The 60948-nt window shown below is 39.0% G+C and overlaps 2 protein-coding genes across 4 annotated transcripts in view; one reads left to right on the top strand and one right to left on the bottom strand.

Annotated features, from left to right (window-relative positions):
* Positions 1 to 2249: 2249 nt before the first annotated feature.
* LOC145507961 (guanylate-binding protein 2-like) lies at positions 2250 to 23282 on the bottom strand. 2 transcript variants are annotated; one of them, XM_081495506.1, is made up of 11 exons: positions 23061 to 23282; positions 17668 to 17876; positions 16987 to 17114; positions 15952 to 16061; positions 11585 to 11781; positions 10998 to 11240; positions 7975 to 8255; positions 6353 to 6565; positions 4223 to 4325; positions 3508 to 3701; positions 2250 to 2537 (listed from the first exon to the last, which is right to left on the bottom strand). In XM_081495506.1, exons 2-11 carry the CDS (start codon positions 17855 to 17857, stop codon positions 2421 to 2423), a joined length of 1776 nt encoding a protein of 591 aa, XP_081351632.1. In that variant the 5' UTR covers positions 17858 to 17876; positions 23061 to 23282; the 3' UTR covers positions 2250 to 2420. The 2 variants fall into 2 exon arrangements, with proteins under 2 accessions (XP_081351632.1, XP_081351633.1); XM_081495507.1 differs by having other exon boundaries at positions 17668 to 17871.
* A 23227-nt stretch (positions 23283 to 46509) lies between these two features.
* Positions 46510 to 60948, top strand: part of LOC145507959 (guanylate-binding protein 1-like) — a 16096-nt gene continuing 1657 nt past the window's right edge. Inside the window, exons 1-10 of one of the 2 annotated variants that reach the window (XM_081495499.1) lie at positions 46510 to 46626; positions 53659 to 53858; positions 54987 to 55114; positions 55993 to 56102; positions 56365 to 56561; positions 57166 to 57408; positions 58228 to 58508; positions 59153 to 59365; positions 60009 to 60111; positions 60353 to 60546. In XM_081495499.1, the coding sequence (XP_081351625.1) occupies positions 53669 to 53858; positions 54987 to 55114; positions 55993 to 56102; positions 56365 to 56561; positions 57166 to 57408; positions 58228 to 58508; positions 59153 to 59365; positions 60009 to 60111; positions 60353 to 60546 (1659 nt within the window). In that variant the 5' untranslated portion in view covers positions 46510 to 46626; positions 53659 to 53668. The remainder of the gene's footprint in view (positions 46627 to 53658; positions 53859 to 54986; positions 55115 to 55992; positions 56103 to 56364; positions 56562 to 57165; positions 57409 to 58227; positions 58509 to 59152; positions 59366 to 60008; positions 60112 to 60352; positions 60547 to 60948) is intronic. The other variant, XM_081495500.1, reaches the window with a different exon arrangement.

The raw sequence follows: 60948 nt of genomic DNA, 5'->3' as shown, positions 1-60948 counted from the left end.
ATGAAATGGACCAATTCCTTGAAAGATACTTTCTGACAAAACTCATTTAAGAAGAAACAGACAATCTAATTAGACTTATAAATTTATCAAATAAATTAAATCGATACTTAATAACCTCTCAAAGCAGAAAGCACCATGCTCAGATGAGTTCAATGGTGAATTCTACCCAACATTTAAAGAAGAAATCATGTGAATTGTACATAGTCCCCTTCAGAAAATAGAAGCAGAGAAATATTCCTGGCTCATTCTGTCAGATCAACATTACCCTAATACCAAAGCCATGCAAAGGCATTACAAGAAAAGAAAATCACAAAACATTTCTCAGGAATAAAGATGCAAAAACTCTCAAAAAAATATTAGCAAACTGAATACAGTAATGTCTACAAAGAATAATACGTATAATACAACCAAGTGGGATTTGTACGTGGAATATAAGGCATTACGTACAAAACAACAGAGGAAAAGTTAAAAAGAATATTGAGATCATGGTAAAGAAAAAAAATTAAAAAAAAAACACTGTATGTGATGTACATGATAATACTATTGGGTAATTATCATTATTTCTAACATAAGGTGTATCTCCAGAAATCTACTTAGAAGAATCAGTTGACACTAACATGGATGGAAATGGCTCATATAATGAGACTATAATTTCCAAAGTGGAAGACAGACAACTTTCATTTCCAGATCTCCAATGGGGAGGCATGTGATTTATATTCTGCCAAACAGATACACTTTTGTGAGACTGAGATGGAGACATGAGGTGAAGTGAAGTCACTCAGTCATGTCCAACTCTTTGTGACCCCATTGACTGTAGACTGCCAGGCTCCTCCGTTCATGGGATTTTCCCGGCAAGAATACTGGAGTGGGTTGCCATATCCTTGACCCCATGGACTATACAGTTCATGCAATTCTCCAGGCCAGAATACTGGAGAGAGTAGACATTCCCTTCTCCAAGGGATCTTCCCAACCTAGGGGTTGAACCCAGGTGTCCTGCATTGCAGGTGAATTCTTTACCAGCTGAGCCACTAGGGAAGCCCAAGATGGAGATATAGCAACCCTAAGTGCAACTTTTCATGGGGGGTTTGTTTGCTTCAGATATAAAGGTGGAAGCATCCAATACTTAGAGCTGACATTGGTAGAGCATCTGACATGTGATCTGGAGATCACTGTACCAGGTGGTAATGGATGTGCTGTTTTCTCTTGAGATGCCTTCCTGTGTGGTTGGTATTATTCTTGGTGAAAGAGCAGTGGAGTTTGACTCTCTTACCATCTTGGAGAATCTGTCTGCTACCTACCAGGCTTAAAAATCATCTTCCTTTTAAGTTACTGAGAAGATACTGTTTGTTGCAGTGAGAATCTTAAGTGATACATATCCTAAGACAGTTGTGGTAGGTTAATATTTTCTTTGTGTTAATGAATTATTTTTATTTTTCTTGTTTCTTGTCCTTCCATACTAGACATTTGCCTTGAGTGGCTCCCAGGCTGTGATGTCATAGCAAACAGGAAGAAAGAAAAATGGAGTTAGGTAAGGTTTTGAAGAATTTATAGTTATGATTCTCAGAGGAATAGAAAGGAATTTTGAGCTAAAGTTTCCTTTTTGTGATTGTAGAGTTGTTCTTGAAACTGTGGGTGAGGGGAACTAAGAAAAGAAGAGTGAAATAGAGAGATGTTGTGTGGCCTAGAAATGGGGCAGTAATTGTCTAGAGGGATTCTCTAGACAAAGAAGGTTGAACATCCACTCATATATCCATTTCACACAGGTGCAAGTAATTCTGCTACCAGTGTTCAGGAATCCCATCAGTGACCAGAGCAATGCAGCCTCCCCCCAGTGGAGAACTGTACACTGTCTGCACCCTGAAGTTAATTATCCCAGGTCTCCCTTATTGGAAGCCATCATGTTACCTAGTGACCGCTTGGCAGCAGTGATGCTTAACTGTGCTCCATGACTTTGTACACTCTCGTCAGACTTTTCCTATGCACACAACACTCCAACTCCATCCCAGTATCAAAGTAAATCCTTGAGTGAGACCGTGGGGCTGAGGATATCTAGAGGGGTGGTTTATGTGTGGGGAAACAGTCTGCACTGAATAGAACACCTCTGATATCTCCAAATTGGATGTAAATGTATCCCAATTACACAATTAACAATCTCTCTAGAATAAATATGCATGATTTCAAACACTGGTTCTACTGAGGTATCATACTAGTCATTTATACTATATTTAATCATGAATTGAATTCTTCTGTAGGTTAAACACTGCCTTCACATTTTATTTCATCTTTGCAAACCTTATGCCTCAATGAAAATGCATCTTATGACTTCAAGTTTAGTGGCAATTGTTTGACATCTTGAAGTTGCTCGTTCAACTTGTTCTTAACAGATAGAAGCTGGTTAGGAAATTATGGGCCTTAGGTTTTTAGAGAATATTACATGATGATGATGATTCTTCCTTTTTTTTCTTGAGGGCTACAATCTCATCATGAAGTTTCCTGCTCTCCTTTTGGAATCCCTCCTGGAGAAGTCGTTTCTCTTCCTAAAAGGGAAAGTGGAGACGGAACACACACAACTTAAAACGTTTCCCACACTTGCTAAATTATACCTATATTAATCCCTCATGGGTTGTGAAACTTCTTTTTGAAATCTTTTCCTCCTTTAATTTTCATTATATCTCTCTTTCTTGAGTCTAATATCAAAATTTTTCTGGGTTTTATTTAGCTTCAGAAATATTCTTCTCTTATGGTTTCTAAAATATTAGTGACCCCTAGAATTAATTTTTTACCTCCTTCAAACTGAAACAACAGTCTTTAAAGAAAACCTGTCCTTTTCTATCTCAACTCTGTATCACATGAACTCCCAAATACATATCTAAGAAGGCAAGGAAGATGAAGGAACACCAGAGGAAGGTTACTATAAAATTCAGAATCACAGCAGGTATTTGATCAGGGAATTTAGTACAAGTCTCCAAATTTTGCTAGAAGAGATAACAGAAATAAGTTGAGGAGATAGAGCCTACACTGGTCCACACTATGTTACAAGGTAGACATCTCAAATCAGCATTGATTTGGAGATCAGTCTGGAGAACACAAAGATACTAGCAGCCTGTGTATGTGGTTAATTGTACGATATGGAATTTCCTGGTGGCTCAGATGGTAGAGAATCTGCCTGAAATGCAGGAGACCTGTGTTTGATCCCTGGGTCGGGAAGATCCCCTGGAGAAGGAAACAGCAACCCACTCCAATATTCTTTTCTGGAAAATCCCATGGACGGAGGAGTCTGGTAGGCTACAGTCCATGGGGTCGCAAAGGGGTCGGGCACAACTTAGCAACTAAGCAACAAGACAGACTTCAATAACCAGAGATGGTTAGGGGTAGAAGCAGTAAGGGAATGAAATGTCTACTAGTGTTTGGGCTAGAACAGTCCTTAAACTGATATAATTCTATAACTTCTAAGAGCTTTTGATTCAGCACAGTGGAAGATAGAATGGAGATGTTACAGTTGAATACCTGAAGTTTAAGGGCTACAACCCTGTCTTGTTCTGCTATTAACTGGGCCCTCTCATTTTGCATCTTCTCAGTCAATTGCTTCACATGTTCCTGATGACTTGCTTCTTTTTCTTGCATCATCTGTTCGTTCTTCTTTTGCATTTCCTGTAATATTTTTATTGAAGCTTCTGCAGCTTCAGACTTCATACGTTCCACTGAAGAAGAAAAATAAGCAGAGAAATATGAGAATCTTAATGTATTTTTATAGCTTTATTTCTGCTTTCATCCTTTTTGCTTGTTTGCTTATCTCATGAAGAAAGCCTCTTTGAAGGCTTTTCTTTAATAATTTTTTGCACTGAGCAATTGCACTGAGCAATCAGAATATGACTGCCAATGCAGGAGATGTGAGTTCAGTCCCTTGGTGGAGAAGATCCCCTGGAGGAGGGCATGGCAACCCACTCCAGTGTTCTTGCCTGGAGAATCCCATGGACAGAGGAGCCTGGCAGGCTACAGTCCATGGGGTTGCAAGAGAGTTGGACACAAATTAGTGACTAAACAACAAGAATAAATCAGAAGACAGATTAACATAAATATTGGTTAAGTAGAGAATCCTCTAAAAATATGAAATACACTTGCTATTTTTTGCACTATAGTAATATTTCAGGTGGACCAATGTGGCTAACATTAACATTTCTAGGGCTTTCTAACTATCTAGAGTGTTTTCAGTTGTTCTCACCTTCAATGTCTTTTTCCTTTTCTGTCAGAGACTGATCAGTCTGTAGAAGTGCATCAGCCACACCCTCTTTGGAATCCAAATATTTCCTCAGTGTCTCTTCTGTCTATTGATGCAGACCAAGTTAGAATTAGGAAATAGAGACTATGGGTTAAAGGAAAACCTAGCAGTACATGTTTAAATTCAATTTCATTTTACCCATTTTAGAATTGATTAATGAATACTATTTCAAATTAAACTGGCTTAAAACCCAACTCTAGATCCACCCTCAAATTTGCTTCATTCTCAGTCACCCCAATGTTAGAAATGTAATCAGTAAAGCTGATCTTCTAATTGTATGGATTATAAACCTTATGCCTGTTCTTTATATCAGCTAATGGTACTTGCTTTGGCTTCAAAATAAAATGAGCAAGAGCCCAACAACTGTAACCTACTCCTCCCAAACACACTGGTCCAGGATATTATCACTTCTTGCCTGGACCATGGTATTAGCTTCATGATTGGTCTCTCTACTTCCTTCTATTCTTGCTCCCCTACAGTCTGATTTCCTGAGAGCAGCTAGCGTCGTATTACTTTAAGAAAGATCACTTCACTTGGATGCGCCAAATCCTCTGCTGATTTTCCAGCTCTTTTCAAGTAAAACTGAAACTACTCTCAGGGCCCTCCAGGATACTACCTGGTTATCCTCTGGCCTTGAGCATCTCTCTGACCTCACCTCCTGCCACCTCTTTCTTTGCTCATTGCCCTCTTGCCACATTTCTTGGACATAAACCAATTTATCCTTCTGGGATTTTCTGTTGTTTGAAATTATCTTCTTCTAGATGCTCGCTTGGCTTACTTCCTTCCTTGAAGACTGTTGAAACAGCACCTCATCAGAGAGGCCCTCTCTAAAATCCTATATATAAAATAGGACCATGTTTCCTTCCTCTCCTAGGCCTGTACCCTACCTTATTTTTCTTCAGGGCAACTTTTTTCTCTGCGATAGCAGCTTCTAGAGTCACCCTAATATTTTTCTCCCCTTTGTTCTTAGTAATAGAACCTATTTTTTTTCCAATCAGGGCACATCATAGGCCATGACAAAACACTGCATTTTTTTTAGTCAACCTCCCTGGCAGCTGGAGGTGGCCATATGATTAAAATTTGGCTAATACCACTTATGCAATGGTGGTATATTGGGCTTTTTTTCAGATCACCTTAAAGAGAGTTGATCGAGAGACCTTTTACTCTTCTGTTTTCCCCTTTTCTTCCCATCTGTAACATGGAAGGAATGGGTGAAACTCCAACAGCCATCTTAGACCATGAATTGATCTTGAAGATGGAAGCTGGGTGCTAAGGTGCTGGAGCAGAACAGGAGAGTCTCGGAACAGCATGATTGTGGACTTGTAATAGCAGCCTGGACTCCCTCTGCCTTACTTCTTGTATATAAGAGAGAAAGAAACTTTTGTGTTCTTAAGACACTCTTGTTTTGTTTTTAAATAATATGTGCCCAAACCTAATTCTGACTGATATAACCTGAGTATACTGGCACAGAAGCATAGTTATGAGCCAAGAGTTTCCTTTTAGACTTGCCATTTCAGCTGTACCACTTATTACCTGTACATCTTAGGTGAGTTATTTTACTTCCCTCAGTTTTCTTATTTATAAAATGAGGACATTGATATCATGTACTTCAGAGTGCTCTTGTGAGGACTGAATGAGTTAAGCCCATTTGTTTCCTAACACAAAATAAGGTCTATATGTGTGAACTGTTATTATTATTAGATTTGCTGTAAGCTATACTTTGTTGATTGCTGATGAATACTTTGAAAGAACTTGCTTCTTCTTTAAACTGCACTAATCCCAGTTATAAACATATAGTTAGGCCTTAGTAGAGAATTGTTGGATGATTGAGTGACTAAATTATTGAAAAAATTCTGCAAAAGTTTTTGAGGGCTCCATCTGTGCTTCCAAGAAGCACTACTATGGGATGAGTCTGCTATTCATCTCATAGTAGTCTGTCCTATTGAATAAATCAGTGAATAGTCAATGAAAGCCACAGGCACCGTTTACCCATTGCATTTTTGTTGTTCCCACTGTAGTTTGAAAGAGTCACTTTAGCGAGGCCCCAGAAATGGTGATCAGTAGGTAGTTTACCTGTACCCCCTTTTTGGGGACCTGGAGGTACTTATCCTTCAGCTCATTCATCTTCTTAATAAATAAATAATAACCTCCTGGTTTAGAAAATGTTCCCTGCTTCACATCTTCATATAGAGGATGAAAAATATCTTGAATTAAAGCCATGCAGTAATCTGAGGACGCTTTCATGTTCTGTTTACAAAAGTCATCTCGCTTTGCTTCTAACTCGCCCTGTGAGGTGAAAAATAGCACAAATGGCACCGTGAGCCACGAAGAGGATGTGAACCACACGTGGATTACTGGGAAATGCTTCTCCTGCAGAGAATGTGGCACATAAATATAACACACCCCTCACCAAGATGGGAGATTCTAGACAACTCTTAACTAGAGTGCTGGTTTAAAAAATACATCTACTTCTCTTTGTGTTTATCTGAAGCTTTTTTCCCCATGGTTTTTTTTAGCTTCAGAGAATGATTCTCAAAGCATAAACACTGCTCCACTTGAAACTCCTCTTTTTAAGTCCCTGATTTAAGAATAGTTTACCACACAATAGTCCAGTATGGCAGGCCTGCAGGAAGTTCCTGGTTCCACCAATTTGTGACTTAGTGACATTCAACCTTCATGAAATGAGATTTCTTTGTTGGTAAAACACAGGAAATTGTATCTATCTCATAGATTCCCTGTCAGGATTATAAGCAGAGGTATAAAATGTTAAGCCCAGTGACTTCTCTGTAAGTGCTCAAAAGGGTCAATGATTAGTGGTACATTCTTTAAAATAATAGTACTTTTGCATATTTTCTCAATATAAGGCTAATGAAGGTAATGGAGATTGTACAGCAGTTAATGTCTGTATGGAGAAAGCCTACAGAACAGCATTTTTACCTACATTCAATTATAGACGAGAACTTCCGCGTTTCTTTACTCTAGAAAGACATGCATAATCTGCTGACCTTCACTATTTAGTTTCATCAGAACCTTTGGAAGCAGGAGGGTATGATTTGTAAAATTCTGCCCTACAAGTCAGGGAAGGGATTGTCATCTGTCAAATGATAATTTTTAATACAACAATCCTTCCTTAATTTGGAAGAACTCAGACTTGAGTCCTCAAATAGCATTCTAATGATTGATTTCTCTTTCTTGTCTTTCTGAATATTTTACTGTTGCTTTACATTAAACACAAGACATTTTTAGGGTTTTCACAAAGAAGCGAATCCTTCTATATTATTAGCAGTGAATATGAAAGCACTGTGTCTTTGACTAACTTTAAATAAAAAAATAAATTAAAATAATCTTATGTTATAGTCTTACAGTTTACTTGTTTGATTAAAATACGGCATCTATAGGATAGAGATTAATAGATGAGGATATTTTTAATAATCATAGTTGGTCGTGATACCATAGTCTCCAGGAATAAGGCTAAGAACAGTCTATTCTTTTAGTAAAGAATGCAAATGAGTACATATAACTGAGGGCTGCTATCTTTGGGTCTGGGAGGACTACTTATAGCAAGAAAGGCTTATTCACATTGTTGTATGGGAGAAACCAACACAATATTGTAAAGCAATTATCTTCCAATCAAAAATAAAAAAGAGAAAGGCCCAGATTTTTCTTCCTCTCATTAACCAGAATAGCAAACATACCCCTAATTTTTTCTGAAACACTTGGTCCACATCCTTGAAAGAGTTCTTCATGAAGACTTCAATGGCCTCTTTCTCAGTGGCCCTGTGCAGGTCCAGCAGTTCCTGAAGGGTTTCTGTGGGCAGCTGCAGCTTCTGGCCCATCTGCTGGTCATAGTGGGCAATGGCCTTTTGCACTGCAGAGAAGTTCTCGATCTCGGCCAAGGCCAGGACTGCACTCTCCATGCAGGGCAGATCCCCACTGCTGATGGCACTGACATAGGTCACCACCAGCTTCTCTAGACCTATGAAAGGGAATTTAAAAAACAGTGACTAAGAGTTGGTGAGACAGAGGAACAAGCTGTGTTAGTTTAGTCCTGAGCATGCAAATTTAATCTTTCTGAGTCAACTGATAGTGCACTTTTTATGCTTCTCAAGTGTTACAAACAGTAGTTTTAAGAATTTTTAAGAATTGTGATGGGATGTTTTGCTACCCTCTAGGTTCAGAAGAGTTTAAAGCTTCCCTTTCTTCCTTCTTCCTTCACCCAAATGGAAGCTATTGCAATGAATGGGTTAGAGTAAGGATATTTTGCAGACAAGATGGTAAGTCTTAATCTTTTCTTAGCCTTCCTGAATCTCCCTTTCTTTTTTTAATGAGCTCCCCTTCCTTTCTCAATTCTAATTAAAATAAAGGTCAAGGAGACATTTTAATGTACACAAGCACATGCGTGTGTAAATGTAAGTGTACATGTGATGCATCTCACTAGTTCTGGGTCTGGCCTAAATAAGAGGGTCTTCCTAATATTCTTTCATCAGAGCTCCATGCAGTGTGATCAATTCATCCAAGTTTGCCAGGGAATTCTGGTTTTAACACTGAAAGTCTTATATACCAGGAAATCCCAGCCTTGGGAAACTGGAGTGGTTTGTGGCCCTACAACTACTAGTTCTTGACTACAATAAGCTATCACCTCATACTGGTCAGAATGCCATTGTTCAAAGGTCTACAAATAGCAAATGCTGGAGAGGGTGTGAAGAAAAGGGGACCCTCGCGCACTGCTGGTGAGAATGTAGATTGATGCAGTCACTATGGAGAACATTATGGAGGTTCCCTAAAAAATGAAAAATAGAGTCCTCTTATGACCCTGCAATCCTAATCTTGGGCATATACCGAAGAGAAAACTATCATTTGAAAAGATACATGCACATCAATATTAACAGCAGCACTATTTAATAGTCAGGACGTGCGTGCATGCTCAGTCACTTTAGTCGTGCCTGACTCTGCGACTCTATGGATGGTAGCCCACAAGACCCCTCTGTCCATGGGATTCTCCAGACATGAATACTGGAGTGGGTTGCCATACCCTCCTCCAGGGGAATCTTCCTGACCCAGGGATCATACCTAGGTCTCCCACATTGCAGGTGGATTCTTTACCACTGAGCCACCAGGGAAGCCCCAGTCAGGACACAGAAGTAACCAAATGTCCATCAACAATGAATGGATAAAGACGATATGGAACATATATACAATGGAATGTTACCAAGCCATAAAAATGAAATAATGTGATTTGCAGCAACATAAATTGACCTAGAGATTATCATACTAAATGAAATAATCAGACAGTGAAAGACAAATATCATATGATATCACTTATATGCATGTGTGCTAAGTCACTTCAGTCATGTCTGACTCTTTGTGACCCTATGGACTGTGGCCTGCCAGGATCCTCTGTCCATGGGATTCTCCAGGCAAGAATACTGGAGTGGGTTGTCATTTCCTCTGCCAGGGGATCTTCCCAACCCGGGGTTTGAACTCAAGTCTTTTATGTCCTGCATTGGCAGGAAGGAAAACCAATACTGAATAATCCAAATCTAAACAACTTCATCCATTCTGGAAAACTATTCCTCCTCCAGATATTTCTTTTAGTAAACAACATCTGTTCAAGTAGTTGCTTAAGCTCAGAATCCTGGAGTCAAGCTTAACACTGCCGTATCATTTCTTCCACACATCCACATGCCTTCCATCATCAAAACTTATGGATTTGATATTCAAGATGTGTGAGGATTCTGTTAATTTTGACAGTCTCTATTGCCACTATCTTAGCCTACATAATTGCCATTTATTATAAAATATTGCAAATATCGTTCATCTTCTTGTTGCTTCATGTACATCCGTCCAACACATTATCTATAAAATATTCTGAAGGACTGTATGAAACATAAATTACATATCCTTACCTCTTTGCCTGTCATTCCTCAAGATCTTTTCACTGGGCTCAGACTTTAACCTCCTTGACGTCATCCGCTAGCCCTTTCAGGTATGGTTCCCTGTGTACTTTTCCACCATGACACCACTCTTATTCACTCTACTCTTGTTCAGATCACACTCTTTCCTTTACATTCTTGTAGTTGCAGAGTTCTTTTCTGTCTCAGGCCTTCTCATATCATCTTATCTTTGTCTGAAAACTACTCTGACTATTATTCTGATTAACTCCTACTCAATTTTAAGCTCTCATCTTACATGTCACTTTCAGAGACAAATATTCTCTGTCTTTGAATCCAAAGTAGCACCTTTTGTTCCCATCATGTTGGAATGAGGATTATGCCCAGTGGTTGGTGCATGGCAGGCACTCCTAATCAGAGTGCCTAATCACACATTTTTGCATTGATTAACAAGAGAATTGTGTTAAGGTGAGTGGCAAAGCCTCACATACATGGAATATTTGCCTTCTCCTGACTTTGTCAATAATACACCTCTCCTGGAAGGAAACTTCATAAAAAGGGAGTTGAGAAGTTGGTGGAGAAGGTTACTACACCAGGATAAGATTCTAGTTCTTTTTCTTTATTCATCTGACTCATGTGAATATTAGATAATACCAGAAATAGTTTTAGTTCATATGTAAAATTCACAATGTGACCCTTGTGGTGTGTTTTCCTCGGCATCATTACACTCTGTATTTGTCAGAAGTAATCCTCATGCCTCCCATTTCTGTTGTCTACAATGGGCAGTACGAAGGTCCAGGTAAGGAAAGACAGTAAAAGCAACTCACGAGGCCCATTGACTGTGATACCGTCGGACAGAGTCTTGGCCTTGGAATTGCTGAGGATGTAGGAGCAGAAGTCTTCAACTTGTTCTACGAATTCAGGGTTCAGATCTTCCTCTTGTAGCTGCTCCAGGTGGATGAGGTACTTCCTATGAGCAGGGCGATCAAAGATGAAGCACTTTTTCTCTGGGAAGAACTTTCGGATACATAACCGAGGTTCATTAAAGTTTTTAGTTTTTTTATCATCTCCTAGAGGAATGAAAATCAGAGGTTTTACAACTTCAGGCTACTTCAAATATACACCCTTCAACTTTGTAATTTGCACAAATCCTATATAAAGAGGTAAAAATTAACTAATCACGGATCAGACTCAATAATTAAAGGGGTAAAGAAATGAAATTTGTTTCCTTCTCCAAGAAGGAAGTAACTTAAAATCAGATTGCACTGATTTATCTAAGAAGTGTTTCATTTCCTCTAATAGAGCAGCCAGGATAACAAAGTTATAAAATTATAATTTTCAGTGTCTACGTTGAAATGCTCATTCTGATACTGTTTTCTCTTTTTTTTGTTTGCCAACTATGAGTCCCAGTAACCTTGTTTTAGCTTCAGTGAATTCTCCAGGTACTCATCAGGAGTGATGGCTTGTCCATCTGCTACCAGCTCCAGGGAGAAATCTCTCAGAGTCCACACAAAGTCTGGAAAAAAGCTCACAAAGTTGGCTGAGTCTTGGACCTCATGTTTATCAGGTGAGGATTTTGCCCTGATTCGATCTGTCAGCTCTGTCACATAGCTGGGATGCTAACATAGGAAAACTGCAGAAAAGGAGCAGCACCTTTTATGCTATACTGTTTCCCAAAGCTTATCTAAAATAATTTTTCTTAATTAGCTTATTCATTCATTCCACAAACATTTATTGAGCAATTACTATAAACCAGGAACTGTCCTAGGAACAAATAACATTGTGATGCGTGAGAAAATGCTACCATCTACATTCTAGTGAGGGCTTCCCTGGTGGCTCAGAAGGTAAAGAATCTGCTTGCATTGCAGGACACCCAGGTACAATCCTGGGTTAGGAAGATTCCCTGGAGAATGGAATGGCAAAACACTCCAGTATTCTTGCCTGGAGAATTCCATGGCCAGAGGAGCCTGGCTGGCTACAGTCTATGGGGTCGCAAAGAGTTAGACACGACTGAGTGACTAACACACACACACACACACACACACATTCTGGTGAGGGGGACAGATGATAAACAAGTGAACAAAAATATAATAATCTTGAGATATTGATAATAGTTGCCTTGAAGAAAAACGAACCTCAGCTAAACTTAAGAGAATAACTGTGTGTATCTGTGCGTGGTGCTGGTTTATGTGGTGGTACAGGTAAACTCATTCTGAGGTGATCATTGCACAGAAATCTAAATGAACTGAGAGAGGCTGCTATGTACTAATCCAGGGGAGAAACCCTCCTGGCAGAGGAAATAGCTCTTGCAAAACCTCGGAGGGGAAACCATTGAGTGTGTCTAACATACAGCAGGGAGGCCAGCGTGGCTAGGGCAGAAGTCCTGGAATAGCTAGGGTCCAGACTATTAAGGCACTGTAGGCCATAGAAAGTGCTTGAATTTTAATCTAAATTTAACGGGAAGCCACTGAGAAGCTTTGAATTGAGAGGGGAATATGACCTGATGTTTGTTTTTAAAACAAAAAACTGGCAGGTGTTGTACCTATGAGAGGCAAGAGAGAAGAGAAAAAGAAGGTTAGGCAGTTAAGAAGATAACCCGGAGGCGAGAAGATGGAAGCGTAAACTGGAATTACCATTGAAGAAGTGGTGGGAATTAGCCAGCCTGGGCAAAACCTATGACAGGGGAGCTGACCGGACTGCAAGCAATAGTTTGTAGGATATAAAGAAAGGGATTGTCTAGGATGAATACTAAGCTTTTGATCCAAAAATCTCTATGAGTGCTATGGAAATTTACTGTGACGTTGAAGGAGTGATTTTGGTCAAAAATTTAAGACTTCCAGAGTTAATTCCACACATGTATGGACACCTTATCTTTGACAAAGGAAGCAAAAATATACAATGAAGAAAAGACAGTCTCTTTAAGTGCTGGGAAAACTGGTCAACCACATGTAAAAGAATGAAACTAGAGCACTTTCTAACACCATACACAAAAATAAACTGGAAATGGATTAAAGATATAAATGTAAGACCAGAAACTATAAAAATCTTAGAGGAAAACATAGGCAGAACACTCGATGACATAAATCACAGCAAGATCCTCTATGACCCACCTCCCAGAGTAATGGAAATAAAAACAAAAATAAACAAATGGGACTTAATTAAACTTAAAAGCTTTTGCACAATGAAAGAAACTATAAGTAAGGTGAAAAGACAGCCTTCAGGATGGGAGAAAATAATAGCAAACGAAACAACTGACAAAGAATTAATCTGCAAAATATTCAGGAAGCTCATGCAGCTCAATACCAAAAAAACCAAACAACCCAATCAGAAAGTGGGCAAAAGAATTAAACAGAGATTTCTCCAAAGAAGACATACAGATGGTTAATAAACACATGAAAAGATGCTCAACATCACTCTTTATTAGACAAATGCAAATCAAAACCACAATGAGGTATCATCTCATATCAGTCAGAATGGCCATCATCAAAATGTCTACAAACAATAAATGATAGAGAGGGTGTGGAGAAAAGGGAACCCTTTTACACTGTTGGTGGGATTGCAAACTGATACAGCCACTATGGAGAACAGTGTGGAGTTTCCTTAAAAAACTGGGAATAGAACTGCCATACGGCCCAGCGATCTCACTGCTGGGCGTACACCCCAAAGAAACCCAAACTGAAAGAGACACATGTACTGCAATGTTCACTGCAGCACTATTTACAATAACTAGGATATGGAAGCAACCTAGATGTCCACTGGCAGACAAATGGATAAGGAACTTGTGGTACATATACACATTGGAATATTACTCAGCTATAAAAAGAACACATTTGAGTCAGTTCTAATGAGGTGAAAAAAACTGGAGCCTAATATACAGAGTGAAGTAGTCAGAAAGAGAAACATAAATACTGTATATTAATGCATATATATGGAATTTAGAAAGATGGTGATGATGATCCTATATGCAGGGCAGCAAAAGAGAAACAGATGTAAAGAACAGACTTCTGGAGTCTGTGGGAGAAGGTGAGGGTGGGATGATTTGAGAGAATAGCATTGAAACATGTATGTTACCATATGTAAAATGGATGGCCAGTGCAATTCAATGGTTGAAGCATGGCAACCAAGGCTGGTACTCTAGTATAACCCAGAGGGATGGGGTGGGGAGGGAGGAGAGGGGGGGTTCAGGGTAGGGGAGACACATGTGTAACTGTGACTGATTAATGTCAATGTATGGCAAAAAACCATCACAACATTGTAAAGTAATTATCCTCCAATTAAAATAAATAATTTTTTTTATAAAAGAATCCCCCATATGTTTCTATTTCAATAGTGTCAGAGTGAAGTGAAAGTCACTCAGTCATGTCTTACTCTTTGCAACCCTATGGACTATTCTCAGTCTATGGAATTCGCCAGGCCAGAATACTGGAGTGGGTAGCCTTTCCCCTTTCCAGGGGATCTTCCCAACCCAGGGATTGATCCCAGGTCTCCCACATTGCAGGAGGATTCTTTACCAGCTTAGCCATCAGGGAAGCCCAAGAATACTAGAGTGGGTCACCTATTCATTCTTCAGCAGATCTTCCCAACCCAGGAATCAAACCAAGGTCTCCTGCATTGCAGGAGGATTCTTTACCAGCTGAGCTACCAGGAAAGAATTTTTTAAAAAAGAATCCCCTATATATTTCTACTTTAATAGTGTTGGAAGCATGATAATAAATATTCAATTCATTGTAGTCACTTAAATATTTAAGACTTTTGTGGGTTTTTTTGCATGTTAATTTTGAGATGTTTCTTACACATCTAAATGGCAACTTGTAAACAACTAGATACACAATTTTGTACCTGAACGTGGTGGTCATTATTGCTGAGACTTTTAAAATTTGGTGGGTGGGTGTGGAAATCTGTTAGTCTTCCAGTCACCTAAGAAAGGATACCTAAGTAAATTCCTTTGCTTATTAAACCTGCCACCTGCCAATCTCAAGTGATCTGCCATTCTCTTTTGTCTCTCTTTACTGTCTGGGTGAGCTTCCCAGGTGGTACCAGTGGTAAAGAACCGTCCTGCTAATGCAGAAGACTAAGAGACATAGGTTTGGTCCCTTGGTTAGTAAGATCCTCTGGAGGAGGGCACAGCAATCCACTCCAGAATTATTGCCTGGAGAATCCCTTCGACAGAGAAGCCTGGTGAGCTACAGTCCATAGGGTCACAGACAATCAGACATGACTGAATCGACTTAGCACACACACACATACATGCTGTCTAGGGACTGGGGTTAGTTTCAGATTACACACAGGAAGCTCCTAAGGAGATTGTGACCCAAAAATATTAACTCAGATAGGAGGCATACAGAACTTTGTGCAACTAAGTGTCTGAGGATGATGTGTGATCAGAAAGGCTTGGGCTTCCGGTGGTGATTGAGGTAAACAGGGATGGTGAGCATAAGCATGTTTTGTTTAGTTGCTCAGTCATGTCCGACTCTGCGACCCCATGGACTGTAGCCTACCAGGCTCCTCCATCCATGGGATTTTCCAGGCAAGAATACTGGAGTGGTTTGCCATTTCCTTCTCCAGAGGATCTTCCCGACCCAGGGATTGAACCCGGGTCTCCCATGTTCTAGGCAGACGCTTTACTGTCTGAGCCACCAGGGAAGCCTGAGCATAAGCATAATGGGGTTCAATAAGAAGGGGACTCCTGAGTTCTTCTGCAGTGGACCACCACTGTAACTGGTGATAAAATGAAGCTGTTCTTTTCTGGATTTCATGTTGTCTAGTCCACAAAAAGGATACTGTAGTTGGTCCATGGCCTGCTGATTGATGGTTCCCATGCTGTTGTATACAAAGGTGCTGCTCAGGAGAACTGCCAGGGCAAAGATCCAGGAGTCATTCTGGTTATCTCCCTAGAAGTCATTGGAGAAGCCACACCAAGTAACTAAAAACACATGATTCCATTTCAGATGGTCAGACTCTGAACCCAGCTGTCTCTATTTGGAGACACGTTAATCATTTCCCTGATGCAAAGTTTTATCCATCTGTACATGATTTTAAAAATATAAAATAAACGATGTAGTGAAATTTAAATAAGACTTTATATAACTGCATATGAGAGTATAAAGCAAATAAGCACTTGATCAGGTAATAGAATTCAAACCTATCTCCTGAACTGAGATTATGATCTTCTGTTCCCATGACATGTCATGATGAAGCACCTTTTAAACAGTAGTTAAAATGTACCCCTTTAACAAGAGTTTTCAAGACTTCTAAGAGTAGTAATGTATGATCCTTTATGAACAAAGCTGTTGTTATCAGGTCTTATACTCTGCTTCTCTCACTAATCATACAGCTGTGGATAACACTGTTTCCACCATCTTTCTGGATTCCTACTCTGACAAGTCAGACATGTTTATAAACTTTCTAGATAGATTTAGATGCACCTTCAGTAGCTTTATCAGAATGTTTTCCTACAATATGAAAGGAAAACGACTTAAAAAGTCATTAGTCATTATTTTATGGGTTACAAAAAATATCAGTGGGCTTTGTTGACCACTCCCAATGCTTGTATATATGGCCAAGATAAGCAACAATTCTTAAATTAGCCCATTATTCTCATACTTAAGTGTTTAGTGCTCTCACATAAAGCTCACTTTGGATTGCTTCAAATTGCATTTGAGGTTAAATCTTGAGCACAAACAAGTAAGTAAAATAAAAGTAAAATATAATATGTTAATAGTATATATTTGAAGCACAATTCAAAGGGTGGGAAGTGATAGTGCCAGAAGGGCTACTGATTTGACATAAACAGGATTGGAAGATTTATTTCTTTACCTTTTCCACATCCCCCAGGCCCTCGGTATCAAGCAGAACCAGAGTATGGTCTGGCTTCTTGGGATGAGGCATACACCACATCCAGATGCCCTTTGTATGAGACTGCACCGTGGAGCCCAGAGAGAAGCCTGCAAGAGTGCGTGGGGAAAAGAGAGAACGGGTTTTTAATAGCAGGTGGATTGGATCTGGAAATTGAGACATTAGTTAATAAAATCAAGGTTTAGAGAAATAAATGAAAGCATAATCAATATTGATCTCAATTATGAGAAAAAAAGAGAATTTAGAACATTCAGTACAAACTGAAATATTTATATTACCTTAGAGATCAGTATAAGCTTGATGTTAATCCACATACATTTTAGTAAATGTTTTATTGTTTATTATTATCTATGTTTGTTTTATCTATAACTACTGTTATAACTCCTATAAAGGAGTTTATAACTCCTTTCAGAAAGGCAGGTTTATACTTCAAAGAGGAAGTTAAGGCAAAGTGGGAAGAAAAGAGTCGACTCTTATCTTCCAGCACAGAATGAATTTTAGAAGTCCATCATTAAATTGATAATTAGCTTTCAATATTCCTCCCAGGTCTCTCACTTCCTCTCCTCACATCACCATGTTGCATGTTGGAAGTTTTGTGGGTGGACAGAAGGGACTTGGCTGGGCTCTGCCCATGTTACTCACCCTTTTTCTTCCCAGCCAGCTTGTTCATCAAGTAGGATTTGCCTGTGCGGTAGAGGCCCACGATAGCCACCACCACAACAGGCTGCCTGATGGCAGACAGGATCTTCACAGTTTCTGGATTAACCAACAGTCGCCCATTGATGTTCTCAATGAGGCACTCTGGGGCTGACATGTGCATCTCTGAGGCCATGTCCAGGGTGTCTCCTGATCTTCAAGGGAAAAGATGGCATGGAAACCAACATTTAGTCAGTGCGCTGAGTGAGAACTTTACAGTTAGGACCAAAATTTGGTTTTCTCCTTGAACTTTGTTCCTTGTATGTTTTCAAAAGCCCAATGGCCTCTTTAATGTTGTCCTATAGACTAGCCCGCTGGTTCTCTTTAAAAATAACTTTATTTTGAAGGAGCTTACCCTTACACAAAATCATATGTTGGATACAGAGAACTTCCATATGCCATTTCCCCAGCTACCCTATTATTAATATCTTATGTAACCACAGACAATGATTGAAACAGGACTTTTATATTGAAACAATACTATTAACTAAGCTACACAGTCTTCCCCATGTCATCAGTTTTCCTTTTGTCCTGGTTGCTTTTGTCCTAGCTTTCCTTTTGTTCCTAGTGTCCTTTTCTGATCCAGGATGCAATTCAGGATCCTTTGTCACATTCATTCATTACCTTTGCTTAGTCTTCTCTCATCATTGGCAGTTCTTCATTTTTATTTTGTCTTTCATGACACTGTCATTTTAGAAGAGTATTGGCCTGTCATTTTGCAAAATATCCCTCTGTTTGGGTTTTTCTTATGGTTCCTCATAATTAGATTGAGGTTATGTTTTTTTCTTTTTTTGGCAAGAATGCCGTGGTTGTGATGTTCTGCCAGTCTCGGTGTATCATATCAAAGGTTGCGTGATGTCTATAGAACACATTCCGGTGCTGTGATGTTAACTTTGCTCACTTAGTTTAGGTGTTGTCTGCCAGATTTCTCCACTGTAAAGTTACAGTTACCTCCTTGTAATTAAAAAAGTTAACATTGGGGGAGATATTCTTGAGACTGCAGATACATTCTCCTCAAAGTTTCATATCGTTTCTTCAGTGCTGATTTTAACATCCACTGATAATGATTCTTGCTTGTAACAGTTATTACTGTGGTGCTTGACTGTAGGTCATTTGTACTTCAGCATTCCTTCAACATTAGCTGAGGTTCTACTTCAAACAAGAGCTATCCCTTCTTCTCTATTTTTTTCCCCTGATTTAATTATTTAGTTGTATCAGTATAGACTCATAGATATTTATTTTATTTTATTCTGTGGGGTTTAGTACTTTACTATCATTTTCTTGAGGCTCAGCAGTAAAGAATCCGCCTGCCAAGCAGGAAAGGTAGGTTCGAACCCTGGGTTGGAAAGATCTGGGAGAAGGAAATGGTAACCTACTCCAGTATTCTTGCCTGGAAAATCCCATGGACAGAAAAACCTGGTGAGCTATAGTCCACGGGGTCACAAAAAGTCAGACACAACTTAGTGACTAAACAACAACAAACAAATTATTATTTAGTTATTGCTTCATTTCTTCCAGATTTGTTCTTTGAGAGCTTATTCAACCTGGCTCCTGGGTCATTTGGCCATGCTTCCATCATATTCTAAGCACTTTTTTACTTTGTGGCACCAAACGGTATTCCTGGTCCATCTTGTACTTTGCCTGAGTCAGCTCTAGATTTGGCCATTTCTCCCAGAAACCCTGATTCCTTTCTTTGGATAACAGAACTTTGATGCCAGGATATAACACTACGTCTGTACCTTATTTCTAGGTCCCCTCAGTGGGCCAAATTCAGAAATACATGTATGAATACTAGCACATGTAGATACATCTATATTTACTTCTGTATTTCTGTATACAACCTTAATTTCCTGCTGATGTTTTTAATTGGAGGATAATTGCTTTACAATGTTGTGTTGGTTTCTGCCATATTACAGCATGAATCATTCATAAGTACATATATATCCCCTCCCTCCTGAGCCTCTCTCTCACCCACCCATCCCACCCCTCAAGTTGTCACAGAGTGCCAGGCTGGACTCCCTGTGTTATATACTGCTCATGTTTCTTGTTGCAGTTCAACACAACAGGAATTACTCAAGCTTTACCTTTCAACTCCATACTCTGACTGTGAAAGCCACAGCTCTTATTACCATAAATTTGCTTATGTGCTCAGTCCTAGTATATGTATAAAGTAGTTTCAAAGTTGCTAATCTATATCTTGGTGATAAATAGATTTACTAATTAAAGTGCATTATTAAGATACAGTTGTTTTTGTCTCTAACCTAATATATACAGTCAAAACACTGTATTCTGGAATTCTTAGGTTAGTTCTTTCCTTCCTCATCCTCTTGAGCTGTTAATTTATTCATTTGTAACACAGTCAGTTTCATTTGTTACTATTTGTACTTCATTTAGGACTCCTCCACATCTTGGTCGGGTTTCTGTGGTAGCTCAGAATCTGCCTGCCATGCAGGAGACCTGGGTTCAGTCCCTGGGTTGGGAAGATCCCCCAGAGAAAGAAATGGCTACCCACTCCAGTATTCTTGCTTGGAGAATTCCAAGCAATTGGACAGAGGAGTCTGGCAAGCTACAGTCCATAAGGTTGCAAAGAGTCGGACATGACTGAGTGACTAACACTTTCACTTATTTCACATCTTGGTTAATTTTAGTATGTGATTATTTTTTGAGTATGTGAAACATTATGTAGTTCTAAGAGTCAGAGCTTTCCAAAAAGTTATACTCAGATCAATGTCACTTCTTATTCATCTGACCACTCTATTCCTGTTCCACCCTTCTATTCTTGAAAGCTCAGTCATGTCCAACTCTGTGTGAACCCATGTAGCCCACCAGGCTCCTCAGCCCATGGGATTTCTATTCTTACTGCCTCATAATCACCCAGTCTATGAGAACAAACCAATCTCATTAGTTTCTGCTTGATACTTCCTAGATATCCTTTCCATAAATCAGATATATTTTCTTAATCACATTTTTAATAGGAAAGATCACATTTTACAAATATATGGAAATCACTTTATATCACTTCATAGAAAGCTTTCTCATTCTTTTTAATGGGTGCCTACTCCATTAAATGTATATACCGGAGTTCACTTAACCACACCTATGTGTGGGCACTTAGACTGCTTCTAGTGGTTTTCAATTACAGTGCTGCAATGAATAACCTTGCTTTCATATTGTTGCAGCTGTTTCTTCAGAATAGATTCCTGGGAATGAGGTTGCTCTGTCAAAAGGCGAGAGTATATACTTTTGTTGCTTATTGCCAAATTCTTTTCCAGAAGAAGGGTATACCAGACTGCATTTCCACTGGCTCAGCTTGTAATCACATTTCCATAACATGGAGATGTTTTTCCTTGTGTCTCACATCTTCTGACTTCATTACAAAATTTCCTTTCAAAGCTTTTCACCCTCAAATTTTGATCTTTGGACAGAACATCCTGAGCTGTCTCTCTTCAGGCATATATAACAGGCAGTCTGTATCTGGGGAATATTGTGTCAAACTTATTTATAGAATGTGAAACACATGCCATCCTAACCCAGTCTTAGACCTGGTTTCTCCCAAGTCTGGTCCTGGGCAAGCTCTGAATCAGACTGAGACTCAGGGTCCCCAGCGGCTTCCTCCTCTCAGGGACAGGCATTCCTGAGCTGCCACAGCCCACCCTGTCTAGCAACTCACTGGTTCTTAACCGTTGATCTGCATCTGAATTCATGTATTTTCACCCAAGACTGATACCTCTAATCTGAATCTCACTCTTCATGACAAATTGAAATTACAATAGAGTAATCATAGTTCAGACATACAAAACTAGAGTTGAGTGCCATTAAGAATTTAGTCTAAGACATATCCTAGTACCATGAAGCTTGAATTTTCTCTGACCTGTATCAGACCTAAGGACACCATCAGCTCTATTTGGGACAACGTCTGCTACCTACAACTTTATGGCTCAGGATTCCCTCCTCCCCCCACCCCCATGGAACTTTAAAACCACTTCAGCAATTTAAACCAATTTAAAATCAATTCAGCAACCAATTCAGGTCCTTACTTTTTGCCTTAATTATAATCCTTAACACAGAACCGTAAATAACTGGTCTTAGTTTTGACCTTTATAAACTTTTTCTATTTTGTAGTCAAGAGGAACACAATTTTTTAAGTGTTTCTTGAACTTGTCTCCCAGGCTGCAGTCCTAATAAACCTTGAATAGAACACCTCTTCATTTTAATCAGATCATAGTTTCTGAAATTTTTGTTAACACTCTATATTTCACTCAATTATGTTACCAAATTTTGACCTCCTTGTATTTGAAGATTGATTCTTTATTATCTCCACATATATCAACTGGCATATTGCTTTTAATTATCTCAGGTAATGAAGCTACTCTTATGAAACATGATCTTATAAACGATCATGTTTCCTCTCTGAAATCTGTTCTATATAGCATATTTATTTGCATGGTTTTAGTCATGACCTCTTTAACCAGGACCTGATGATTTGATAATTTTATAGCATTAAGAGAAGTTGAAGTTTTCTTTTAGTAATGCCCTACTTACCTTGTTAACTTCAGTGTCTCAATTCCTGTAACTTCCAGTGATCATGATAAAACTTTTATTAGCTTTTTAAGATACCGACAAAGACAGACTAAGGGATACCAGTTTTTATTCTTATCCTATAAGAAAGCATGATTGCTTCTATTATAGTTGATTACTTCTGACTTCTTCCGGATAAAGACTGGAATCTCATATGATGCCAGTCTTGCCACCTATCTGGCTTCCCATTTCTCTAGGAATGGCTAAAAAAGTTTGTTTTTTTTCTTTTTTCTGTGTTAGTACTGTACTCATTTCCTCTTACAACAGTGGCCCAGCAGTCCTCGTGGCAGGAAGATTGTCTGGTTTCTAACATGAGGCATAGCACTTTTATAAAATGAGAATCAATCCGTTACTGACCAGAAAAAGTGGCTGCACAAAGATTTTGTAAGCTCCCAAATTACGATAACCTGTAGCCTTTTTTTGTAGACCCCAAGTTCTAGCACTTGGAAAGTTTGCAATAAAGACAGAAGTGAACTCTGAGCTTTAGTAAGTGGGTTTTATCAAAGACAAAGATATTTTAACAAAGTGTCAAGAAAGAATCCTGAAGCATTCCTGGCTCTCAGTTTAGACTCTGCCTCTGCTGGAAACCAACTCAACACAGAGCTCAGCAGTGGGCACTTAGGGGACACCCTGCTGTCCAACATCAGACTTTCATCTGAACTCATGACAGATCAGGCTCTGTGCAGCCTGTCTTGGTATGATGGCTTTAGAGAAAATGTGCCGCCTCCTGTAAATCTCTTCCCACCCAGCCTCAGTCTTACCCGGTGGAGAGATTCTGTAGAGGTGAGCAGAAAGCTGTTTCAACTGGAAAGTTAGAAGAGCTTGTCCTCTTCGTTTTTCTTCTGAGTTTAGCTGTGCTGGTTTCACTTTTCTCTCTCACTGGCAGTTTGGGCTTTACTTTACCCCTCCTATCTCCTGGGACTACCTAGATTTTCCTCAGACACCCAATGATAGGAAAGCAAAACTATCGGGCAATGTCTGCCAAGAAATAGACAGCACTGAAAAAGAAATAGACAGCACTGAAACTGAAAGTAGAGTCGCAGGCCACAAACAAACTGCGAGAGCTATGCTAGTGAGAGAGCCTGACATGATGCCTCAGCTTTAAATTTAAATCTTTAAATTTTATAATTAGAAGACTTCTTAGAGACTGCTGAAAAGAAAAATGAGACAAAGACCCATTGGATCAATTAAAATAATGCTGTTGATTTCTTGTTTGGAGACAGTTCAAAAAGTATTAGGATGAGAAAACCTAATATAAGAATTTTCTAGGTCCAGTTAGATTCTATCACAGTGTAGCTGGCTACTCGTATTTAATGAGTGAGGACTGTAAGTTCTCCAGGGGAATGACTGTGTCATACATTTTTTAAATTCTCCATACCTAACCCCAGTACTGCTACTTAGCACTTAATAAATAATAAAAAATGAGGTTAGAGTCCATTTTTTGCACATTTGATTCATACCCACTGACAACTTCTTTACATACATTATCTCCTCTTAGTCTTACGCCACAATATTTTTAGCATAATATTACTTGCTTTTACCACAATATTAGAGAGATTTAATAATGTGTTAAAATCACAAGATAGTAAGTATGATTGAACCCCAAAAGTCTTTCTCCAGAACCCATGCTATCAACCACCTCACTTAATACCTCTGTGTTTGCCAAGTGAACAACAATACTAATAATATTTATTATTTATCAATTTCTTCCTAGGCCAAACTCTTTACATATTATTACCTATGACATATAATATTTAGGCAGCTTGAGTTTGCAGTAGTCCTTGGGCTCTTTGGGGCTTCCCTTGTGGCTCAGCTGGTAAAGAATCTGCCTGCAATGCAGGAGATCTGGGTTTGATTCCAGGGTTGGGAAGATCCCCTGGAGAAGGGAAAAGCTACCCACTCCAGTATTCTGGCCTGGAGAATTCCATGAACTGTATAGTCCATGGGGTCGCAAAGAGTCAGATAGGACTGAGTAACTTTCACTTTCACTTTCTTTCACTTGGGCTCTTTTGATTGAGGACTTCCTTGGGACTTTGACTTACTCTTTGCATGGCCTTCCAGCTGTTTAAAGGCCTCTGTGCTCTACATCAGGAGGTCTAAGCCAGGATTCCCCAAAGGTCATTCTACTGAACAGTGAGCCTCTGGAATGCTCCTTGATAAAAATATTTCATGGCCAAATAAGTTTGAGAAATCTCTTGTTCCCCTGTTAGGGCTTTACCAGGAATAGAAAGAGCAGAGGGAGGAAGGGAGGGAGGGAGGAAGGGAGGGAGGGAGGAAGGGAGGGAGGGAGGAAGGGTTCTGTAACTTATTTCTCACATTATCTTTTTCTCCTTCAAGTAACTAATGTGTCTATATACTGCTCTGTTGCCGGAGTCCAGCTGCAGCCGGTCCAGAGTTCCCTCAGGATGGACGGCGTCTGTGATGCGAATGAGAAGACACAGCGAGTCTTAGCGTTTCCAAGTGTTTCCCAACTTTATTGTTTTTAAGACAGCTTTTACATTTTTAGTGGTACACAGAAACAAAATCTAAAGTATAGAGTCATATCAACTCAGCTTAGTGGGCATAACAACTCAGCTTATTGGGCAAACCAATTTTGCCTAATAGGCAAACCAATTCAGCCTAATGGGCCAGCAGTTTTGACCTTGCTCAAAACCGTTTGCATGTCTTTAGTTACCAAAAGCCTCATTTTGTTTACATCATCTTCTGGCCTGGTGGCCTGCTAACATCTGGTGACTCTCCGTTGACAAGGGTTGATCGGTCAGAACATTTTTGCACCAGGCACAGTAGGAAAGAATTCATCAATAGAAAGTTTTAAGGTAAAACCTGTTTTTGGCAATCCATTCCACGCCCTGAGCTCAACAGAAAAGAATGTGGTTCCATAAAGTCATAGAAAAGCAAGCTGAAGCTTAGCTCTAAGTAAGAATCATCAGTTAAATCAACAATTGTCTTATTATTTGTATTAAAGCTAAACTTTTATTTATATAAATTTTTAACTATTATGTTTTCATTATATAGGCTAAATACATTAAGAGTAAAAACATAGTGAGTAAATATAGACTAAGTAACAGTTTCATAAAGCAATATTTTTTATATTTCCTAAAAAGCCTTTTTTCCTGCAAAGGGTTTTGTGCCCATAGGGGCTTTCTTCGCGGAGGCTCTCAATGCTGTTTTATTGTTAAGGATCAGTCATGCACATTAGCTCCAAAGGCACAGGCTTATTTATTAAACAAACTAATACGCTAACAAGAGTTTAGATAAAAATACCGACATCCTAGATAATCTAATAGGGTGCCACCGTCCGAGGGCCCTATCAATCAGGGCTTCAGATTGATCTATTTAGGAAGAGATCAGGAAGGGCCTTTTAACTAAGTCACAGAAACTAAGAAGAGGTTTATTATAGTAAACATCAGAAAGACAGATATCACCTCTTTTTTTTTTAATAAATTTATTTATTTTAGTTGGGGGCTAATTACTTTACAATATTGTAGTAGTTTTTGCCATACATTGACATGAATCAGCCATGGGTTTACATGTGTTCCCCTTCCTGGACCCCCCTCCCACCTCCCTCCCCATCCCATCCCTCTGGGTCATCCCATTGCCCCGGCCCTGAGCATTTGTCTCATGCATCGAACACGGAATGGTGTTCTGTTTCACATATGATAATACACATGTTTCAATGCTATTGTCCCAGAACGTCCCACCCTCACCTTCTCCCTCAGAGTCCATAAGACTGTTCTATGCATCTGTGTCTCTTATTCTGTCTCGCATATAGGGTTATCGTTCCCATCTTTCAAATTCCGTATATATGCATTAGTATACTGTATTGCTGTTTTTCTTTCTGGCTTACTTCACTCTGTATAATGGGCTCCAGTTTCATCCATCTCAATAGAACCGATTCAAATGTCTTTTTTTTAATGGCTGAGTAATATTCCATTGTGTATATGTACCACAGCTTCCTTATCCATTCGTCTGCTGATGGACATCTAGGTTGCTTCCATGTCCTGGCTATTGTAAACAGTGCTGCGATGAACATTGGGGTACACGCGTCTCTTTCAATTCTGGTTTCCTCAGTGTGTATGCGCAGCAGTGGGATTGCTGGGTCATATGGCAGTTCTATTCCCAGTTTTTTAAGGAATCTCCACACTGTTCTCCATAGTGGCTGTACTAGTTTGCATTCCCACCAACAGTGTAAGAGGGTTCCCTTTTCTCCACACCCTCTCCAGCATTTATTGCTTGTAGACTTTTGGATAGCAGCCATTCTGACTGGCGTGAAATGGTACCTCATTGTGGTTTTGATTTGCATTTCTCTAATAATGAGTGATGTTGAGCATCTTTTCATGTGTTTGTTAGCCATCTGGATGTCTTCTTTGGAGAAATGTCTGTTTAGTTCTTTGGCCCATTTTTTGATTGGGTCGTTTATTTTTCTGGAATTCAGCAGCAGGAGTTGCTTGTATATTTTTGAGATTAATTGTTTGTCTGTTGCTTCGTTTGCTATTATTTTCTCCCACTCTGAAGGCTGAGAAAGACAGATATCATCTTTAACGTGAGCGCTGAGGCAGCCTTCCAAGAATCCCTGAGGCCTGAGAAGCCTTGCTTGATCAGTCCTTCTCCTCATGACCCTGTCATGGGTGGGATCTCGTGAGCTGGCTCCTGGCACTCTGTGTTGATTCATATAATCTTATCTCAATGTTCGATCCATTTTCTGAGTTTGAGTTAAATTCTTTGAGTGGTTTCATTACCCTTTTCATGCTACCAAGGTCCCGCTTATTAATCTGATTGTAGGCACCTGGGAAGAGCAATTTTTCTTCTCTATCTTTGAAAGTACCCAGCAAAGTTCTCAGCACATAGGTGATGCATAAATACTTTTGATATAACAACCTATGATTGAAAAGCAGTGGCACCTAAATGTAATCAAATCCATACTATGCACCAACCTTTGTTCTATGCATTTGGTATTAGTGTTAGAAAGAGTAAATGTAGAAATATAAGCAAAGTACTAGATTTGTCCCCATTTTACAGATGATAAAACCTGAGGCTCTCAGAGACTGTGAATTGTCAGAAGTCCTAGGCTAGTAAGCATGAATTTGGACCTGAATTTGAAACCGTCTAGATCTGTCTGACTTTGAAGCCAATACTCTTTCCATTAATGTATAGTTTAAGGCTCATAACAATACTTTAGATATGGGGTAATTATTATCCCCATATTTAATGAGGAAAAAGAGTCAGAGAGTAAGAAATGTGTCCACCTAAATATTCTTGTGTACTTTAAAGTATACCCTTCGTATGTTGGGTACTGTGTTCTATGGATATTCAATAGATATTCAATAGAACTTAATAAAATTCAGTGGAATTCCTTTTTTTTGCTCTTCATTCCATTCTATGTCTCCGAATTTCCATCTGGCAATATATACAAATAAATAGTGATGTGATATAAATATGAATAAAACTAATCTTCACCTGAAAAAATTACCTCCTATTTAGTTGAAGAGAGAGTTAAATAATAAACTACTAAATGGCAAACATTAGAATCAGTGGGAATGAGAAGAGCAAGTGTGGACAGAACAAATTGTAATGCAAAAGCTATGGTGGATGCTCATTTAAAATATTATCTCAGACTTATAACACCAGCATTATGCCTCAGCTGAGAGCTTGAGGACCAGCCAATAATCATTTAAAACTGGCAGAAATGACGACTTTTAAATGAATGGTCCTAGGCCAATGAATATCCACAAGGAAAAACGAGAAAATGACTTCCATGTCATACCATACCCAAAAAGTAATTCCAGAAAAATTGTAGAATTCAATATAAAGTTCCATTTTCTATTTCAATAGAAAATAGTATGGGAAAATAGTTTCAAGTATTTGAGGATAAGAAAAGTTTTTTAGGGCATAAAATGTGTGAAACAGTTGTGAAGATTAACAAATTTGGCTACATAAAAATTAAGATATATTGTTTATCTAAAGGCACCATTAATAGGAGAAAAAGGTAAACTGCATATAAGAAGACATAAATAAATGATAAATGACCATATATAAACATATAGATAACTTCTAGAAAGATAGATACTCAACAGAAAATTGAAAATGATAATTCAGCTCTTCAAAAAGAAGGTATCCAAATGATCATAACATTTGAAAAAGATCTGATAGCATAAATCATAAGATAAATCAAGTCAACATCACTAGGATATTGTAGCACACACCAATCACAGTGGCCTAAATTAACAATACTGATAAATGGAAATGTAGACTAAGACATGGAGCTACCAGAATTCTTAGACATCATTCCTGAGTAAATTTAGTACAACCACTCGGGTAGGTTTGGTACTGATATTGGTGGCACCAGAAGAAATCTCCTAGTACTTATGCCCTGTGTGGTCCCCTCCACATTAAGTTCATGCTTAGCCATGTGACTTGACAATGATATGTCAGCAAACATGACCCAGGGTTGAGAAGTATGCCTGCATGGGGATTTGTGCTTTTGGAGTCCAGCCTGTATATAAAGATTAGGCTAGGCCACCGAATGATGAAAATTCCATGTAAAGAGATTGGTTTCTATTTTCTGATGGTTCTCACTAAGACCCCAGACGTGTAGTTGAGTCCATCTTACATCTTTCATCTCCAGCTATTCACCAGTAGAATGTAGTCACATGAGGATAGCCAGGTGAGTCCCACCAGGCTCCTCTGTCCATGGGATTCTCCAGGTAAGAACACAGGAGTGGGTTGCCATGCCCTCCTCCAGAGAATCTTCCTGACCCAGGAATCAAACCCACGTCTCTTAAGTCCCCTGCATTGGAAAGCAGGTTTTTGACCACTAGTGCCACCTGGGAAGCCCCAAAACAATGGTTGTTTTGAGCCAATAGAATTGGAATGTTTGTTATATAGCAATAGAAAATGGAGCAACCACTTTGGAAAACTGTTTGGTATTATGTACTGAAGTTGAATGTAAGTATCCTATGGACTTGGTCATTTCACTCCTAAGTGCATTACTATCAGAAATATATGCACATGCATATCAGCGACATATGTAGAATGATCATTTCATACATATTTTTAATATCTCCAAACTGAAAATGATGCAACTGTAAATCAACAGTAAAGTGGATAAGTGATATGTTTGCACAAGGGAATGCCTTATTGCCATGAAAATAACCATACTACCAGTAACCAGTGAAGTAACTCAGTCGTGTCGGACTCTTTGCAATCCCACGGACTACCAGGCTCCTCCATCCATGGAATTTTCCAGGCAAGAGTACTGGAGTGGGTTGCCATTTCCTTCTCCAGGGGATCTTCCCGGCCCAGAGATCAAACCCAGGTCTCCCACGTTGCAGGCAGACGCTTTATCGTCTGAGCCAGCCAGGAAGCCCATGGTCATTTTCATGGTCATACTACTCTTATACCCAGTATTGAAAGTTAATCTCTTGATTGTCATGAGTGAAATGAACAGGGCCCGATGATACATACTGCTTGATTCATTTCAGTTATGTGATATTCACAAATAAGCAAATCTAATCTCTAATGCTACAAGTCAGAAAGCAGTTATTTTAGAACTGGAAGGAGGGGCTATTGATTACAATGGACCCAAGAAGACCTCTGGTGACTTGGTGCAAAATGAGCAAGGTGGTTATAATCATTTTGTGATATTTCACCTACTTTAAAGCTGAGCAGTTTTCTGTTCTTGTGCTATATATACACTAAATTTTTTTAAAAAGTCTTATGAAACGTGCCTTTACCCCAGTTAAAAATCCTATTGGGGCCTATGTTATGAACGTGTTAGCCCCAAAACAAAGAAAAACAAAATAAATATGTCCTGCACTGCTTTTTCTCCAATGTCAGTCATCTGTCTGTTGATATTTAGAGGGGTTTGTCTAATATTTGGAAAATGAATAATTGGAAAATGTGAAGCCTAGTCCAAAATTGAGATTCTTACCTTCACTTTTAAGAAAGCAGGCTCAGGTCTGAAAATGATCCATCACTGTATCAGTAGAGTTTGTGGCTATGTCACCTCTAATCTGAAAGGAACTAAGCCAGAAGCCTCCTATCTTTCCTGGCTCTTTTCTTGCCTTCTCTAACTTACTCTGACTAATTTTTGCAAACTGTAGGGTCTGTAGTTCATCCATATCTTTTTCATGAATGCAGAATTTTGGTGTCAACTGAAGGACAAGGCAAATTTGAAACTTTCATTTCCTATTAATACAAGTGAAATTGAATGTGAAAGTAGGGCAGGGCTGATCTGAAACAGGACTAATGCTGAGAAATCACCTGTTGTTTCTCCAGACCAATGAAATCTGCTGCTTATGTCAGGCACCAAGAACTAATTCTGGAAACAGTTCAGTCTTCCTGTGAATTATATGTAATGAGAGTGTGCTTATCAACTGGAAAAAGTTCATTTCCCTATCCCCTTTTCAGAGGTTCTCTTTTCTTCAAAAACTAATAGGTAGTTTCTTTTCTCTAAACTTCTAAATGTAAATAAAAATCTAGGGTCAAAATAAAACTACTGGCAGCTTTACCACACAGAAAGTCTCCAAGTATCTAGCCTTCACCCGTATTGAAAAATGACCACCCAGAAAACTAAAGTTTCAGGCTCCCTGACACTTTGGGAGTTTAACCTAGGTTCAGTCTTGACTAAAGCTATTTCTACTTAGGGAGATAAGAAAAGTTTTATATTATTCTTTCAAATGAGATAAATTAACTGGTAGTTACCTCAATTGTCCAGTGAGATTATAGTGAACTCTGTAAAGGAAGGCATGGGAAGTGCTGGATGTCATAATAAATGGTGCTGCCCCATACTCACTGGAAAACAGGATCCTGTTGACGCAGGGAAACATGTCTCATACCAGCTAAAACAGTGCAAAAGAATCTTATCTGTTCGGCTATAGAAAAAGTGTAACATTTCATCCTACTTACTAGTCACTTTCAGTCTACCTATATGCATGTACTTAATTCTTTATACTCAAAAATGGGATAGTCTTCTTTCTTTTCTAAATTGTTATGATGAGGACTTTCTGTATTGATAAAAATTTTAATGTACCAAAAAAATGAAACAATTGAATTTGCATTCTACTCCAAACCCCGTTCCAGATGAACTAAAGATGTTTATCAAAATAAATTTGGAATTTTGGTTAAGAATAATTTAATTTATGGTAGGTATAAAATTATTTATGAAAAATAATTTATAAATCAGTAATCAGTATAGAAACGGCTGGAAGCATATATTGTATACTCCAAAATTAATCTTATTTCTCAGTAATTGATGGCATTAGAGTTTTATTTTGTTTCTGAACTTTGTGGATTTTTAAAATGACTATATAAAATTATTTTATAATAGTAGAAAAACATACACAACAAAAAGTAATTTCCCGTTTGAAAAAGAAAATCATTTATTCAAGAAATATTTTCTTGAGTATCACAATCAATCAGTCATTCATTTATTATACAAGTGTTTAATAAACAATGATGGTATACAAAGCCTGTCATACATTAGTGTTCAACAGGGAGTTATTATATTAATAATTAATAATCTATTATATTAAGACTATAACAACTATATAATAATATATAACCATAATATAAGGGGAGTTATTACATTAATATTAAGGTAGATCATATAGGAAAGGCAGCTTGGGATGAAGGATTGTATTTGGACAGAAACCAGTTTTGTTTGCTATAGTTGCAACATCTAGTGCTTTATCCTCCTGGAAACCAGGAAGAAAAAATTATTATATTACTATTATAGTATTCATTATTCGAATTTGACTTCAGAATAAACAGTGTGCTGTGTATGTTTTCAAGCTATCTCCAATTTAAACCCATTGAGTCATTAATGAACATGTGAATTGCCCTAATCTGAAAACATCACTTTAGGAGTTAATGATTTAGCACAGGAAGTATTCTTTTCTGAACTAACAAAAATGAATTTGTTACTTGACATGCAAGTTGGCAGAAATAATGAAGTCACTAGTGTTCACAGTATGTGACAACTTGGGAGAAGTGAACAGGAGCAGATACCTTGCCAGCTGTGCATGTCCCTGGACTGGAACCTGTGGTCCTATTTCTGCCCCCCAGAGAGAGAGAGGCTCCTCTGCCTGCTGCAGAATCTCACTGCCCCAACATGGGGATGAAACTCTGTCTGACACAGAGGGACCTCCCCATGGTGCACAGAGATTGCTTAAATGCTCTTACCTTCTTGTTATTTTCAAGAAGTACACATATGTTGCAGAATTTAATCTGAGACTGAGCAGGCTGAAGTAGTCCACTTGACACTCTTACCAGCTCTCCTGAGCTTCCTTAAGCTCAGGTCTGGTCTCCTCTATTGTTCTTTGCATTTTCCACAATTTCCTGTCCCTAATCCCTACTTCATCGGTGAAGTGTTTTCTTAAGAAATACTCTGTCTGAGTGCAATTTGAGACTAGGCTGACAGGTGAGAAGACAGCATCAGTGAGGCAAGCTGTAGACTAAGTGGAGAAAGTATGGAGAGAATTCTAGAAGTGGTCAAGCTGCTAATTTGGTATATAAAATACCACATGCAAGGGGAGCTGTGAACCTAGCTTCCAAAAAATTGTGGAAAAGTACTTGAAATAGAGGGCTTCCCTGGTGGCTCAGATGGTAAAGCGTCTGTCTGCAATGCTGGAGACCCGGGTTCGATCCCTGGGTCGGGAAGATCCCCTGGAGAAGGAAATGGCAACCCAATGCAGTACTTTTGCCTGGAAAATCCCATGGACAGAGGAGCCTGACAGACTACAGTCCATGGGGTCACAAAGAGTCGGACACAACTGAGCTACTTTACTTGCTTACTTACTTGAAATAGATCTCTTATTCCTTCATTCAGTCAAAAATTATTGATTAGCTTTCAAGTTTGTGAGAGGCCTTTTGCCTGAAGCCTTTTCTTGGGGTGTATATAAACTTTGACAACAGATGACAAGTTATGCTTGAACTTGTAAAGTGGGTACATTTTCCTCTTACTCAGCTTCATTGTCTTTTGCCTCATTCTTGATCCTTTCTTGATCTATAGACAGCTCTATTCCATGTCAACATTATTGTGCTGTTTCACATTCCCTTTGCTGGTTCCTGTACTGGGGAGATTCGTGGGGACACAACCCTTTTGCCTGCCTTCTCATACCATTTCCAGACCATCCAGACATGCCACATGGAGCACATTTCTTTGTTGAGAACTATGGGCTTCAGGACTGGCTTAGCTCTGACTTCTCATTTCATTGTTGGTGAGAAGAACCGAAAGGTGACTGAGAATTACCTCACTTTTCTCAGAAAAGCAGAGATGTGCTCTTCTAAACACCACAGTCACTCTGTGAGCCAAAGGCAATGGTTTAAATTCTGGTAATTAACCTAGAGGAAGTTTAAGAACACAGGGAACATGGAGTTTCCATCCCTCGGAGAGAACAGCACAGCAGGTTCAGATGGGAGAGCATGTCCTTTCTGCCTCAGGGAGTCCCATCTGCACTAGTTCCTAAACTGTGGGTTGTATTTTGAGAACCCTGGAAGAGCAGGGAATAGAGTGGAGACATGGTAACTTGAATGGCAGTTCTTTGTTTATTCAACTTACACCAGTTTTTTTTATGTGGTGGATTCTATACTGGGAGATAAAGAAGTATGATGGAGACCAAATACCTGAGATCGAGAGACAGGGGAGACAAAAGTTCACAACAATTTCCATTTCACAATTATATAAAAGGTGCTGCTGTAGGAGTGACAACACGCAAGGCACAATGGCAGCACGGAGGTGGTCACCTCATCCAGGCTCAGGAGGTTAGGCAGTGGGACCATGAGGAAGAAGAGAAGTAACAATAAGGAGTATCAGATGGGGAAGCAAGAAGGCCTTGTTAAGAAATCTGTTCATTGCATTGCAAAAGCCTAGAGTTAAGAGAATATGTCCAGCTTGTAGAATTACAAAGGGTTCATTCTAGCTACTGCAGAGTCTAAGGCAGTAGACAGCATAAACACTCCCCCAAAATGGGTGGGCCCTAAGGAAAAAAATTTCTTTCCACTTCACCAACTTTATAAATGTGGAACTTGAATTTAGATGCCATTCTAGCCAACCTCCATATGACTTTATATCTAGAGAGATTGGGGGGTCAAATTTTAAAGCCTTACTGCGAAGCCATATACTGATGAACCCACAATATAATCAAAGTTCCACCACACACACTGAGCAGAGATAGTTTGGGACAAAGGTGACTCATGGTTCCCAATGACAATCATCCCTTTTGGGCGTCTTGGTCATTGCATAAGCAAAAAATATGAATAAAATTTTTGAGTGCACCTAGAAATTACTATTCAGCTGGTTTTCTGGCATGTTATCAAAATGCAATAAGATTTTTGTCACTTGTTAGCTGGCCAAGGACCAGGCACTTCCGTTTTAGAAGGAACTGTCCGATACACTGTGGGCATGTTGGATTTGGGGATTTTTACTTGAAAACATGGAATATCAGTGATCACTTAAGGGACACCCTTCAGCTGAAGAGGTTGAGCACTTTCATTTCCAGGGAGCTTTGGGTCATTGCAGCTCCTATGCCTTTAAATTTCCTTTAATCCAATCCAGTGTTCCCTTATGGCAAATCAAATTTAGGTTAATCCAGCAAAGACAAGGAAAATTATTTTTTGCACAGGCCAAGGGTCAAGGGTGTACTTCAGGAGAGAAAGGAGAGGCATGCAGCCCAAGTGAAGAAGCTTGTGGTTGATTTTCATAGCGCTGGTGTGGAGTTAGGTGAAATAAATGTTAACTAAATACTTATTGAATGACTGATTAATGAAAGTATGGTCATAACTCCTTGTGATCCTATTGCCTCCATGGCAAAATTGAAAAGTGGGCCCTGGAATAAAGTAATAAAGTAATGCCAGAAAGAATTCATGTTGATTGTGAGGATATCATGTGGAAGAGAGTAATAGCTAGGTCTGTAAAGAGAAAACTTAGAACTCAGAGTTAAGCATGGTGTGTGTGCGTGTGTGTGTGTGTGTGTACACATACATACATATGCCATAAATACATTGGAGAGTCTCTTAACAGAAAACACTAAAGAGTGAGGTTAACCTAAATATAATTTAGAACTCACCCCTTATCTATATCAGATTATATCGCACTAGACAATGCCTTACCGAGTCATTTTGAGGTCCTTATTAGGTGTATAACAAACATTTGTGGGTGGAGTGAATAAATGAATGAGTAAACAAAAATGGATATTCTTTCTTGGTGCCTTCAGTTATACACTGTGCCAAATACAACAAATGTATTAAAATTATAATAGCAAAATGGGTACTGTAATGTGTGAGGTTGTAGAATGAATAGTTAAGTCCTGAAGAAAATAAAGTAAAAGATGTGATAGTCTTCTGGAAGGATACATCATTTGGGGGAAAACATTTAGGTATAAATATCCTTTCTCTGAAAAATGCAACTGTCCAGGAACTAGCAAAATATGCTTTATGAAATATACTATTTAAATGACATAATTTTGTTTCTTGAGACTCTATGTTTATTAACCACTGCTCTGATTAACACTTTCTGGGAGTAAAGAACAGGAAAAGCACAGAATACAGAACATACATAAGTGAGCCTTGGGAAGTTATAGCACTTACTGTAAGCTGGAAAATTATTTTCATAGTACCAATTGGTATAAAATTATTCGTGCCAACATTGGTTCTCAAATTTGGGGATTGTTCATTTTATGAGTCAAAGAGCTAAAGGATGCCCAGAAAGCTGGCAAAACATTTTTTCTGAGTAGGTCTGTGAGGGGGTTTCTGGAAGAGATTAACACTTGATTCAATGGACTAAGTAAAGAAGGTCCACTCTCAGCAATATCAGTGGACCTCATCCAATCCCTTAACAACTCAAATGAAACAAAAAGACAAAGGGAAAACAAAGTTCCTTCATCTTCCTATATCCTTCAGCATCAGGAGGAGGTAGGAACTGTCACTTCCATCAGCCTCCCTCTGGTTCCTAGACCCTCAGCCTTGGACTGAGTGTCATATACCATCAGTTTCCCTTGTCTCAGGCTTTTGGACTCAAACTGAATTGTACCACTGACTTTCTTTTTCTCTAGCTTACAGAGCATGGTACTACTTGGCCTCCATCATTGGAAGAAACAATTCCTGTAATTTCTATAATTATATATAGTTTTTCTGGAGAATCTTGACTATTTCTTCAGTGAGCTTATCCAGCATAAGAATTGAATATCTATCATCAGTTGCCACTTAACAATCACTACTATTAGTATGAGTCTCATTTCAGACTCAGAAGTTGAGGTCAAGTTCAGAATGATGGTACTTAGTTGATCCTATCCACTGCTGAAACCTCCACCAGCCAGGCATGCTCTGGTACCTTGAATCAACTTCAAGGCATCTCCCAAGTACTCATTTTCAATGATGGGGTGTCCACCTATCTTTATCGCCAAGGCAAAAACCAGATAGGCCAAGCAAAATTTGGAAAGAAATTTAAAAACTCAGTGGAGTCTTTTATTTCATCAGGTTTCAAGGAACATTTTCTTCTAATTAGCTCTGTTAGTTGAGTCACATAGCTGGAAACTTTAGATAAGGAAGCCAAAATATTCTACATCCCACTGTCCAGATCTCAGAAAAATATTATAAACTTTAACTTTTGCCCTAGGCCCCTTTTCAGCCATGACAACTGAGGCACAGAAAAGAAGAAACAGTCTAAGTTGCCATATCTTAACTGAATAACACAGGGTTAGTTCATTCACCTGGTTGTTGATGGTGCTCGTACTACTATAGACAAAGTTGTGACTCAGAAGCACAGCCCATGCAAGGATCTAAGAGTCATTCTTACAGTCACTCTAGAAACTATATTAAAGGACTAAGAAGTCATTCATTCACTTACTGTTTAATTCATTAATATAAAAACTAGAACATAGTAGGTGTGAACTAATAAGCAAAGAATTATATCTTTAGCAAATTTAACCCATCATGGCAATATTAGAGACACAGAGTTATTCAATTAAACTCAAGAACTGTTCATTGGGCATCTACTATATGCCAGGCAGTTTATTTTGTTGTGTTCAAGAAAAGTTCCTTATGACAGTCCCTGCACCCAAAAAGATGACTTTGTGGATGCACAGACCAGTAAGTAAATGTACAGCTGTAAACAAGTTTATAATCTCTGCCAGAAGGGAAACCAAAGCTATAATGAAAAAGAAAAAGGAGTAAATCCAGTCAACAAAAAAAGATGTAACAAAAATATATCTTATTATGAAATGACAGTAGTAGGCATAAAAAGAAAAAAGTTGAGCATGAAAGAAGTGGTAGAATGTGGACTTGTGGAGATAAAAGTGTCATGCAAATGGGAGGACCAACACAAGCCACGTCAGAATTCTTAAAAGCACCATCATATGAAGGTATTACAAAGTCATTACATTTGGCTGAAGCAGTGGATACCTCTCTGGAAATGCAAGTCAAGCAAATTTAGGCAAGACATGAAAGACCCTGAAGGTTGAACAGATAGAATTAGACACTACTCAAATCACACTATGGGTCCTGAAGTTAGCGAGCAATTTTATTTCCATTGTTATGGATAAATTGATGTGATTTGGTGCCTTGAACAACGCAGCTAGATAAAAATAAGTAAGTTTAAGTACAGTCTATTTCAACACTAGGAGTCATCTTAGTTTTATACTTTATATTACAAACTTTAAATATTGAGAGTCTGAATACTTTAAAACTTTAAAAATTAAAGGTAATTTTAATTCAGAACTTTTAAATTATTTCTCTTTTTGTCAATATAAGAAGCCTATTGTCATGGTGCTACACTCAATGTAAATTCAGACTCAGTCTAACATAAAAATGAGTGATTTCACCTACTGAATAAAGTTAGTGTACCAGAAATTATCACATTTACTATGTTTTTCATTGCTCAAACTTGTGCTTTTGAGGAGATAGTCAAGAATCGATCTTCAAAGGCCAAAATTTGCACCAAAATCTTTATGAATGTTTCTGGAGCAGCTAAAGCCTTACTAGATACAGTTTAAATATATTCCTTCACAGTTTAAATACATTGAAAGCCTATTTTCAAGGCTCCTGTATCCAATCTCATAACTCCACACATTTTAACTGGTGGCTCCTACTGATCTCACATGTTACAGTTTAGAGGGTGTCTCACAGTGAAACTTTCTCTGTGTACAACAGGGCTGCATCCATGGCATCCTATACTGACCACGCTCTGTACTGTCATCTCCCAAACTGTCATCTCTGGTCCTTTCTTCACTGCAGTGTCTGTAAGACTTGATACAGAGCCCTGCATTCCACTGTTCAGTAAAGCATTCATTAAATTGTGTTATTCTTCCCAGTGTTAAAAATCAGATGAAAATCTTGGCTTCAAATACAGATGTTTCTACTGATCAAGAAAACATATTTAAAGTAAGAGAATTTAACTTTATTATCCAACATTAACCTTGGATGGATAATGTTGGCTTCCCAGTTGGTGCTAGTGGTAAATAATCCTCCCCACCAATGCAGGAGATGCTAGAGATGGGGGTTCAACCCCAGGGTTGGGAAGTTCCCCTGGAGAAGGGAGTTGCAGCCCACTCCAGTATTCTTGCCTGGGAAGTCCCATGGACAGAGGAACCTAGTGGGCTAGAGCCCATGGGGTCGCAAAGAGTCAGACACAACTGAGTGACTGAGCACATGCACATCCAACATTTGGGTTTACAATTTGCAGGAATATGTCACAAAAGTTGAGTTAGGAGCGCAGATTAAAAGTCCAGGGCAAATAAGATTTTTTTCCATGATCCTCATTGTCCAAATCCTCTGTGTCCGTAAGAAACAGGACACATTTGTAGGAATTTGTAGGAATGGAGTACATAACATTTAGATGACCTTGGATTCAGATCACACTGTGGATCCCAGATGGAAACCTGCAAGGGAAGAGAAGTACAGGACATTAAGTCACAGCTGGTAATCCAGGTGGCCCCAGGGCTAAAGGGGTTAAACTAGTAAGGGGCCAACAGGAAAAGAAGTTGCTTCCGTTTCAGCAAAGACAGGCAATCAAAACTGTACATATTAAATACTTTCTCAGGAAACATGCTCTGTTTCCTGTTCACCACACACCTTTATAAGCTAAACTCTGTAACATTACAGAATCTGACGCTCCACGAAGAAGGGAAAGATCTGCATCGTGTCTAGAGAAAGATACGTATCAAGGTTTAATTTATTTAACTGGAAGAAGAAGACATTTCTTTTTTATAGGTTAACAGGAAGAGAGAAAAAAATAGCGAGGGTGTCTGAGGATCTCCCAGGTCTGACAAGACTCCCACGTCTGAGGGAGGCTCTCCTTTGTATTTTTTCATCTCAATGAGTGGGACATTTCATGACCTCAAGAGACGGAGAGCAAAAAGCGTGGTTACCCCTTTATTCTAAGACAGTGCTATACAGCATTCACATGTTCTCACACTGCTTCCAGCCCTCTGCCTAAGGTGGAGTAACTTTAGACAGTCATTCAGACCCTCCTGGAGCCCATGTCAGAGGAGCTCTTTTACTCTTGTCCAAAGGTGCCCCATTAAAAGGTCTGAATGTGTATATTTATAAAACATGTGATTTTATAGTTCAAAATAATCAGTATCATTTGGAGGCTCATTTTTTTTCACTGGAATGAATGCAGATTTAGGGGAACCAGAGTTTATATATTTGGGGAATTCACTTTCAATGATGCATAAATAAAAATTCAAACTTAATCAGTTGCTGTACAGCAGAAATTAACACATTGTAACTCAACTATACTTTAATTTTTAAATTTTAAAAATAAGAAAAAATTCAAAAGTGAATATTTATTTAAGTGTGCAAAGCAACCATGACCAATAAATTTTTCAAATCTGTCAAATCATCAAACATTTTCTCTCCGCTTTCAGCATTTCTTCTATTAGGGTACTTCTAATAATCATTGAATGTTAATGTAATAATTCTGGAGAAGCTAAAAATATACGAATGTAAGGCACTTCTCTGTATTGAATTAGTGAACTAAAATTGCATGATCCATTACCCGACATCTGTTGGCCTCCGGATGGATACAGATAGGAACTGTGCCATGGAAACTTTGTGCACTTTGGTTCATCAGCCACTTTGCCCAGAATATTCTAAGTGGATGACAAGACATTAAAAAGGGTAATTCCATTTTCAGCAGTATCTTTGTGTGAAGTTGACTCTGACAATACTGTAAAAAAACCCAACTACTAAGATGTTAGAGATTCACTTTTTGTAATTCTATCAAAACAAGGTTCTTAACATGACAGATGAATCAAGAAAGATTTGAAAAAAATCAGGAAACAAACTTCTAATTTAAAAAATTAAATATACCTGTTTCTTTTGACATGTGATGAAATGCAGCCAATCACACTTTTCATGAAAAATCTGTCTCTTAATTTGAGTTTATATCCTGTCCTTCCCAATTTGAAGTGTTAAAATATACTCTTTTTTTGTTAGTGTTAAAGTTGAAAGGGCTTCCCTGGTAGCTCCGCTGGTAAAGAATCAAAATGCTATGGTTTTCCTGCAGTACAAGGGGGTACATTTCACTGGGACCTTTACTTCAAGGGAGTAGGAAGGAAATAAGCAAACATACAGAGGTGGGAGGGGGCTTCCCAGGTGGTTCAGTGGTAAAGAATAAACTTGCCAGTGTTGGTGCTGCAGGAAGCAAGGGTTTGGTTGATCCCTGGAGGAGAAAATAGTAATCCGCTCTAGTATTCTTGCAAGAACAATCCCGTGGACAGAGAAGCCTGATGGCTACAATCCATGGGGTCACAGAGTCAGACACAACTAAGCAAGTCTCGCTTTCACTTCACATCATAATCCAAGGGAGTAGGAGGAGAATAAGCAAATATACAGAGGTGGGAGTGACCTCTAGGGGTCAGCCAGAATCCGCTGAAGTCAGTGGGGAAGTTCATGGAGAGTTTGAATGATCGGTTGGGAACTGGGCTTGATTTCAGGGCTTTAGAGTCATGGACTTTATTTCACAGATAGGGAGGGTCTTGAAGATTATTATTATGCTTGCTCAGAGCTGTGCTTGAGGACCAATTCTCTGATGACAGGAGGAGAGAGAATAAGGTAGTCATTGGAGATAAAGGTCAACTAGGAGTCTGTTGCTATGGGCTGGAAGGCATGACTGATACAGTTCTAACACTCAAGGCTTATGTGAGAGCATTTTCCACAAGGCCATTCAGGGATTGTTTCCCTCCTGTTTGATATTCTGTACCCACTAAGACATTTTGCTTATCTGCAAGGTCAGAACTTGACTACTGCCAAGTCTGTGATCCAGACAATAAGAAGGGAAACACAGACTGGCAGAGTATAGGCTGAGCATTCTATGGCTCTATTCCACAGTGACACACATGTGCTTCTGCTCATATTCCATGTTCAAACTTAATCATCTGTCTAGACTTAGGTGTAAAGCAGCCAGAAAACTATAATCCCTGGCTGTTTTTCCATTATCTGACTTGTGCAATAGACTCATACAATATTTAGAGCTGAAAGGTATGCAGAGAAAAATTTTTACATCCCCAAGTTAAACTCACAGCTTCAAGTATTGAACTCAATGGAGCTAAGTATAGTGACTTAAAAATGAGCAGAGGATCTGACTAGATATTTTTCCAAAGAAAACATACAGATGCCCAACAGACAGATGAAAAAGTGTTCAACATCACTAATTATGAGGGATATGCATCAAAATGAAAATGAGATATTCCATACCTGTCAGAATGGCTGTTATTAAAAAGACAACAAATAGCAAATATTGACAATGATATGGAGAAAAGGCAACCCTTGTGCACTATTGGTGGGAAAAATAAAGACATAAAGAACTATTAACATCAACTTCCTTCACCAAAGTCTCTCAAAAACTGAAAAGGAAGGATCACTTCCAAATTCATTCTATGAGGACAGCATTTGCTGTTGTTCAGTCACTAAGTTGTGTCCAACTCTTGTTGAACCCATGGACTGCAGCACACCAGGCACCTCTGTCCTCCATTATCTCCTGGCGTTTGCTCAAATTCATGTCCATTGATTATGTGGTGCTATCTAACCATCTCATCCTCTGCTGCCCTCTTCTCCCTTCAACCTTTCCCAGCAGCATCAGGGTGTTTTCCAGTGAGTCAGCTCTTCCCATCAGGTGGTTGAAATATTCACGCTTCAGCTTCAGCATCAACCCTTCCAATGAATATTCAGGATTGATTTCCTTTAGGATTGACTGGTTTGATCTCCTTACTGTGCAAGGGACTCTCAAGAGTCTTCTCCACAATCACAATTGAAAAGCATCAGTTCTTCTGCACTCAGCCTTCCTTATGGTCTAACTCTCATGTTCGTACATAACTACTGGAAAAACCATAGCTTTGACTATATGGATCTTTGTTGGCAAAGTGATGTCTCTGCTTTTTAATACACTGTCTAGGTTGGTCATAGCTTGTTTTCCAAGGAGCAAGCATCTTTTAATTTGTACACTTAAAGTAGTGTAAAATTTATATTACTTGTTTTAAATTAAAATAAAAAGGAAAAATAATAAGGCATCAATATTTATAATAATTTGAATTTGAACAGAAATATAGAAAAGTACACAATAATACCGAAAGACTAAAAAAAAGGCTTCAAATAAAGAAAGCAGCAATCCATACTTGAATATGAAAGCAATTAACTAAAAATAGTGCTTGTAAATCAGTTTGTATTTTCCTGTTACATCCAATGTAATCCCAGCTATGGAAGAATTTCACAAAGTGATCCTAGTTGTCACTAAGAATTTGTTGGTAAGAGGAGCCAAAACATGGACCTGAAAAGAATTCACTACATTATTAAAAGAAAATATAAATGATAGTCATTTAAAGTGTGATACTGAGTTTACTAGGATAGACAGAGGGGACAGGATAGATTACCTGAGAAATAATAAGAACTGTCAGGCTATTTTTTAAAAATACTAGAATTCAATCCATTTCCTATAGCTGACATCAAAATAAATTGTCTGTGTGTGTTAGTTGCTCAGTCATGTCTGACTCTTTTCGACTGCTTGGACTGTAGCCCACCAGGCTCCTCTGTCCATTGGGACTCTTCAAGCAAGAATACTGGAGTGGGTTGCCATGCCCTCCTCTGGGGATCTTCCTGACTCAGAGATCGAACCCCAGTCTCTTTTGTCTCATGCAGGCAGGGTTCTTTACCACTAGTGCCAGCTGGAAAGCCTCACAAAATAAACTGCTCATGGGAAAAAGTTTCAAATGTTCCAATCTGAGATCTTGAGACTAGTGTTCTTCCCTCCTTTTCTTTCCATTCCTTTGCTTTTATTGAGAGCAAGTCAATCTCACCCACTTGATTAAGCTGTATTTAGGACAATGACTATGTCTAATTGATCGTCATACACCTTTACACCTCTGCACCTAGCACAGGTGCACGCAAGCACATATGCTTCCTATCAGTTCAGTTGGTTCAGTCACTCAGACTCTTTGCCACCCCATGGACTACAGCACACCAGGCTTCCCTGTCCATCACCAACTCCCAGAGCCTGCTTCCTATACATACACATATATTGCAGATTCTTTTTCTCATGTTGCTGGCCTTGACTCCGTTGTATATGAGACTTAGTGACTCCAGCTAAATTACTATGTCTCTGGTGCTCAGCACCCTAGAACAGGCCGCATGGAGTTTTTCAAATGAAAAACAGCCTAGTATAAAAACATTTCACACCTGAAATTCAGAGGCTGTTTTATGGGAACTAAAAACCTGGAAAACATTAAACCACTAAGCATTTATACATATACAAAGTCTTTTATGCAAAGTTTTGATGTAATAATACTAACATGCGAGTTAACTTGATCTGTGACTATCTTTTAGAATAATATAAGTATTCTAGAAACTGCTACTCCAAGTACATGGGAAAGTGACCATTTAAAGCTTCCTCATAGCTAGCATTTAGGAAAAAAATGTCCCTAGAAAATATTTCAAGCAGCCTGACATTAAGAAATGAACAAACCTGTAAACAACCCACTGTACTAGTCAGGAAGGAGCTGGTTTCCTAATAACCAGTGGATTTCTGAGGAACTAAGTTTATTCTTGCTTTCACTTTTGACTGACACATGTTCAATAAAATCATTTCAAGCTGTTCTTAACTGACATAAGAAAAATCTTACTCATGAGAAAAAGCATAGGAGAGTCAAGAGATTTTTAAATTTATAACATGACTAATCAGAATGTCATAGTTAGTATAGTGAGTAAGGCCACAGCACCACAGTGTTTCAGTTCACTTTTGCAAATACAGAGCCATGGTGGGCAAAGGGTTGAAGGGGCTTGAAGAGTTACAAACCTCCATGTATATAACGCATAAACCACAGGAATGTAGTACACAGCATAAGCTATATGGTCATGATATTTTAATAACTTTGTATGGGGACAGATGGTTACAGATTTATTGTGGTGCTCATTTCATAATGTATGCACATGTCAAATTACGTCATCATGTAGTATACCTAACACTAATGTAATATTGTATGTCAACTACATTTCAATTAAAAATTATTCTTATAAAATATAAGTAAAAGAAAAAAACAATATACCAGTATTATATGTACATAAAACATCATTTTTAAAATGGAACAAAATTAGCAAATAAAATAAACACTTTTCATAGGCATTTTACTATTTCTTGTATACTTCAAATTGGCAAAATGTGGGGTTACTCTCATATTTGGAGTCATTTTATATTGAGTCACATACAATATTCATTGAGCGTATACTCTCTGCCAAACCCTGATTTATTTGCTTGAGATACATCTGTAAACACAAGAGGTCCCTGTTATTATGAACTTGAATTTCAGGTAGTCACAGGCAAAAGTTAAAACAAACAAACGAACAAACAAAAAACACAGGTGATAGGATGGAGATGAATGTTCAAGGAAGACCTCAGGGAGAAGATGCTATTTAGAACAAGAAGGAACCAATCGTGCCAAGATCTGGGGTAAGAAAGGTTCAGATGAAGAAAATTATTATAATCAGACTTCTAAGGCAGGAAGAACCTGGGTGTGTTCCAGCAGCTCAAAGACCTAGAGAAGTCATATTTTTCAAAACAAATTGCATTCTGAAAGCTGCTAAACTTTTCTGGAAAAAAAGAAAAAACAAGTTGTAGTGCTACTTATGCAGAAACACTTTAAATGATAATAGCAAAGAAGAAAAGAAAAGAGAGTACTTAATTCTATTTGTTAAATTTCAGACAGTGGCTTCCAGATGCAGAGAAATACCGATGTTCCATGAGATCAGGAGAAGAACATATAAATATCTCCCTTCCTCCTCACTTCCCTTTTCCTCCCTTAAGAAGCAATGCTGAGGGGGGGAGAAAAAAAGCATAGTTAAAGGGTAGACAGAGTTTCAGATTCACATCCCACCTCTAGGACATGCTTAGTGAACTTGACCAGGCATATTATCTTACCCTTCCTGAAGCCTCCTTGTTTTCACTATAAGATGGAGACAACACCACTCATTTTGCATGGTTGTACTCAGAAATGAATTAGACAATTGTAACATATGTGCTTCTCAGAAAGAAATTAAGCAATAAAGCTGTTACTTCTACTGCTATTCACTGAGCAAACATGAAAAGACAGTATAGTGAAGTGGCTTAACAAGAGGGTTTGGAATGAAGAATGATTCGGTTCAGGTTATTTATAGTGTTGTGATTTGGGATAAGACATTTAATCCTTCTGTGCCTCAGTTTCTATAAAATGGTGGAGAAATGTCTGTTATGAAATATCAGTTATTTAACCCATGTAGAGTGATCAGTACTGAGCATGGAACACATGCTGTGCGTGCACTGGGTATTAAATTCCAGGGGCTTCATGTTCATGAATCTGTAAGATATGTCATTTTCTTCACTTACAGCATGCATAAAAGAGGAGCCACGTCCACTATGTGCCTGTCCATTATTTAAGGAAATTAAACCTAAAAATTAATATGCTTCCTATTCTAGGTTTCCCAAACTGACACCCAATCCTGAGATACATTCCAGTATATTTAAGGATCTAATAGACACCTTTTTCAACACTAAATGGTCTCTAAGATGTCTTTCAAAACAATTAATGTGAAGGTCCTAGAGAAGTCATGTTAAATCCATCTTCCCTCCTACTAGGATAGTTTCCAAAAGTTCCTTTTATGGCTGTTGAGTCATTGCTTTGCTGTCAGTGCTTTCAGTTTCATATTACTGTAAACCTGTTAGAGACGTTGCTTTACTTCTATCTGTTTGCTAAAGGAAAGCGGGCAAGACAGGATATTGAGCTGGTGAAATAGAAGTCTAACCATCTAGTGAGAGAAAGAGAAATTTGTTACAGAACCATTCCACCTGAGCTGAGAAGAAAACAGGTAAGAACTCTAGCTTTTCTCAAAGCAGATTCTTCTTCAGTGCTAAAGGAGCCCTGCTCTGGGAGCAGGAGCCCATGGTAAGATTAGTGAAGGGGTGGGAAGGGATCTGTAATGGTTAGTTTTCTAATAAATGATCAGCATCAAGACTGTAGCTCATCCTGATTTGGGACATTGGTCAGATGAGATCCAGGTGTCAGCATGGGCCATCCCATCTCTGGGTCATGACTGTGCTTGTGTGGAGTTAAGCACCAAGGACACAGGGCTAAACTGAATTTGAAATGAATTAGGATTGTCCTTCTCTTTGCTGATGTTGACTGGGGATACAATTGTATTACCATTTTCTTTGATACAACTTGCTCAATACTGATTTGACTGCAGCTAAGAAACTGAAAGGGTGACAGACATGTTATTTTCTTTTCCATGAGAAGGAAAGAATAGTAAATGAGATGCAGTGGAAACAGTCACTTGGCTCTGTTAAAGACAAGGGAAAAAACTGAAATCCAGAGTGCAAGATGTAGATTTATGAAGACATCATAGTCTTCAGTCCTATATTTGAACTCTCTTTTAAAGCGGACATCTTCCTTTAGAAACAGCGCAGGTTCACTAGGTTCAATGTGTTGGTGCCAACTCGAGGATGCCTTATACCGTAGGACAGAATTCAGTCCCACCACTTTACAAAAAGCTTTGTCTTTAAAGAATCTACTCTGGAGCAGTGCTAAAGTCACCGTTGTTGTTTACTTTGCCCTCTCTGGGCTCTCAAGGAGTTCTGGTCTTGCCTTCTGGAAACTCTTCCCCTGACTTCCTTGGCTTGGCACTAGCTCCATTCATCACCTACTGTTAGACACCTCTCTCTCTTCTTTTTAGTGTCCTGCCCTTGGTTCCCTTCCCACCGCTCTCTCCTTACCCCTCTCTCTCTTCATCTTCTTCCTGCTTCTACTTCTCCTCTACAAGATGGGAGAAAAGAACAGAACAGAAAACTTAGATTGTATGGCTGGAAATATAGCTATTTTCTTTCAATAACTTTCTTCTCTAGCTCTCTTGATCTCTTCCTGATCTTTTAATCTTTATTTCATTTTTTTCTCCCCTTACATACACACAGTTTTTAGCAACATACAGTATTAGCAATTGCATAGTTTATCCCCACTTAGTTAAAGGCTAATTTATTGTGATTTAGGTCATACCTGAATGGTCTAGTGGTTTTCCCTACTTTCTTCAATTTAAGTCTGAATTTGGCAATAAGGAGTTCATGATGTGAGCCACAGTCAGCTCCCAGTCTTGTTTTTCCTAACTATGTAGAGCTTCTCCACCTTTGGCTGCAAAGAATATAATCAGTCTGATTTCGGTGTTGACCATCTGGCAATGTCCATGTGTAGAGTCTTCTCTTGTGTTGTTGGAAGAGGGTGTTTGCTATGACCAGTGATTTCTCTTGGCAAACTCTATTAGCCTTTGCCCTGCTTCATTCTGTACTCAAAGGCCGAATTTGCCTGTTACTCCAGGTGTTCCTTGACTTCCTACTTTTGCATTCCTGTCCCTTATAATGAAAAGGACATCTATTTTTAGTGTTCTAGAAGGTCTTGTAGGTCTTCATAGAACCGATCAACTTTAGCTTCTTCAGCGTTACTGGTTGGGGCATAGAATTGGATTACCGTGATACTGAATGGTTTAGCCTTGGAGATGAACAGAGATCATTCTGTCATTTTTGAGATTGCATCCAAGTACTGCATTTCTGATTCTTTTCTTTACTATGATGGCTACTTCATCTCTTCTAAGGGATTCTTGCCCACAGTAGTAGATATAATGGTCATCTGAGTTAAATTCACCCATTCCAGTCCATTTTAGTGCACTGATTCCTAAAATGTCGATGTTCACTCTTACCATCTCCTGTTTGACCACTTCCAATTTGCCTTAATTCATGGACCTAACATTCCAGGTTCTTATGCAATATTGCTCTTTACAGCATCAGATCTTGCTTCCATCACCAGTCCTATCCACAACTGGGTGCTGTTTTTGCTTTGGCTCCGTCTCTTCATTCTTTCTGGAGTTATTTCTTCACTGATCTCCAGTAGCATATTGGGCACCTACCGACCTGGGGTGCCGGAGTCCCGCTCCAGCTGGCCCAGGGGTCCCCAAGGGATGAGTGGCATCGGTGAAAGGAAAAGAAAGGAGACAGAGAGTTTTTGATGGCCCAAGGACCATAATCTCTATTGCTTTAGTCTCTATTTATAATAGCACATCTATGTAATGATTCTTACAATATTTTTCCATTCAGATCAACATCCCCTAATTCTAAGATATGTTAAATGTTTTTTCCTAGTCTATTGTCACATTTTGGTTACATGTTTACCCTGAAATCTATTTTTATTTTACTAGAACACAGTCTATGAATCATATCAATCCATCTACTTTTTCTGTACAGCCTGCTACTACAGCAAATACTGCATCTTGCTTCAGTGAATAAGTACTATAGCGGTGGCTAAGGGTAAAATTTCTCATAGTACAGCCATGTCAGCGGTGGCTTGTTTACCATCTACCCACATAATACAAGACTATTTCTGGCAGGGGCAAGTCTTTTGCAGTTTACCTAGAAACTATTTACAATACAATTCATATAGTTCTTCTCCATTTATGCTTAGATTCTGAGGGGAAAAGGCAGTTGGCTTTGTTTCTGTGATTTTCTCTGATACATGTGCCAAGTTTTCCAGTCATCAATAACAATCTCCTCATGAGGCCAGGTCACAATAGGCTTAGGGCTTGTTTTCCAAATGATCATGGCCTTATTCCCTGGCTGAATGTTAGGGACCCCCCAGTCAGGGACCTCAGTAGGTTTAATCATTTTTGGAATGTTTCTCTGGGGCAAAGGATCATTTTCCTTTTTACTGGACTCTCATGACCTCATCATGGAAGCCCCTAGAATTCCAGCCATCAAAGAATGAAACAGAGTTAGCCACAACAAAAGCACAGAAACAGGAAGGAGTGAAGGTTCCAATCCAGGAGAGAAACTGCTTTGCAGTTTCTTCTTGAGTGGTGCCGTGAATTTGTCATCCAGCAGTAGTTTCAGAACGGCTCCCAACACTGGGGAGTTCATCTTTCAGTGTCCTATCTTTTTGCCTTTTCAAAATATTCATGGGGTTCTCAAGGCAAGAATACTGAAGTGGTTTGTCGTTCCCCTCTCCGGGGGACCGCATTTTGTCAGAACTCTCCACTATGACCCGTCCATCTTGGGTGGCCCTACACAGCATGCCTCATGGTTTCTTTGAGTTAGACAAGATTGTGGTCCATGTGATTAGATTGGTTAGTTTTCTGTGACTGTGGTTTTCAGTCTGTCTGCCCTCTGATGGAGAAGGATAAGAGGCTTATGGAAGCTTCCTGATGGGAGAGACTGACTGAGGGGGAAACTGGATCTTGTTCTGATGGTCTGGGCCATGCTCAGTAAATCTTTAATCCAATTTTTCTGTTGATGGGTGGAGCTATGTTTCCTCCCTGCTATTTACCTGGGGCCAAACTATGGTGGAGGTAATGAAGATAATGGCTACCTCCTTCAAAAGATCCCATGCATGTAATGCTATATTCAGTGCTCCCAACCCTGCAGCAGGCCACCACCGACCCACACCTCCACTGGAGACTACTGGACACTCACAGGTAAGTCTGGGTCAGTCTCCCATAGGGTCACTGCTCACTTCCCCCGGGTCCTGGTGCACATAAGGTTCTGTCTGTGCCCTCTAAGAGTCTATTTCCCAGAATAGAGTTCCAAGGAATAGCAAGGAGAGATAAGAAAGTCTTCCTCAGTGAAAGTGAAAGTAAAGTCACTTAGTCGTGTCTGACTCTGCGATCCCATGGACTGGAGCCTACCAGGCTCCTCCATCCATGGGATTTTCCAGGCAAGAATACTGGAGTGGGTTGCCATTTCCTTCTCAAAAAATTTAAAAAAAAGGAGTGAAGTCGCTCAGTCGTGTCTGACTCTTTGTGACCCATGGACTGTCCATGGAATTCTCCAGGCTAGAATACTGGCGAGGGTAGGCTTTCCCTTCTACCAGGGGGTCTTCCCAAACCAGGGATCGAACCCAGGTCTCCCACATTGCAGGCAGATTCTTTACCAGCTGAACCACAAGACAAGTCCAAGAATACTGGAGTGGGTAGCCTATCCCTTCTCCAGGGGATCTTCTCCACCCAGGAATCAAACTGAGGTCTTCTGCATTGTGGGTGGATTCTTTACCAACTGAGCTATGAGGGATCAGTGCAAAGAAATAGAGGAAAACAATAGAATGGGAAAGACTAGAGATCTCCTCAAGAAAATTAAAGATACCAAGGGAACATTTCATGCAAAGACAGGCTCAATAAAGGTCCGAAATTGTATGGACTTAACAGAAGCAGAAGATATTCAGAGGTGGCAAGAATACACAGAAGAACTATACAAAAAACATCTTCATGACCCAGATAATCACAATGGTGTGATCACTCACCTAGAGCCAGACATCCTGGAATGTGAAGTCAAGTGGGCCTTAATAAACATCACTACGAAAAAAGCTAGTGGAAGTGATACAATTCCAGTTGAGCTATTTCAAATCCTAAAAGATGATGCTATGAAAGTGCTGCACTTAATATGCCAGTAAGTTTGGAAAACTCAGCAGTGGCCACAGGACTGGAAAAGGTCAGTTTTCATTCCAGTCTCAAAGAAAGGCAATGCCAAAGAATGATCTAGCTACTGCACAATTGCACTCATCTCACATGCTAGGAAAGTAATGCTCAAAATTCTCCAAGCCAGGCTTCAACAATACGTGAACCGTAAACTTCCAGATGTTCAAGCTGATTTTAGAAAAGGCAGAAGAACAGAGATCAAATTGCCAACATCCACTGGATCATCGAAAAAGCAAGAGAGTTCCAGAAAAACATCTCTTTCTGCTTTATTGACTATGCCAAAGCCTTTGACTGTGTGGATCACAACAAACTGTGGAATATTCTTCAAGAGATGGGAATACCAGACCACTAGACTGCCTCTTGAGAAACCTGTATGCAGGTCAGGAAGCAACAGTTAGAACTGGACATGGAACAACAGATTGCTTACAAATAGGAAAAAGAGTACGTCAAGGCTGTATATTGTCACCCTGCTTATTTAACTTATATGCAGAGTACATCATGAGAAATGCTGGTCTGGAAGAAGCACAAGCTGGAATCAAGATTGCTGGGAGAAATATCAATAACCTCAGATATGCAGATGACAGCACCCTTATGGCAGAAAGTGAAGAAGAACTAAAGAGCCTCTTGATGAAAGTGAAAGAGGAGAGTGAAAAAGTTGGCTTAAAGCTCAACATTCAGAAAATTAAGATCATGACATCCAATCCCATCAATTCGTGGCAAACAGGTGGGGAAACAGTAGAAACAGTGACAGACTTTATTTTTTTCAGCTCCAAAATCACTGCAGATGGTGACTGAAGCCATGAAATTAAAAAATGCTTGCTCCTTGGAAGAAAAGTTATGACCAGCCTAGATAGCATATTAAAAAGCAGAGCCATTACTTTGCCAACAAAGGTCTCTCTAGTCAAGGCTATGGTTTCTCCAGTGGTCATGTATGGATGTGAGAGTTGGACTCTAAAGAAAGCTGAGCATCAAAGAATTGATGCTTTTGAACTGTGGTGTTGGAGAAGACTCTTGAGAGTCCCTTGGACTGCAAGGAGAGCCAACCAGTCCATCCTAAAGGAAATCAGTCCTGAATATTCATTGGAAGGACTGATGTTGAAGCTGAAACTTCAATAGTTTGGCCACCTGATGCAAAGAACGGACTCATTTGAAAAGACCCTGATGCTGGGAAAAATTGAAGGCGGGAGGTGAAGGGGATGACAGAAGATGAGATGGTTGGATGACATCACCTACTCGATGGACATGAGTTTGAGTAAACTCCAGGAGTTCGTGATGGACAGGGAGGCCTGGGGTGTTGCAGTCTATGGGGTCACGAAGAGTCGGACACGACTGAATGACTGAACTGAACTGAATTTATTGTGAAGCTAATGAATTTTAAGTTTCAGAGCCCCTTGCTTCTACAAGCCCATAGCAAACTTTTGGAAGAGTTTTAAGCCATGTGTTTCACAAGGTTACAGATTTTCATAAAATTTGCTAAAGTAAGTTTCACTTCTAAAAAAGAAGTATGAGAAAATCTGTGGGCCATTATTTCAGTAGAAATAAGGATAACTAGTGAGAAAATGCATGTCAAATCATTAAAAATTGTTCAGAGACATATATCAAGTGGTGAAGATTTATTTGTGAAATTCTTTATTCAGAGTTAGAATTAATGAATAAAAAAATAAATATTGACTACTCACAAAAAGTTAGGAAATGCAACACATCTCTCTGAATCCTATTCTGTTTTACATTTAATGTCTAGTATAAATTCCACCTCAATGCAGAGACTACAGTTCAATTCCTGGATTAGAAAGATCCACTGGAGAAGGGATAGGCTACACATTCCAGTATTTTTGGGTTTCCCTGGTGGCTCAGCTGGTGAAGAATCTGCCTGCAATGCAGGAGACCTGGGTTTGATCCCTGGGTTGGGAAGACCCCTGGAGAAGAGACAAGCTACCTACTCCAGTATTCTGGCCTGGAGAATTGCAAAGAGTCGGACTCAACTGAGCAATTTTCACTTTCATAAATTTTTAAATGTGAATCCAAACAGATTTCCATCGTAAATTAAATGGAAGATTTTGTTCATGAGGGTGATTGTATGTTGATAAGTCACGGTCATATCAATATTTTTAATGGGCTACTTTGACAATACTTCTCCAGTTTTCAAAAGGAAACAGATCTTACCCTCATCTATCTCACTGTTGACATAAATGGTCAAGGTTTTATGTCATTGGCCAAAAAATCACCAAATGCATTAGGATCATCTTTTCTCTTTGCTGATGTTGACTGTGTTAACTAGGCACACAGTGATATTGTGGGGATTTTGACATTCCTACTTCTGAATGCAAAATAATCTGATGAAAGCTCTTGATCTGTTCAGACTGGAAATTCTAATTCATCCCTTCCCTTCCCTTGCAGACAAGGCAACATGGCTTCAGAGGCCCACATGTCAGGCCCAGAGTGCCTCATTGAGAACATTAACGGGCAACTTCTGGTTAATCTGAAAGCTCTGAACATCCTGTCTGCCATCAGGCAGCCTGTTGTGGTGGTGGCTATCGTGGGCCTCTACCGCACGGGCAAGTCCTACCTGATGAATAAGCTGGCTGGGAAGAAGAACGGTGAGTGACACCAGCAGAGCCCAGCCAAGTCCCTTCTGTCCGCCCACACCCCCAGCATGCAGCACAGTGATGTGAGGAGAGGAAGGGAGAGACTGGAAGGAATATTGAAAACTAACTTTCAGTCCACAGTTATGTTCTTGTTGTCACTATGACCTGTATCAGATCACAGCTCTTTGCAGTTAGCTTCTTTTTTTAAAAGCATAAATTGTTCCTTTTCTAGAAAAACAAATAGGTTGCCCTTTTTTTCAAGTACAGTTGACTTACAATATTGTGTTAGTTTTAAGCATACAGCAAAGTGATTCAGCTATATATACATATATATTTTTTCAGGTTATTTTCCACTTTAGATTATTTTAAGACATTGTGGTTTTGCTTTGTACTTCCGTAATGACTAGTAATTTTGAGCATCTTTTCTTGTATTCATTGGTCTTTTGAATAATTTCTCAGGAGAAATGTTTATCAAGTCATTTGCTCATTTTTTAATTGGGTTGACCTTTAATTTATTTGTGTTAAATTGTAACACTTCTTTATGTATTCTGTATATCAATCCTTTATCAGATTTATGACTAGCAAATATTTCCACACAATTTGTGTATTATCTATTTAACTCTCTTAATAGTGTCTTTTGATACACAAGTGTTTTAATTTGGATGAAGTCCAACTTATGTATTTTTATTGCTATTTATGTTTTTGGTATTATTTCCATGAAATCATTGCTAAATCCAATATTGTAAAGTTTTTCTCCTGTATTTTCTTCTATGACCTTCATAGTTTTATTACATTACATAGCTCTTACATTAGGCCTTTGATCCATTTGGGTTAATTTTTGTAGAAGGAAAGCTTTCTGTCTTTCATTGTCGAATATTATGTTGGCTATGGTTTTTTATATGACTTCTACTATGCTGAGATTTTCCTTAAGTTTCTAGTTTGTTGATTGTTTTCCTCATGAAAAGGTTTTGAATCTTTTTAAGGATTTGATATTCTAATTTCCCTGTTTCTCTGATTGTAAGATTAATACTTGTTGTGGTTTCAGTTCTCCTAAACTTGATGTTGTTAACTTGCATACCAAATTCCAGAACCACCTGATATTAGAATTCCACCCTCTCTTTTCCCCATGCCCGCTTGCAGGCTTCTCTCTGGGCTCCACGGTGCAGTCTCACACGAAGGGCATCTGGATGTGGTGTGTGCCTCATCCCAAGAAGCCAAACCGTACTCTAGTTCTGCTTGATACTGAGGGCCTGGGGGATGTGGAGAAGGTAAGGAAGGAGGTTCCAATTTGGACTAAGCCCTCATGTCTGAATGTCCTCTACACTTTTAATTTTCCTTTAAATAAGACCTTTGTTTAACCACGTTTTTTCATTTCTGTTTATATGCTATGAAACCAAGTCAAGAACCAAGGGTTAGGAAAATATTCATAAGGCAGAATCTTAGAAGAAGAGCATAGTGGTCAGTGGACAGTATCTTAATTAATAAAAAGCTATAAGCTAAGCCAGTTAACACAGATGCATAAAGGGAGTACAGATAAATTCAAAGTGATGAATTTTATCCTGCAAAGAACTTTAGTTAAAGATATAGGCTCCAAAGCCGCATACCCTTGGCTTTAAATTGAAAGTCTGTCAGCAACTCAGTGACTTTTGTAAATTATTTGACCTTTTTAACCTTAGCTTTCTGATCTGTAAAACAGATGTATTAGATCTACATTTGCCTCATAGTATTGTTTGGAATATTTATAAGATAAGACATGGGAAGCGTTAGGTGAACAACAATATCCAATTGAGATAGAAACAAGTATTAGTACCCTAATATTAAGACAATTTTTCTGTAAAAATAAAGAGAAAAATTAAATTTAAATTACATATAAGACCTTAGACTGTCCACCCACAAGGACTATTTGTTTTGCAATTATCTACCAATGATCTTAAGAGGGTCTAATGAGAATCAGGCTAAAACAAAACTCATCAGAAAACTACTCAAAGTCATTTTTGCTTGGATTTGGTTTTCTTTGCCACTGGTCTTGAAAAAAAAAAAAACCCGAAAAAAACTCTAGTTAAATGAGCATCCTTTTACTACTGCTGATCAGAAAAGTGCCATAAGAATGAAACACAATCCTGGTAAAATATGTTCTGATTTCCAGGGTGACAACCAGAATGACTCCTGGATCTTCGCCCTAGCAATACTCCTGAGCAGCACTTTTGTGTACAATAGTATGGGAACTATCAACCAGCAGGCCATGGACCAACTGCAGTATCCTTTTGGGATCCAAACTACATCAAAGTCAGAGGGGAGACCAAAATTTAAAAAACAGCTGACTAACGGTGAAACAGACATGAGAAATATAAAAAAGAATTCAATGGCAAGGGGAAAATCCTATAACCTACTGAAGAATTGATACTTGGGATACTTGGATTAAGAACAAAGGAGAAATAAAAGTTTTGTATGTGGAACTAATATAGGATGGGGGTGGTTACTGTTCTTTCATGCCAGTTTTCCTTAGTTTGCTACTCAGCTATGTGACGGAGCTGACAGATAGAATCAGGGCAAAATCCTCACCCAGTGTGGATGGAGTTGAGGATTCAGCTGACTTTTTGAGCTTCTTTCCAGACTTTGTATGGACACTGAGGGATTTCTCCCTAGACTTGGAAGCAGATGGAGAGTCCATCACAGCAGACGAGTACCTGGAGAATTCACTCAAGCTTAAGAAAGGTAAAGAGGACTTAGAATTGTTAAACAGATGACAAAAGACTACAAACTTTTGTTCCTTAGTATTCTATCAACAGTTGTCTTCTATTTATAGTTTCTATTTCTTCTCAAGGGGTGATTACTGAGAAGTAATACTTGTTTACTATCTGAATTAATAGATTTGGTTTTAGATTACTTTCCTCCCTGTTCTAAGAATAAATTTCTTTTTCTTTCACCTTTCCCTGTGCTGTGATTAGATTGATATCTCCATGCTTAGGGCTTGTGATGCTGTAATTAGCCAAAGAATAGGAGTAGAATGGTCATTTATTTGAAGAAAAGAAATGCAAGCATGAACCATGCACAGTTCAGGGGTGGTAAAGGATTGCCACAGGCAAATATTGTCCAATCTAGCCTGCCAGCTGATTTTGTAACTAAGATTTTATTGGAATAATGTCATACCCATTTATTTATTGTTTCTCTATAACTGCTTTTAGGCTACAATAGGAGACTTGGGTACTCAGAAAAGAGACCATCTGGCTTGCAAAGTCTAAAATATTTATTGTTTGACCCATTACGAGAAAGGTTTGCAAGACTCTATATTAGGCAAATTCCTTTTTTCTTCCTCCAGGTAGCAGCCCTAAAGATGAAAATTTTAATCTACCTCGACTCTGTATCCGAAAGTTCTTCCCAAAGAAGAAATGCTTTATCTTTGATCGGCCCACTCATAGGAAGAAATTGGGCCAGCTTGAGGAACTGTGTGATGATGAGCTGGACCCCGAATTTGTGCAACAAGCTGCGGTCTTCTGTTCCTACATCTTGAGCAATTCCAAAACTAAAACTCTCTCAGGAGATATCAAGGTGGATGGGCCTCGTGAGTCCTCTTCCCAGTCTTCACTCTCTCTGTTAAGGCTAGAGGATGGTGTGATAACATCCATGTAGCTTTAAGTTTGAAAAATGCACATCTACTGCTATTAGCATGTTAAATTCTAGATGGCACCAACACTTCAGATAGGTTTTATTAGTCAGACTTCATAGTTGAGAAAGGATACAAAAGGCAAAGAATAAAAGCTCTAAGAGCTGAAAATTGTCCTAATAAACTGGATCTGCCCTGTCCAACATGGCTGTCACTGGATAGGTGTGCCTATCTAAATTTAAATGTAGCTAATAAAAAATATAGAAATTTAACATTCTGATCACACAGCTATGTCTCAAGGGCTCACACCTACATGAGGCTAGTGGCTTCCACCCTGGACAGCACACACAGAACACTCCCATCATCACAGGAATTTCTCCTATAACGCTCTGCTAGAATAAGCAAAATGGAGGAGTCATTCTGATTTGCTCCACAAATATTAATCATGTTTCCCATGGACTTAGCAGGGCTGATGATACAGACATAAATGAGAGAGATATGGTTTCTGGCCTAACAGTGCCTGCAGGTGAAGTAAATGTACTCAATAAACAAAAAAGATTCTCAACCTTTGAGGTATATATACCACCTGAGGATCTTGCCAAAGAAGAGGGTCTAAGCCAGTCAAACTGGGGCAGAGGCTGAGAGTCTGCATTTTTAGCAAGTTTTCAGGTGATGCTGTAAAATAAATGGTTGGTAATAAACAACATTAGAATTAGACAGAATAGAAAGTTTCCTCACTCCGCCTACAGTAAACATCATCATTGTTCTCTGTCGTAGGTCTAGAGATCCTGGTGCAGACCTATGTCAATGCCATCAACACTGGGGATCTGCCCTGCATGGAGAATGCAGTCCTGGCCTTGGCCGAGATTGAGAACTCAGCCGCGGTAAAAAAGGCCATTGCCCACTATGACCAGCAGATGGGCCAGAAGCTGCAGCTGCCCACAGAAACCCTCCAGGAACTGCTGGACCTGCACAGTGCCAGTGAGAAAGAGGCCATTGAAGTCTTCATGAAGAGTTCCTTCAAAGACATAGACCAATTATTTCAAAAAGAATTAGCGGTAATTTTTTTCTCAAGTTTATACATATTAAGCTCTTGGAAAGTAAAGTATTACTAGAAAATGAAATAGGTGCTTATTTTGTGAAAAGCAATTTTTCTAGACAAGCATTGTTTGTTATCATAAGAGGAACCAATTTTATTATGATATACTTTATTATGAAGTATTGAAACTTTTTTCTTTCATGAATAAACTAATAATCTTCCCTATAATTTCATTACATACATACAAGAAATAATCAGAGCTTCTAATCAAATCACATACTCATTTTTATCAGACTGATTGGATATTTTGGCCAGAAGCAAAGACTATTTTATTCTTAGTTATCATGAGCAGGCTTATATTGAGCTACATTTATTTCACATGCAATCATTTGTCCAGTTGGAAAATTAGGAGCTTTCACCAAAGGTGAAGCATGTAGCTCGTAATCTCTGCTCCAAAGGTTACCCTCGTGAAGAAAGGCGCTTCTGTAGAAAGTCAGGATCAGGAGGAAAGATATGATTTTGTTGCATTTCTGTGAGTTCTTCTAGTGGTCACAGACCTTTCCTACTTTTATTTTTTTGAGAAGCTTTTCCAGAAATTTGGAGATCAAGCTAACCTCTTTTCATTCCTCTGTTTATTAATACTTCTTATTTTTTACATTAAAGGCCCAGCTAAATAAAAAGCGAGATGACTTTTGTAACCAGAATCTTAAAGCATCATCAGATCATTGCTCTGCTTTACTGAAGGATATTTTCAGTCCTCTAGAAGAAGAGGTGAAACAGGGGATTTATTTGAAACCAGGGGGCTATCGCCTCTTCGTTGAGAAGATGCAAGAGCTGAAGAAGAAGTATTTTCAGGAGCCCAGAAAGGGCATACAGGTAACCAAGCTTGATTCTGGGAAGCTACCGATGCCTCCTTGAGGTGAGAGTGTGACCACGTCTATTGTACACAGATGCACAATTACGGGACCAACAGCGTTCAGGCTCTCATTCTATTAACACGTACAGGGAGCCTGTTACACCAGGTATAACCAATGTGCTCATCCAGGAGCATACACTCAGTTAACAATTGAGTTATAAACTGGATTACCAGATGGATCCAAAATTTCAAATAATGTCATCATTTATCTCTCTGCTTGTGGCTCCCCTCAACCCCACACTTCCCTCCCTCCCATTCTGCCTCTACCCCCTTTATTCAGATCCACTATCTCCATGATGCCTTCATTCTCCAACAAGTTCACCCCATAAGGGACCACAGCACCAACAGCTTCAAAATCAGAGCCCTCAGTCTACAAGAACAGAGAATCACTATTTACATGTATATCAACCTCTTAAAAAGGATTCTGCTCAGGAGGGCACCTTGCTTGGCCAGTCTGGAGCATGTGCTCAGCTGAGTGACAGGGAATCTGATCAGCAGGCACACCAGGGCCAAGAGGAGCAATTCCTAGAGGGAAAGGTGGAAAACATGAATAAGTGTTTACAATCATTTCCTACTACTAACCCTATTTTGTCTGGGTCCCAGGCTGAGGAGATTCTTCAGGAATACTTGAAGTCCAAGGAGTCTGTGACTGATGCAATTCTACAGACAGACCAGACGCTCTCAGAGAAAGAAAAGTTGATAGAAGGTGAGGAGCAAGTCAAGAGACTAGACAGCCCTGAAAGCTCTTAAAAGTTCTAACTAATTCAGCTACGTGAACCAAGGAGCCTTAAACTATAGCAACATGAGAAAAGATGTCTCTTATTTGCTAATATCTTTTCTGAGTAGGGTGTATGCAGCCAGTAGCATCAGTGATAGGTAACTGTAGATGGAAGAAAGAAGCAACTTGGTCTCACATACATTTTTCTTTTTCTGCTTCCTCCTGACAGTGGAACGCGTGAAAGCTGAATCTGCACAGGCTGCCACAAAAATGCTGGAGGAAATGCAAATAAAGAACCAGCAAATGATGGAACAGAAAGAAAAGAGCTATCAGGAACACGTGAACCAACTGACTGAAAAGATGGAGAGGGATAGGGCCCAGTTACTGGAAGAGCAAGAGAAAACTCTTGCTCTCAAACTGCAGGTATTTAATTGCAACACCGTGTGGTTCCTGTTATTCTGTTTTCCCTCTACATTCCCTGGTCACAAATGTGGCCCAGCAGTGAGAACTTGAAGCCCAGAAGAAGGACCTTGCTTGCTCACTTGTACTTTTCAAACCCCATTTGTCTGCCTGAACTGGCCCCTACAGTGTCTTGTTACTAAAAGATTTTACTTGCAGTTATGTCACACCTAGTCTTTTATCACTCTGTCGATCATGGTAGCTGTTATCTGCTAGGCATTAAGAAAAAAGGGTCTTATCTATATCAAAGCAAGAGCTGTCATGTCCTTAATACTTAGGAGATGAAAGAGAGGTTCCACAAGACTAAATAACTTTAATAGGGTCACAATGCTTGGGAAGATATATGAACTGTCTTCACCACTTAGA

The sequence above is a fragment of the Giraffa tippelskirchi genome, chromosome 5, assembly GCF_054371585.1.
Source record: "Giraffa tippelskirchi isolate mGirTip1 chromosome 5, T2T-mGirTip1v1.2.pri, whole genome shotgun sequence".
In the NCBI taxonomy this organism is placed as follows: Eukaryota; Metazoa; Chordata; class Mammalia; order Artiodactyla; family Giraffidae; genus Giraffa; species Giraffa tippelskirchi.
This window is presented reverse-complemented; position numbering and strand designations above follow the sequence as displayed.

Excerpts from the sequence above, each read along its gene's own strand:
- LOC145507961 (XM_081495506.1), bottom strand. The coding sequence starts at position 17,857 with ATGGCCTCAGAGATGCACATGTCAGCCCCAGAGTGCCTCATTGAGAAC. Across the intron at positions 11,241-11,584 it reads TTCACTGAAGCTAAAACAAG|GAGATGATAAAAAAACTAAA; the intron begins GTTACTGGGACT and ends TCATTCCTCTAG. Across the intron at positions 3,702-4,222 it reads AAAGGAAAAAGACATTGAAG|TGGAACGTATGAAGTCTGAA; the intron begins GTGAGAACAACT and ends TTTCTTCTTCAG.